We start from the raw sequence: 54,313 nt of genomic DNA on the forward strand, positions 1-54,313 counted from the left end.
CGGTGGGTCAATATGTTCTGCTAGGAGCCGCTGTTAGCACGTGGACCGAAAAGGAGTTTTTGGGTTACAACTGAGTATTTATGCACCTATGGGTCACACACTTAATGGGATGAAATATGATAGTTGGATATTAATCCAATACATGCTTAGTTTGGATAGGTATCTGAATAGGACTCATACGAGCCTTGGAGGCCTGGTTTTTGGGTATTATATAAACAAAGGCGAGGACGGTGGTTTAGGGTGTGAAAACCCTAGCCGTCCTCTAATCCTCCTCCCGTGTCAAAACCCTAGCCGTGCAAGGACGCTAGCACATCCGCACATGGTATTCTTCCATGTACCTTGTGGATACCAGTAGAAGCATCGCTAGATCGCAGTGTTGATCGACAATCCTGCGTCCTAAGGTACATGCGTGTGGAAGAGAAGATCAAACTACAACGATTGACTACTTTCTCTACATCAGGGTGCATCAGATCGTTGACACTACTTCGACTTTTTTGTACCTTCTTCTGCTGCACGAGACGCGGTAATGATTTATGATCCACTACTTGCATGGTTCCTAGTTTAAAAATAGTTTACGTGATAGAAAATTTTATTTTATGCTATTGTAGCCTACCCGTATGCCTACATCTACTCCTGCCAAATGAATGACAGGTGTTGTTCCATCTCCTTTAATGCAGCTGCGTGGGGCAAATAGTGTCAGATGTTGTGTGTGCCCGGTATTAAATACGGTATGTGAGTGGTCCCTTCACCTTAAAGCATACACTTGGTAGGCTCCTCCATCAGCATTCAACATTATCCTACGCTGGTAGTTGTCAGGTGTTGAGCTGCCCCGACTCCCTCTGGCTCCTCGATTAGAGGGATCAGGGCAGTCCAACCCCTTCTAGCTAGGACGTAGATAGACCTTACAGCATCGCAAGCTAGCCAGTGGTGAAACCCTAGTTCCCATATGGTTGACACACCTACTACCAGCGCTCGCACCCAGTGGCGGGACCACCCAAAAATTTCCCAACTTAAGTAAATATATATAATAATAAATATAAAAGAAAAATATTATTTATTAACATATGCAATACACATTTGATCAATTTATATTTCTATTATATTATATATAATGTATGTTATATTTTTGACAATTAAAAAAATCAGGTTTGCTATTTATCAATCGCCTGAAAACTTTTAATCTATCAATTAACTTTTTTTGTCCATTAAATTTGCTTCAAGATTTGTGATTGTGCACATGCTAATTTATTTGATTTTTCTTCTATTTCAATTCAACTCCTAACAAATTCGATTGATGATTAAGTTTTTTTCAAAGGATTGAACAATAGGTATCCTCTTAGAAAGTTATATACGTTGGACCACCCAAATAAAAATCCTGAAAACGCCATCCTCGCACCACCACCTCATCTGCCCCTAGCTAGCGTGTTCTCTCCAAGCCATTACCGAATACCGATGAGTCTAATGACTGGCACAAACGTCATAGGTGAGAATTTTGAGCTGTTACAGATAATGGAATCTGTGCTAGTGTTAATATTACTTTAATGGGTGCAGTTCGATAGTCTCCAATTCTAATGTGTAGGGTTAGTTTTCCGTATTAATATTCATCGAAAGATAAGGTGTTGAAATGAGTTTGTTTTCCCTTTTTCGAATAGGATATATACCGCAGTGATGTAATAAGATATGATTCGATTAAGATAAACAATTCTAGCAAAAATTTTGTGTTGTGTAACTAGATTCCTTGTTATCTCAACGCTGGGGTCCATCTTAATAGACTTAATTAATTCTATAATCCACACTTTTTTAAGCCAGATTTAGCTTTATATCATTATCTAAGAAAGATTTACTTAATTTTATATACTCGACCAAGGAGTCAGGTCCATATTTGAAACTTGAAAGTAGGCTGCTTGGTTATATATTTCGCTTTCTTACAGCTTGCTCCTTTATACTGGATCGGCGTACCGCAAGTCTCGAGGCCAATTAATTAAAGTGCATAATTAGACATTGCTAACGACGTGAGATTCTTGCCATGATTACTAAATCGTCGTTTACATTATTATGCAGCCTAGCATTACTGGTAATTCGCCTAACTATTGTAACTTTCATCTGCATGCAGATGGAAACCTCAGAGACGGAGATGAATGTGCTGCCGCGTATGTACTCTGTTATCAAAATAGAGACATAACTGAGACACATATTTAACGTAAAAAATCCTTACGAAAAAAACCACGGGTATCAAACCAGTAATAACCACTATGAGATGATGATTACAATGCAGGGGAATACACCGGTTCACTTGTTAGGGATAATAGATCAAGAGACAAGATTTAACGTGAAAAAACCCTATAAGATAGAAAGGAAAAAATCACGGGAGACAAATCCACTAATAACGGTACAGTTTGGCCTATATTTATTAGCATTGAATAGTACTAATACTAGAATTAGGACTAGTATTACGACTATAATTAGGAGTTGTAATAGATTAGGATATTTGAGGTATAATCTAACATACTCCATTTGGTTTGAAATACAAACTGGGTTAACTTTCTAAACTCATTTTTATGTGTACAGTGTACCCTCATCTTTTGACTTATGTCTATTCTTATAAACTAATATTTGAATTTTAAATCTTAAATTTAGAGTTTATTTTAGATATTTTAACCAAAGTTAATTTATTTTCTAGCATTGTATTTTAGACTGCTAAAAATACAAATATAAATTTTTTATTCATAAATTATTTTTCATTTGTAAATATGCTGTTGGCTTTTTCCATGAAAAAAACCAAACAATCAAAGATAAGGAAAAAGTTTCTTTAATTTTCATCACCTCGTTGATGAACTTTTGAATTAAAGTTCCTTATGGATTCTTTCCTATGCACCTGATTGGATAAAAATGCTTGGATTCCGTTGTATCGAAATCGTATCCTAGAAATCCTGCTTAGGCCACCTCTAATAATAAAGCTAGCATATTATTTCTAAGCATTCTAAAAGATAATTTTTTCAATGGTCTAACTCTTAGCAAATAGCTCATAATACAAATGATCCTATAATTCATTCTCACTTGACATTAAAATATGTGCAAGAGACTATCTCTTGATTAAGAGATAGATTTTATCTCTCTTCTATTAGGCCTTATATTGTGTGCAGAATATGAATGGTAGAATACTTATATTTTGCGAATAAGGGATCAGAGTATATTTTTTTAAAGGAAAAACGGAGGAAATTTTAAAAGGAAAAAACGGAGGGAGTATAGTATTCACTTCCTCATGATATATACTTATTTTATTGCTTGTATAAGCTCTACTCCTAACCGTAATTGTTTTTTCAAAAGTTCTCTTTTTTGCCATTTAACAAATTTGCATTATCTCTTCCCTCATCAAAATTTTGTGTTTCTCTGTTTTAATTACCATTATGATGTTAGTATTATTGGTTAACATAAGTTGACTATCAAATTTGTATATAGATGACCATTAATTATACCCTTAAAATACTTAAGAAGGCAAAAGAAAATCTAAAAAAACAAGGGCAATGCAATTTATCTTTTTAGTTTTTAAAGTCTCTATCAAAACTTTAAGGTAGAATAATTTTCATTTAGTCCAATATGTTTTCACATATAGCTTATAAATGAAATATTTATTCTATATCCACGTAAATATAGCATAGCTACCAATATTATAAAAATATTAAGTAAAAAAAATACACACATACTTATGTGGTTTAAATTATTTTATAAAACATTTTAAGAACCACAACATAAAAATGAATAATAATAATAATAATAATGATAATAATAATAATAATAATAATATGGCGTTTGTTAAAATTCCAAATGCTACAATATTTTGAAGCATCTAAAGGGCATAATGATCTTTTCGGGTAACAAAAACAAACAAAAAATGCATTGGCAGAAGGGTGGTAAAAAGGATAAATGTACTTTTTATGGCGAAAAAGCGAATACGCTTGTAACCATGGTTCATGAAACCATTTAATCTACTAAGTCCACCAACAGTGGTAGCATAATTATTACGATAACCTTGAAAACCATGAAAGCCGCGATGAACAACAGTTTTGTGAACCCTGCATGTAACGAGTGGCAAAAAAATTCCCTTGTTATTTTTGTGATCAACATTTTTTTTTACTCGGAAGCTAGGAGAGGGGCACCATAGCAACACATTACATCTTTTTTAAAGCATATGTGATTTTGGCTATGTATTTGTATTACCAAAATCTCTTATGCCATGGGACAGACAAGTATACAAAGAAATAGTAATTCCTCTAACTAGGAATTAAGGCTAATTGAACCATTTTTGGAACGATTTATTTAAAGTTTCTGAAATTTCAGCCCCCCAAGACAGGAAACGTACTCTTTTGCCAAAATTTTTCATTTTTTGTGTATCAAGAAAAATCTTCTAATCTTGTGCAGCAATTTTTAAAATTCAAATTATTTTGAACCAAACTTTCTGCAACTATTCAGATCGATCTGTGTCCCCCAAAAATTTCCTGGCTTTCCGAAATATAAAATCTTGATTAATTAGCATTGTCCTCTTTTAATTTTACAGTGACGCTGCCTGATGTCACGGCTGCATCAGCGTTTGTCATATAATTGGGCACATAAGCCAGAGCTAATCTGGCAATTAGCAGAGGAAAAGGTGACAAGAATTGAGTAGAAGTAGAGTGCTAGTTAGGGCAGCCGCAAAAAGATGCAAATAATTAGCGAGACAACTCGAGTCAACTAACAAAGGAAAGCTAGCTAAAGCAGGATTAGCATATCAGCAGGGGATGCTAGTTTTTTTAATTAATTATAGCTCGTAATTAATTAAAGAATGTTAGAGGTGGGGGTACATTGACGCCAAAAAGCTAATTGCAGGCGCGAATCCACGCTAGTCGATCCCTGTCTCTTTGACTTTAGTTTGGCCATTAATTTAATTTGTGCAAGATCTATATATGTTGAAAGGTTAATTAATTTCTCTTGCCAGATTTCATGATTATGAGAACTGTAAAATGAAGATTCATGCATGCATGTATCTCAATTTTCTTGTCACTTTAGCATTCAAAATTATCACATTTCAAAGTATTTTGTGTCTCTGCCTTCCTACCCTTCATCAATTTGGCCATACTGAAATATAATGCTAGCTTTGAGAATGTTTATGATGTAATAAATAAATGTGAAAAATGCAATTTATCATACTTTCTTATTTAGTTGTGAGATTTGCCATAATGGTAAGTGGATTGAACGGAGGATGCTGTGTTGAGGGTTTATTCAGCTAAGCCTTTTAACCCAATATACATGGCTAAAGCAACGAGGAGTGAATTCACATACGGCTGGATTTCATCCTTTCTATTCTTAAGTAGTTCAGGACACAAGTCTAGAAAATGATACTTCTTCCGTTACAGAATGCAAAACATTCTAATATTGATTAGATTTAAAAGGATGCAAATAAATCTAGTCATATATATAAACAATAATATATATTGATTAATAGATGAATCTAGTCGAACTCGTAGCCAAAACATCGTACAATATAAAACACAGGGATTAGTAAACAGCTAAACTGAGCTCTTGAAATCAAGTTAAAAGAAAAATCAAAAATGCCAGAATCTTAGACTTCAGCCAATTTATTCAACTTGCAGCTTGGCCCCCTCATTACGACATCTAGCTATATATATCCAGTGAAAACAATAATTAAAACCCAGCATAATTTCCTGGTCAGTCCCTAGAGAATGCCATTATATATTCCCAGTGGAAGCAGAAAACAATGTAGAAAAAAGAAAAAAAAAACAGAGAGAGATTGCAGCGTATAGCCAGGGGCAGGGCCGGCAACGTGGGCCGGCGAGCGACGGCACGCGTGCTCCGGCGAAAAAGCCACGCTTAATCATGGACACGCGTGGGCCCGGCCTCCCCCTCACGCCGCGGCATCGATCACCCGTCGCGGATGCAGAAATGAAATCACCCCGTTTTCGTCCTGCTCCCCCATTGATCGATCCATCGATCACCACCTTATCACAGAGAGCTTTTTTTTTTTCTCATAGCGTATATATATGAAAATTATTATATGTTACGGCCAGGTGTACTGTGAATCCTAATTCTAGTTGAGATGTCTTGGTTGAACAAATTAATTAATGTGTGTGAGTTTATGCTCTCACCCAGCAAAAAACACATACATCGTTATAATATACATAAAAATCATTTTTTAGGTTAGTGGATTCTTTATATTTTTTGTGGTCGCTGTAAACCCAATACCTATTCTACGGTAAATTCTTAAGAGACAGATATCAAATGTTTAAAGTAGGAGTAGTTACTCTAGGTAGTAGTATATAGGTATATCTTGTCTTCGCTGTATTTGTTGGCTAGAAAAACATGTTACTACGTGGTCAAATTCAGTTATATACTACCTTCGTACCTAAATATCTAATGCCGTTGATTTTTTTATACACGTTTGATCATTCGTCTTATTCAAAAACTTTATATAATTATTAATTATTTTTATATCATTTCATTTATTGTTAAGTATACTTTTATATATATATATATATCTTTACATATTTTGCATTTTTTAAATAAGACAAATGGTCAAACATATATAAAAAAGTTAACGGCGTTAAACATTCGGTGATGGAGGGACTATGTTAGGGCATGTTAAATGGTAGAGCCTATTGTGGGCTCTATCTCAAGTGTGAGCAACAAGAGTCTATTTTATAATGATAAGGTATAGTCATGTAGTTTCTTCATTAATGCAATAAAATATTTTTTATTAAGCTAGTTTCCTTTTTATACATTGTCATGCAAAAAAGTTTTCTTTAATAAATTCTAAGAGTTGACTCTAAACCATTGGCATGTATGGCAACAGCTTTTCTCTCTTCTTCTCTCTTTCCTCCACGTCACCAAATTTACTTATGTGTCGACTAAGAGAGTCAATTAATAGACACTTTTGTACGTGCCCTTATATGGGCTTAGCTCATGCGGGTAGAACCAATCCAGCGCATTTAAATCTTAAATTTAAATGGTATTTCTATTTATGGCTAATATTTTTTTTTCAAGTGGTAGATAATCTGAAATGATCGTACGGATATGGTGTACGTGTGTCTGTTTATGAAGACGATTTTGCAGGTCTTATGAGTGTCTAAGTTTTTTTTTTACTATATTTTGAAAAAAAAAGGTTACATATATTTAAATAATGTAGAAGTAGTAGGACGAATTCTGGAAATATCAAATGTTTAAATAAAAAATACTATCCATACTATGGAGCCGTACAACGCGCGTATGACTCCGTCCGCGCGGGACGGCAGCGGCGCGTGCATGCGTAGGCAAGCGGCGACGGCATGCGGCAGCGCGCGGACGGAGTCGTACGCGCGTCGTATAGCTCCTTCGTATATATAGCGCTTCTCATTTAAATAGTACGTATCGTTGGGATGTCAAATTCGCTTATCCCATACGCCAGAGAATTCGTACGAACACATAAGCTCATTATATCTTCAAAAATGTAAATTAAGCATATATAGACATAAGCTGTAAAATATGGCTGCGCTGAAATATTCCACACCTGTGAAAGCATAATCAAAGTTGTGCACACTTATGTGCTCCTCCACTGGTATTCAGTAATAAAAATCTACCTCCTCTTTTTGCGTATACGTAAGCCGAAATTTAAATATTTAATCATAAATTTAAAGTTGATGTTGGGTTTTTTTATTGTTTTTTCAGCCTTCGCTAAAACATATATATAAAAGTTTTATTTATAAATTATTATTTTTAAATATATCGTTTCGCTTATTTGTGGGATAAGCGAAAAAAGGGCACACTAGTGATAAGAATAACATGCTCACATTTCTAAAATATATCATCTATTTTAAATATGAACTAAAAAGACGCATCTATTTTAGGACGAGGGTACTACTATAGCATATCAACGTTTACTTGTTACATGGAAAATAACACAGAGTATCTGCAATATCATTTGTCCGCAGCTTTAAATCACATAACTCATCACAGTTATAGTTATATGCATTCTCGTGTGTTTGCGTTGTACGTAAAATCGACAATGTCTTTTAACAATATTGTAACAACCTAATTTTTATCTGTACAAAACTATATATCACAGCGTCTTTAGCTAGTTTTGCTATATAAAAAAAGCAAACTCATCTGAAAAAAACTAACTAAAGCGAACTAAAAGAATTTGTGACTGACAAAACACAGACTTCGATGGCCCGAAGAATTATTATTGGGCTTTAATTTTTCTCTCAGAGGCCCATCGCTCAATCAGGCCTATGCAATAATGCCTCTTACTGGGCTCAACAGAGCCCAGACAAATTGTAGTCTGCAGCCCATTTCAGAGTGCTAAGCGTCCTCAAAGTGATTAGACCATTCCGGCTGAAACAAAATGGAAATAAATTGGGTGGATCTGGGTCCAAACCATCACCTATGTACCATGTGGTGGAGTGATGACACGTGAACATTTTACCACGTTCTACGTCCAGTAAAATCTGCAGCACCTGGTTTTTGCGTGCTGATCTCGCCTCCTAAATTTTCTTCTCATATTTAGTCTCTACGTATGTTACATGACGTGCACATATGTGGTATTCTATTATACCACATGTCATTCACGTACCATGTACCATAGAGTGCATTGGTGATGTTTTGGGCCTAGGGTTCACCCAATTTATTTCCAACTAAATACTCTTATTCTTTCATGATAATCGAAAGGATTTCATTAATTAAAATGATATTAGAAAAATATGTTATGGCTAATCAAGCTATAGATTATGCCATACTGGCCTTATTAGCTGGAAATGAACATTGTGAAATGAAAAGTGTCGTCGTTACTCTTACTCGTAAAAACTGCCGACAGGCGTACGTGTCCTACAATAATACGAAAACAAGGCCAATATTCTCCATTAAACAGCAAACCTGTTTACCTATAAGCATAAAGTTTTTTACGTTACTAAATATGACTATTTTTTAGCATCGATGGCGTGATAAAAATATCCTAGCATCAAAATTTGTGGAAGCCATATATACTGTAATCAAAATTTTGTCTTAGTATAATTTACTACTGCAATAAATGTAAATCACAGAGGAGTAAACCATGTTAAGGCCCGTTCAGTTCGGAAAAATTTTTGGGAGAGAAATTTCATCGACGCGTACGGTCACACATTTTACGTATTAAACGTCGTCCAATTACAAACAAAATTTCAGATTCTGCTTAGAAACCGCGAGACAAAACTTTTGAATCTAATTAATCCGTCATTAGCACATGTTGGTTAACGAAGCACTTATGGCTAATCATGTAGTAATTAGGCTCAAAAGATTTGTCTCACGATTTCCCCCATAACTGTGTAATTAGTTTTAATGTTTATATATATTTAATGCTTTATTTAAGTGTCCAAAGATTCGATGTGATGTTTTTAAGAACATTTTTTTAAGAACTAAACAAGGCCTAAGTGGCAACGAGCCACACCACTAGCAACCCACGTGGCAAAATACACCCTTTGCACAACCATATGTGTGGAACAATTTCACTAGTTGACTGCACAACCCAACCGTAAGTGAAAAAGGGTATTCGCGGGTGGCCCCACAATGACGACGTGGCCCACCTACGAAGATAATTTAACAAGAGACCGCTATGGTATTATTGGAAGCATGTGATGATTATGCATCAATTTGTAAATTTTAGATTTTCCATCAATTTTCAATATATTTTGGGTTCATGTATTATGCATATTAGGATCGATGACGATTTGATTAGGCAATCAATAAAATATCTTATTGAATCAAAGTCGTAATTGGTAATACATACAAAATTAATTAATTAAGACAAAGTATTAAATAATGTACAATATTAATATAAACACAGCATTGGATTAGGTATGTTAAATTTATCCAAGATATTAACACGTACCATTTATATACTCAGTTTTTTTACCAGTAAATTGGATATTTGTATGTCTTGTGCGAGTTTAATTTAGAACCCCTTCTTTGTCGAAAAAATGGCATGCCTTATAACAACACTAGTGATGGATGAAGTAGCACTTGTCTGAACATTTATGTTTTCCATGGATTTACCATCGAGCGTCCTTTTAAACTTTGGTAGTCTAGAAAACCCCATGGAGAACATGCAGGGAAATTAAATAAGTGGTTAACAACTGAAAACTAGCAACTACATGTTATCTAAACTGCCAATTTTAATTTCATGTGAAACAGTTGAAGCCCTCCCTGCTACCATAATCATGTATTAATATAATCCAAATTAATTAGTCGGGCATGGCGAGGAGAAATAAAACGTTAATAGCTATATACCCGATGCATGCATGCATATGACTTTACAATTCAGACATGGATGATACATCGATCAGCAGCTAGCTGTCTCGATCATCTGCATAACCTGTATCATATCGAACAACACACAAACTGTAGCTAGCTAAGAGCTTGTGTGCATATTTTATCATCTACTAATTAACTAATCTAGCTCCGTCCTAGGCATGGCCAGGTCAATACATGATCCTCACTCTGGTTTTTTTTAATTGACACCGTTAACTTTTAGATCTATGTTTAACCATTTATCTTATTCAAAATATCTATAATTATTGACTATTTTGTTATGATTTGATTTGTTATTAAAGTAACTTTAAGTATGATTTATAATTTTGCATGATTAAATAAAAAAATTTAAATATCACCAAAGATCAAACATAAATAAAAAGTTAACAATGTTAATTAAAAAACAAAGGGTGTATGTATCTGTGGATGACAGCAACACCAGATGTAGTAGTAGCAGAAGCTGCTGCTTCACACAATAGCTGGTGTAAAAACATCAAGAGCTAAGGAGCTAGCATAAACACAGGAGATGCCGCCATGTGTTCTTCTGAATAAGACTAGAATGATAATCTATGTATACATATATCCATCGACCATGGGCTTCCGCTATACTAGAAAAACATCACGTCACCTAAGATTTAATTAGTATTATTAATCTGTTGACGCAGTGAATGTAGAATAGTTAGTAGTATTATACTTTGAGGTTTATAATGATGTTTCAAGCAAATAACCTGAGGGGCATTCAGTATTATCGATCTTAGAACTTGTCACGCACCTGTCGATCGTAGTCAAAAAATAAAAAGAAAGCACGATTAATTAAATTAAAACCATATATATTAACCAGAAGATACTTCTTGGGAATCGTTTATATAATTTTATGGCTAGCCAAACATCCTCATATCGACAAGTAACTCGAAAATGGCTGATAATGTCCCTGTTTGGAAGAGTTCTTTTAGTACCTCTAGGTTTTCCTAGAATTTCCAGCTTGTCCAGGCTAAGTACATAGATTCTTGATCACCCATATTAGCAGAGAAAAACTAACTCTGCTAAACAACCAAAATGCCCTTTGTGTCTTCTCTTCTTCAGTTTGGCATTGTTCTCACCATCATCCAATCGCTTCCTCTCCACGATCAACGCTATCTTGCTGGTTTTCCACTCCCTCCCATTTTAATCTCCTCTTCCTTCGGACCAGGGCTAGTTACACCCTAGGGGGGTGTTAATGGACCAAGATTCTTAAGTCCTTTCACAACCCTACTTAACTCTTAAGAACTTTTAGCTCAAAAATCTACAAAATTTAAGTCCACTCCACTTTGAATCTAGCCGTTAAATTTTATAGTAAAAAAGAAGTTGGGCCCATCACCGTCCTAAGCTACACCTCGAACTGTCAAGCTGGCCCTTTATAAAGGGTTGTATCATTTGACAGCCAAAATGACAATAAGTGAAAATAAAATAATGCGGACTATGTCTAATGGCAAAGAACTAAGAAGCTAGACTGTGCACCCAAAAGGCCAAAACAAGTTAGTAAACAAAGTTCACACCCAAATAAGGAAATTCAAAACGCACATAGCTAAAACTTGAATCATTTACATAAAATTTAAGCTGAAAATAGGCTCCTAAGTCGGTTACCATTTCCACAAAAAAATGAACCAACAAATATTATCTTAGGGTAGCAAAACAAACCACGCATTAGCAACTTTTTAACATACGAAACCAATTTCACTGTGCAGTAAAATCAATATGCCCAAATGCTCATGAGAGCGAAAGAGTTAGGTTGCGTTCTTTTGTTAGATGAAGATGATCGATAAAGATTATCTGATTTTTTAATAACTATTTAATGATATAAACAATGAAATTAACTATTACAATATTAAAAACCTACTTAAAAATATGAAATGCTTAACTTCTTTATAGAAACTTTTTTGTAAAAATACACTATTTAGTAGTTGAGAAAGATATATGCAAACACTGATTAATAATCTATACCCAGAAGAGTCTAGTGGTGGTGGCAACGTGTGGGCTCCTACCGTCAGTGCCCAACAACCCCAACATACCAGTCAATGACGTGTGGGCTGTCGATGCCGTGCGGGATTACGACCGTCGCCGTCAAAGGAGACTGGGAGTAGCTGAGGAATACCGCTGCCGATGCCGCGGGGAGCTCGCTGACCACCGTCGGCCAGCTTGGCGCGGGATAGGGAGGAGGAGAGGAACACCGCCATCGGTGGGAAAGGAGTGCGGAAGCCCAGGTTGCGGCCTGGGTGCGAGAGGTCGTTCGTGAGCGCAGGAAGAAGGCCGAACGGGCCGAAAGACAAGAGAAAAAGTCTGAATTAGACCTCTTTTTTATTTATGGTCAATTTTTTTAACAAAAAAAATGATCATGAATTACATATGTCAACCACTCACACTTATTCTACTTCTTCAGAAGAAAAAGACTTTGGGATTAATATGCTCATATATGTTATTAATATGTTAATGATATTTTTAAAATATAAAATCCCGTTGCAACGCATGTGCAATTTGCTAATCTTTTTAAAATATAAAAGACTTTGGTACTGCAATATTCAGTGTTATTATCGGAGAGACTTGTTTGTGAAGCACCTGCAATTAATGCTCATTTCACTGCCGGAGAAAGCCCAGGTAGGGCATACAGTAGACAGGTAGTAAGTAGTAACAAACAATATATATATGGGATAGCGAAGCAGCTGCTAGGCACCAAGAGGGAGGCCGGCCGAGCAGATCGATGTCCTCCAAAAATAGCTTGTCAAAACCGTGTGTACCACCCGCCCCTAATTTATTCACCAAAACTGCAGCTGACAATACCAATGCTTCGATCCCCTCTCTAGCCCCGTCCATCCATCTTCACAAGCCGGACTACGCCGGAAGCAACAAGGAGTCGTCCATGGCGTCGGATCGGAACGTCGTCGTCGAGGAGGAGCCCTCCGTGATGACGAGCTCGTCGCCAGCTGGGACGACGGACGTCGACGGCGACGACCGTGCAGGAGCCGCGGCGGGCGCTGGGGAAGAAGGCATGGCGCCGGCGGCTGCTGCTGCTGCGCCTGCTCCCCGGCCATACTACGAGTGCGTGTTCTGCAAGCGCGGCTTCACCACGGCGCAGGCGCTCGGCGGGCACATGAACATCCACCGCCGCGACCGCGCCAACAAGCCCGCGGCGCCGCCGGCCCCCGCCGGCATAACGACGCCGGCGTCGCGGAACGTCGAGTGCTTCCTCGTCAGCCAGAGCCAGTCCCACCACCGCCACCTGGCGTACCCACCGGCGAGCACGAGCGGCGCCGGCGGCAGCGCGGCCGGAGTGGACGGAGTACAGGGACCGGCGGCCGTGGGCCCGAGGGAGCTAAGCCTGTTCGATGCGGCGGCCGCTACCGCTACTCGTGATCCCAGCTTGCACGTCGGCGCCAGGCGCGGCGGCGAGGCGCCGGCACCGGAAGTATCCGAGCAGCGGGCAGGCGAGCTGCCGGAGAGGGAGCTCGACTTGGAGCTCAGGCTCGGCCGTCACACCAAGCACTGAGCCGCCATTGATTGCATGGTAATGCAACGCTATATATATGGCATGCATTTCTTCATTATGCATGGTTTATGGCAAGATATATGAGCGTGCATTCTAAGCTCTCGATGGGACATTCCCTCGTCGGGCTTCTCGTATATTGCATATTATTTAAATAGTCATAAAAATATAAAAAATTATAAATATAGATTAATATATGATATATCATCACACAAACGTGCAAGTTAAAATATGACTTTTAAAATCCATAGCAAAAATAACAAATATATCACATATTAATCTATCTTCACAAAAAATTTTATATTTTTTAATGACTATTTGAATATCATGCAATAGACGAGAGGACGTCCCCTCGAGAGTTTAAAACAGTTTCCAAAGAGATATATATATATATACACACACACACACTCCACATATGGTGTTTAATTAATTATTTTGTGGATTTTGTTCTCCTTATTTTTTTTTTCATATATGTGTGTACTTTCTATGATTATTTGTTTTGAATTGTTTGTACATATGTGATCCTGCTACACATTTTATGACATATTTGCAAACTTCTCTTAATTAATTACTGCCATGCATGGATGTGTGCTCTCTACATGATTCTGCATGACATCTTTATTTCTTTGATGTTTGCTCTCACGTATTATTGTCATATGGTGTTTTGTTTTGCTCATCATCGCCCCCTAATGCATCTACTACTTTCTAATCCTTTCATCCCAAAATGCGACTACTACTAACATAAGAACCAAGAAAGAGTTAGGTCAGTCTTAATGTATGTTTTATGGGAGTGTCATGCACATTAAATAGGGTGGCACGTCAACAAAATTGCTGACTTGGTTGGGTCATTAAATGAAGGAGTTTCATCCCCATGAAACTCATCTGGCTTGGTTAACTAGTTTACAGTCTTAGTAATTGTGGCATAAAACTATACATTGAGACTGACCTTATAACCACCTTCTCGTTTAGATTACCGAGGTGCACATGTGCATGTATGTAATGTGGTTGGATGCTTTGATGATGAAGAATTTAAGATAGATCAAATGTAGAAAAAACATGTGCTAATTAATACATGTTTGCATGCACGACTTATATTATGGGATAGAATAAATAGTTATGTCTTATATTATGGGACGAAGGAAGTAATATTTATGTTTTAATCAAGAAAGTACACGAGACACATGTTTCAAGTATTAATTACGTCTTGTGTAATTTAAAGTTAAGTTTCATGACAAAATTAGGCATGACGGAAAAAAAAGAAATGCATGCCCAGACCCTGGAGCATTGCGCTTAATTAGAGGCAGAGCTACGTTAGGCGTGGGGGTTTCTAGAAACCTGGTTTAGAAAAAAAATTTAAGTTAGAGTCATCTATTTTTCCTATACATATGCACCACTCTTTTTCATGAAGCATTGTGCTGCAAGTGACAAGAGGCCATTAGAAGTCTGTGATGAATTATTCAATTTTGTGGCCCTGACACATTTTTTATGAAGCTTTACTTAGATAATGTGACAGGCTACACAACCAAATCTGATAAATAAGAAGCCATGCTTTCAGGAGGACAAGGGCTTCCAATATTTCATAGTTGTAACTGCTTATAAAGCAAAATTTGAATATTTAAAACTTAACTTTGTACTTGATTTTATAGTTTTTTATCATGGTTTATTTTAGAGTTTGTACGTTTGAGTTGATATGAACACGTGTATAAAAGCTTTACTCGTAATTTATTTTTCGTCAATAAAAACACAGTTCATTTTGTTCCAAGAAAAATGAAATGGTCGAAGCCAAGGTCTCTCACTAGAGTTCATATAAGGGTTTGAAATAAATTTCATCCAACCACAAAAGGATGGGAGCTATATCAAAATCTTGTTGCATCAAGGTTCCTAGTTCATGTTGTTAATGATGTTCCCTAGAGACAATGATGATTATATCACATACTGTGTTTATAAGTTTTTAAATAAAATGTTGTTTTGTTCATTCAAATAGCTAATTATTGATCAATCAATATATGTGTGTGACTTATTCGTGGCACTATTTACATAACACTATTGCTATATTAATTTCTAAATGATCGTACGTAATAAAAACTTATAAAAGTGACCTCCGTATTATTTCAAGATACTCTTTACGTAATATCTCTAACTAATTATTAGTGACCTCAGTAATAAATTGTTCATATTCTATGTGACAAATTCTAGTGTTTTTGGAATATTCTCACATTGAACAAATGCATGTATATTCTAAATTGGAAAACGAAAAACATCCATAATAATTAATATGTGCAAGCAACAATTCTAGCAAAATTACACATATATAAGACATTATAAATAGCCCACTATAAAACATTGTGAATGTGTTGACGTTAAAATGTGATCCGATGGCGTGTCACACACGAGGGCCTAGGAGTCATTTCTTAGAACGCTCAAGTGCAGGACCTAAATCTTAGAATGCACTAGTGTACCAGTCAGTTTGATTCTGTAATTGACAAAATGAAAAATAAAACATGCCGATGGGCTATCGAGCCGATTGGTAACTAATAATCCAGCCAATCGGATTTTGATGTAACAATACCTAGCCGATAGGATGAATGATTGGCTGTTGAAAGATTGGACTAGCTAGAAACTCAATAGAAATATACTTGAATAACAAATAAATAAATAAATAAATAAACAATGAGCGCTTTGTTGCGATCGACTAAAACCAACTTGCGTGTAATCCTCATAAGCCGATGCAACATAAAATAATTACCGATCTAAATGAATCAAGACGATTGGTATAAAAATAACACAGTAAAGCAATCAGCTAATGTATTGATGTAAATATGATAAGCATGTAGATCAGCAGAAATCATTGGCTATAGACGGCAGACAAACAACCAAGATCTACAAAATATCTAGCCTAGATTACTAAGAATAATCATATAAGATCAGACTAAACCGAGATAGGTTAAGATTACGCCTAGCAATGTCAGGCTAGATACTAAACAGACCTAGATTGCTATCAAGCCGATGATGGATAACTTATCAGCTGGTACTCCGATAAAATTATGAGCAAGATACGTGAACAAGATATAAACTATTTGACAAACGCAATCTACTAAATCGGACCAAACCGAGACAGTACTAGATTGAAGATGTCAAATAGCAAATATCAAATCAACGCAGATCACCCAAAGTGGTCGGCTAGATCAACCCAAGATATAGAAGTAACTCAAGCTGAAACTGATACGATAACTAGCAATCGTATAACCGGAATAGAAGATCGGACCGAACCAAGACAGTTCTAATCTAGCCGATACGATTACCTTAGCCGGCGGAACATAGGACTTACCCCTACGCCGGAGATCGAGATGATGCAGCCCCATATCAGGTGCCAAGTTCCATCGGTGTTGAAACCTCGGGGAGGAGGGTGACGATGCGTCGAGAGTAATTGATCTAATTATGATGTAGATAGTTAACAATGACCCCGAGCATACATATTTATACCCTCGGGTGGATAATAGTCTATGTCAGACACAACACATGACTCCTAATAGATAAAAGAAACAACAAACTCTATCTCTAATACGACACACGTTTCCTAATAAATAAAAAGAAAAACAAGTCCTGATCAGACTCTAACTCTCTTAGAGATAAAGCAAAAATCCTAAACTAACTCTAACTACCGGATAGAATTAAGTTGCACGGACTGTGATTTTCCCGAATCTATCTGTAACATCCTAGGCCAATCAGACTCTATTTCTTATCCGATCCAGACTCCATCGGCTGAATCCGAGTCGCATTCCAATTGCTTCCTGTCCAATTCCCCTGTTTTCTATCCGATTCGGTCATTAATCTCGTTTTAGTTTCCAACGACAATTTTCCAAATTTTGGCGTTAACAAAATGTTATCAATTGATTTTTTTATCTCAATTAATTTAATCAAATCTGCTAAATGTAGAATAAAATTGTCACACTTGGCTCTAGTTTTATTTGTAGGCATTATTTAAGTGTACTTGTGTTAATAGATCCATCATTTAAAATTTTGCATGTATTGTCTCGTGGAATTAAAATATGGATTTATTTCAACCCTAAATAGATAAAAAACTTAAAAGTGCTTCAAATAAAACATTAGTGTATATAAACCCGACCTATCTCCATGATTCTTGGCTGACCAAGAAACCTTTTCTAGCATGGTAAACTTGAATTTCAAAGAAACGGTAAGGGAAAACCCATGAAAATTACTCTAAACTTGCATTCACCATTTTTTCTATGCGTCATTCTCATTAAAACCTGGACCATCATGACCTAGCCCCATCTGGAAGTCCCTCTAACTCACCTCCACCTCTATTCATCCTGGAACGTGCAGGAACACAACCTCGCCATGCTGTGGACACGCCCAATGCACATAAACGTCATGTGCGCCTATGTGTCCACCCCCTTTTCTCTCACCCACCTCTCTCTCAGTTGCATGGCTCATCTCATCATACCACTTCAAGGCAAAGCAAGCCAAAGAAGGATGCGACCATCACCAAAGTGTCAACTTCGACCGCGTTTTTCACGCACATGCTTCCCAATCTACTAAACAATGTGTAATTTGCAAAAAAATTCTATAGAAAAGTTGCTTTAGTAATCATATTAATCCATTTTTCAATTTTTATAACTAATAATAAATTAATCATGTACTAATCTATTGCTACGTTTTCTACGTTGGATAACTAAACCGTCGCCGAATGTGGCCTTCATGGACATTTTTCCCACATTCATTGCCTAAATAGATGCCTTAGGGCATTCAGAGTGGGGGGGGGGGGGCACTCCCCCATGTGTCATGTAAGCCCAGGCCACATATAGGCCACACGATCCACAGTGGGGGTTCCTTAATTGAGGCTGAAGATAGGCCAGCAAAATCTGAAGACCCTCAATTGAGGCTGCAACATGCATACTGGGGGTTTCTCAGCCTAGAAGCCCCAGCCGTATTTACGATCCTATCCCCGGTCCAGCGAAGTCGTCGAGACGCAACATCTTCTCCTAGGTGTGGTGAGGCGGAGGTCGTGGGCCAACGACGCCGTCCACAAGAAGTTGTGTAGTGGGAAGAGGATGACGAGCTAGGAGTTGAAGATGAAGGTAAAGAAGGACGAAGAGGAAGGGCTGCCCTCGGGGCGTGGAGGGAGTGAAACGCCACATCGTGCGACGGCGTGCAACGCCACATCGTGCGAGAAGGCTGCAGGCGATTCCATCGTCGTTGGACGGGAGGTTGCCGGTGGGGATGTCGTCGGAGCGATTACCATCGGCTGCTGGTACAGAGGTAACTCCTTCCGATTTCTCCATTCCTGCTCACACATTGGGGGACGTTGTCCCTGGTTCATTTGCGAGCGAATCTTCGAACTCGTCTAGCATTGTGGAATGGATCAAACCGAAGAAGCCAATCCTCGTGGTGTTAGATAGTTCGTCCACTCCGTCCTCACAATCCCCTCATGCCTTAGTGCATTCAATGGAGGATTTTTGGGCGGAGGACTCACAGGTGCCCATCTCATTCGGTGGTACATTGGGCTAGGTATTTATTTTGTCCAGATACTTTGTCATGGATGAATGATTGTTGTTAGTGCTACTAATGAGGTATTTTTTTTTGCGAAGAACAATATATGTGATGCTTGTTATGCTTTAGGGCTATCAGTTTTAGTAAATTGTGGCATCTATCTTTGTTCTGCCCCTAGGTTGTACTCGAGGGAGTTGGTCATAACGCTAACCTAGAACTTATCACTAAGGAGATGTCGTTGATCCATGAGGACATGAAGATGAAGGAAAGAATAGTCGCTTGTGCATTTGAAGTGCTAGTTGTTGTGGAGTTTGTAACTGTATGGTCATTTTAGGTGATGGGTAGCTTGCTTATGGAGTGTTGGTTAATGAAGCCTTGTTAATCAAGCATTTTGATCGTGTATGTAGACAGTCATGTTAGTTTAGGCTAAGTATTGTCGGTGGAATCAGTATTATTTATGTCACCAATGATTAGGTTAAGGAATGCCTGTGTATGTAATGGAATTGGTATTTTTGTAGTTAGTAGTTGCAATATAAGCTTGAAAGAATATTATTTGGTTTGTTAATTGATGCATGAACCACAATTTGAAGCACTCTCATCTGAGTTGTCTAAATCATAATCACATATAGGGCGGTACTATGCGTAGGTTCTTACTATGAAATCCTATAAAGTTTCTATCTTTATCCAGAGAGAAAAAAAATCATGCATTCACTAGCAGTTTGCTTGATGAGCAATAAAGTACACATACCAGCTATTATTATAAGACATCTTTTAATAACACTACACCCTTGATACTCAAGGTCTTATGCAAACAAATACAAACAAAAAGAAAATGAAAGTTACATACAATGATCCATGGTCGGTCACCTGCAATAAAATGGCCAAACACATGTCTGAAGCCAAACTCCACCATGAAAATTCTGGTAGCTGTTCTCCAAGCATAAAAAACTAGTTAGTGCTCATAAAAGTCTGATCATCTTCGTCACCAACTTATCAAGCAAGGATGATCACAAAATGTTAGCATGTTGCTAAACACAAAAAGAAAATCAATTTTAGAACCAATTTTGCACACATTGCGGTAATGAATTGTATGATGGATTTTAAACAACAATAACACATAACTGATCAGTACACTTGAAGCCAGTTTTGACGTATGTCCAATGTAAACAAATTTCCAGTTTAACATATTTTTCCCCTAAGCTACAGCATTACATGTAGTACTTTGCCCCACTAGCAACATTCAACCACACACATGACACCTAGCACATGTTGACATAAATGCAACCAACACTCTAACGTCCATACAGTCATCCAAAAGTCCAACGCTCTATGGCTGGAATTGCATTTTACACATGTTTCCTTCATAGCAGTCTTAGATCTAACCAATCATTCTATGGGCTGACGAGAACCCTGCACAAAGATATGACAGTGTACTATCAATTCATTTTCGTTATCATAATAAAAAGCAAAAACAGTGGAGGTACCAAAGGATGAGACATATGGTATAATCAATCCCATAACTTCTGCCTTGCTTCAAGAAGTACTTCGCAAGCATTGGCATTGCTCTATGAGCACAAAACCTTCAACACATCTAACACCTTTAGTCTTGACTTCCCAAAGCAGTCCAAAACCTTCAACAATGACTGCCCGAAGTAGTCCAAAATATATGTGTTGCTAGCTGACTGTCACACGAAGAAAATATAGTTATATGTCTTCCATTACGTGCACAAACATATAAAATAGAAGAGCACACGTCATTGACGAAGCTCCAGTCAAACCATTACTTAGATAGGTATCTACGTAGTGCCATGACCCGCACCCTTGCCCCAGATCTCAATCATGAGATGGGAGACAGTCCTTACATGAGCTTCCCTTGCTCATTCAACCATGTTAGAAGTGTGGACCTGCAGTAACTCACTTAATTTCTCAAACATATTGTTCTTGTGATCAAGCAACTTTGCTTCCTTCTCTTGTGCAGCCCTAAGTTGGAGATTGGTAGCTTCTACCCATTCATTGATCCAACAATTTCTGTTGTAGCTCCTTCATGCCCTCCATTTCCTCCCGTTGGTTGGCTTGAGCATCAACCAATATCCTCAAGTGTTCTTTCACCTCCACTGCCACCTCAGCCGTGGTGCCCTTCCCCTTCTTTGCCCTTTTGATCTTGATATGATGCACTATTGGTTCAACTGTCCTATTAAGGTCTGGAGTAAGCTTCTAAGGACCCGAGCCTCCACTATCTATATGCACATTTCACTTTGGGGAATCTGCTACGTCCTTCCATCAATGTACGTACTGAAATTGTGTGCCTTAGTGAGTCCTATAGAACTCTAGAGCTAGCTCCATTAGTTGTCCATTGCTATGGCCACTAGCATAGGCATCATGTAGCTGAATGTAACACCCATTGAAGAGAGACACCTTCTTTGTTGTTTTGTGCCAATGACCCTTGAGATGGTTCATGTCCCTCTTCCTTTCGTTGGGGGTGGTTTCATTGTACGCCTCGGCAACTTTGGACCAATATGTATTACCCTTCCTTGCATTGCCCTCAATTGGATCTATCGAGTTATTGAGCCAAGCACTCACCTGAAAGTAAAACAACATGAACCAAATACACACTAAGAAAATAAAAAATAATGTTTTATGCGTAGAGGAATTAAATTTACTATAGGTCGAAGCTTGAATTATGACCGGGCCTAGCTTATTCTGGCAGCCCTGTTTGAGATGGAATGTTTAGAACCGTAACTACAAAAATTTCTAATTTATCTACAACATCTGTAGTGTAGTGGGAATTAATTTATATAGCAGTCATAGCTTCAATTATAAACAAACCTCGCTTATTCCGATAGCACTGTTTGCAATGTTTGGTTCAGATTCATAGGTACCACAAATTCTAATTCATCTGCAACATCGACAGATGCAATGGTACTATCTAATCTACATTGTGTTAACACCTTATTCGTCCAAGCATATTGCACATCACGAGAAATATAAATACATTCATGTTTTTGATAATTTGGATCCATGCAGCCCTAAATGCAGGGGGAGGGGAACAGTGATAAACCAAAAGAACATGAACTCGATCTGCATGTAAATTCGGGATGAGCAAATAACAATCTCACCGATTTTCTAAAATCAGAACTGGCGCCATCCAACTGATCTCAATATGACATGCCCCTATGCGGGGTTCCCCTATCCCCTTATATAGTAGGGGATAGGGATTACAGATATGGTAGAGTCCTAATCTAATAATACTAGAATCTATCCTATAGATATGGTTGGCCCGGTGTATGCGACATGCAATCTAGACATTACCAAACTCCTAACCGATCTGGTACATATATGATTGTTTTCCTATTCGGTAACCCCCTACCATATATGTATGTATAGTCCACAGATACCCATGGTACAAGTATTCCATAACAGGTATGGCCTATAACCAACCTTGAATCCCTTAATGCAAGGGGCCAGTGCACAAAAAAGATCTATGAAAATAAATTTTTCCATCTACAACCTCAGTGTCAATCCCAAGAACACTACCTGGATATACCTTGTCGATCTATGCCTTCAAATTGTGGTGTGTATGAAAACTCTCTTCCCAAGACCCATATATCTGTTTCAAAGCCAGCTCTCTTCCCTTACAAACGATATCATATTCAATAGTGACATTGTAGTCATTTTGTAACTTTTTCTACAACTTTGTAGCACTCACCTTTGTTGTCCTTCATGAGGATAGGGACAACTATTGCAACCACCCTAGACTTAGAAGTTGTAGTGGTCTTTATTCTGTTGGTTGGTACATAATCATGTTTATCTATTAAAGGTTGATCTGCAATCAAATACCAGCAATGATTATGTATCAACCAACTATTGGCTGCTCCTCACTGGCATCGCAAACCTAGGGTTCTAGATTGCCGAGAAGAGGGGAAATCTCAGTTTCAGCCAAGAAAGATGGATGGGAAAGAGAGGTACCAAATCCACTTACCTCGGTTGGAGTAGCAGACCTGCCTACCGAGCTAGCCACTGTCATCTTCCTTGGAGCAGCAGCAGGGGGACCAGAGGCTAAGTAGCTCACGAACACAAACAGCGCAAGGAACCATGATCTTTCTATGTACAAGGGATAAGCGGTAAAAGTGTCATTTCATATGGCCGGATGAGAAAAAGGAAAGAAAAAATGATTACAAATGCTAAAATAGTAGGAAAAATAAAGTGTAAATGCTTTGAATGGTAATCTGGCCAAGACATCCATATGGATAATAACTTGACGAATCCACTCATTTGAAATGCTATTCGGGCAAAAAAAAAAAAATCTCATGCAACGCCAGAAAACGCGGCCTTCACCCCTACTGTAGACCACAAAAGCACGCACGTGATGTGCAACTGAGCTCGAACGCGGCCTTACACCGGCCCACTCCGTCACCCCCAAAACTGTAGACGGCGACCCAAACCCCCCCACCGCCGAGTCCTCATCACCACCCCAAAAGCTACTCTAGTCCACGCTTCCGCCCAGATCGGAGGAGCGCCCCCCCGCCTCGCCGATGGCGCCGCCGCCGCGCCATCTCCTCCTCCTTCTCCTCGCGTTCCTCGCCTCCCTCGCCACGCTCGCCGACGCTGTGTACGAGGACCAGGTCGGCCTCGCGGACTGGTACGGGCACCCCCCTCCCTTCTCGCCCCGCTCTGATCCCTGTAGGCTGCGCTGTGGTATGGATCCGATCCGCCGCTCCTCCCGTGCCTGGATCTGGTTCGGCCGGCGGCGGCGACGAGATGTGGCGGTTCCTCGCGTTTCTAGTTCTGATCGCAGATCGAATTCTGATTAGTCGTCGGGGGTTAGTGTCGTCGGAGTTTGGACGAGATGTCGCGGTTTCTCGAGTTTCTAGGGCTGATCGCAGTTTGAATTCTGTTATAGTCTTCGGAGTTTGAGTGTGTAGGGGCTGGATTCATCCGGGATAGTAGTGCAGTTCACTGGTAACCATATGCGATTTTTTAGATTGAGAAAGAGTTCTTACGGCTGCATCTAGTACAAACGTTTTACCTTTCTTCCCCTTGGGGGTGTGTGCTGGGGCAAGATGAGCGTGTTGCAACGGCAAAAGACAGGCTGATTTAGCTTTGGAGTTGATTTATGACTTCTATAGATCAGATCAGTTTATTTTCTATGCTGAATTTTCACTGAGGATTAGTTTAGTGCAAATTGCTCTGAATCTTTGTTGTTTCTGACGTTTCTCTTGAGTGAGAATTATAAGTTTGGTTGGAAGCATGTGAATGTTGCTGAGGTCCATGATTCACCTTCATGTTAGGATTTTTTTTTTTTGGGGGTCTGTGTGGATTGACTTCACTTAAAAAAACTATACACTGTTTCCAGTTATAGCTCCTCACTAATCTGTGTTATTGTGGGATCATAGTTTTCCTTGTATGCATGTATTTGTTACTGAAGATCAATGGGTATGCAATTTAAGACTTGATCATCATGATGACTTAGTTGCTCAGTACCTTGTACAATTGCTCCAGTGTGTATATTCTCCTGAGCAAGGTCATATAAACCTTGTTCAATTAGGGCCCCGTTCGGTAGGGGGCATAAGTTAACTTATGTCCCTGGCACGGAAAATGTAGTAATAGATTAGTACATAATTAATTAATTATTAATTGTTAAAAAAATATAAAATAGATTAATATGATTTTTTAAAACAACTTTCCTCTAGAAAATTTTTGCAAAAAATACACCGTTTAGCAGTTCGGGAAGCGTGCGTGCGGAAAACGAGGGAGGCTTAGTTAACTAGTGGGTATGGCCGAACGCGGCCTAGGTCGAGGGGCATGGCTGATGTATGTTACCTGTCAAAATCTATGGTACACCGTACACCAGGGTATATACCTCTTCGGGATGAAAGTTTGCGATGTGGAATGTGAGCCTGACAAATCTGGGTTGATGACCCAACTTATTGGATTTATGGTCACTTTAATTCATGGTTCTCTAGATTGCTGGTATGTCACACTAATGAATTGAAGAATCATTCTTAGGTGGTGATTTGCCTTGTATTAAAAGGGTGAGGTCAATCTAATCTAATGTGGTGGCACACTGTTTGTGTTTCTAAAATTTGCTCAATAGTAAACCACTGTAGGTTTAGCTATTTTTGATTCCCAAGTGCAGGTTTCACATTTTGGCACATGGAGATTTCACACTAACAGTATGTAATTTTGGAGATTTAAAATCTATTGACTGTTTTACGATGCTGATATTCTCTGCAGGCATCAGAGGTACATTGGTAAAGTAAAGCAGGCAGTCTACCACAGTCAGAAAAGTGGAAGGAGACGTGTTGTGGTTTTGACAGAGGAAAATGTGATTGCTTCTCTCGATCTTCGTTCAGGAGATATATGTGAGTTTTTTTTCCTCGATGATGCAGTTCTGATAAATATTTTATGTAGACATATTTCTGTCCTTTATCTTACATGCATTTATTTTGTGCAATGCAGTTTGGAGGCATGTCATTGAGAAGAATGACCCTGTGGACCAGCTTAGTTTATCACTTGGAAAATGTGAGTCTACATTTCAGTTTCCATTTGGAGGGATGTTCTTCATCAGCACGATGATGTTGGTGGTGTTTGTGTTTGCCTTGTAATATATTCTTGATAAGATTCCATATTTGTTTTACATCACAGTTGTTAGGCCTATGTATCAAAAGCTTGGTTTTGTTTCCCAGAAATTTATTTATACCGATATCTACCTATATGTCCACTGATAATAGTGACTAATTTTTAGTTTAGTAATAAATTTACTAGTTTATATGGCTTTATTGAATGCTGTCTTGGACCAATATTCAATAGTTGCACTACCGGACCCATGTTTATTCGGAAGCCTGTGCGGGTAGGATTGCACAAAATAACTCATGAATTCATTGTATATCAATCATGTAATAGTATCAACTAAAGGAGGAGCAATGTTATATGTATATTTCAGAGGTTTGAGGTCCATATATATTTATTTCATCTGTGAGAACATGCTAGTGGACAATACTTGTTTATCTTATCGTGCTTTTCCAAATAGGGAGTTGGGGGCGATGGTAGGTTCCACCACCAACTCTATATATTTTGTTACTGCAAATATGTACTGTACACATGTTGTATTATTGCAAGATTTGTATAGAAAAGTATTGCATCTTTGCATATGAGTGTATGTAGGCAATCAATCTAAAGTCTTAAGGAGTTGAACTTATATCAGACTATATTTGCATGTTTTATATTTGAGAATAATTATTTAACCATTGCATTTAATATTTTAGACTCATAATATGTTTTCCTGGGATCCATTGCAACATACAGATATTTCTTTTACAAATATTTTAAACATTTGTTCCCCTGAGCAGAATATCTTGGATAATTTATTAATTACATCTGAGCAATGTTCACAAGAAAATAGGATGCTATCAAGCTGCAGGATAGTGGATCAGAACTTTTCAATTGTATAGACAAGAGATGGCATCTGTAAACATGTTAATCTAAGTAATTTTATAAATTTATAGAAGGTCATCAACAATGTGGTATGGATTGTGAGCAGTGCTTATGCCATCAAGATGCCACCAATGCATACTTGCCTGTTATTTTGTGATTAATAACTGACTGAGAATTTTGAAATCATTCTCTGATAGAAATATCCATGATAGAAACTTAGAAAGTGCCACCTTCCCATCTGTTTGTCCCCAAACTCACGCGTGCATTTGTGGCATCTTTTTATCTTCTTTATTATTCTATAAGCAAACAAAATCTGATTTTAAACTTGTTTTTTTTCAGATGTTGTAACACTATCTTCAGGAGGTAGTATTTTAAGGGCATGGAATCTTCCTGATGGCCAAATGATCTGGGAAACTAATCTTCAAGTTGCCAAATCATCAAAATCACTGCTGCATGTTTTGGTCTGTATGGACATTTCCACCATTATCGCATGTGGATAATACAAATCCTTTATACTATATATAAAACCTGATCAGTTTTTGTTGTTTGCAGTCAAACAATAAAGTGGCAAAGGATAACCTGGTATTTGTGTCAGCTGGACAATGGATTTACGCTGTATCAAGCATTGATGGGGTAATTTCTTGGGGAAAGGAGTTCTCCCTTGATGGGTATGCTCCATGCACAATTTCTCCCCACATTTTACATGTTTATAACATCACAATACAGTTCTAACTTGTTCTCCAATGTCTATGCAGCCTAGAAATCAAGCAGGTTGTTCAATCGCCAGAGAATGATATTATATATGCTGTAGGTCTTTCTGGTTCCTCAAAGCTAAACTTGTATCAGTTGAATGCTAAAACCGGAGAAATAGTAAAGCATATACAAGAGTCATTCCCTAGTGCAATATGTGGTGAAACAATACTTGGTTCTCATAATATGTTGGTAGCTTTGGATGAGACCAGATCAGGTCTATTTCTTATTGAGTTCAATGGCGAGAGAATCAGCTACAAGAAGGTTCATATTTCAGATCTTGTTCAAGACCTATCTGGAACAGTCAAGCTTCTACAGTTAATGCCCAATGGTGTCATAGCTTTGCAAGTATCTTCTACTGTTTTCGTTTTGAAACTTAAAGGAATCGATGGGTTGGAACTAATTCAGAGCTTTGAACAACCAGCCGCTGTGAGTGATGCTTTGGCAATCACAGAAAAAGATGAAGCTTTTGCCATTGTGCAGCATGTGGGTTCTGAAATCGAATTTGTTGTCAAACTTACAAGCGATGTAACCAATGAAGTTATTAGAGAAAAAATCAATATAGATCAACATAGGGGCAATATCCAAAAGGTCTTCTTGAATAATTATATCCGAACAGATAAATCACATGGTTTTCGAGCTTTGCTTGTAATGGAAGATCATTCACTCTTGTTAGTCCAACAAGGTGCGGTTGTTTGGAACAGAGAGGATGGACTTGCATCAATTGTTGATGTAACAACTTCTGAATTGCCTGTTGAGAAGGATGGTGTCTCAGTTGCAAATGTGGAGCATAATCTCTTTGAATGGCTGAAGGTAGTCCTGAATAAACAATCTTTTTCTTTAAAAAAAAGCTAAGAAATACTTTCTTTTAGAAAGTCTGTTAGTGAAGCTTAATGTCATAATAAGGGCTTATGCTAAATTTTGTACTAGTTATTTTTTAGTCATAAAATGCTTATCATTTTCTGTACTAGCTTTTTGAGTTCATATTAAAACTATGTTTAGTAATAGTGTCCACTCATCCTGTGATTCTTTTTCCAATATGGCATATCTTTTTATACAGGGACACATGCTGAAACTCAAGGGTACCCTAATGCTTGCAAGTGCTGATGAACTTGCTGCTATTCAAGCAATGAGACTGAAGAGCTCTGAGAAAAATAAGATGACAAGGGACCATAATGGATTTAGGAAACTTCTTATCGTATTAACAAAGGCTGGAAAAGTGATAGCCCTTCATACTGGAGATGGACGTATTATCTGGTCAAACTTGTTGCAGTCCCTTCGTGCTTCCAAGTCTGGTGAAATGCCTTCTGCCTTAAGCCTATATCAATGGCAGGTTCCCCATCATCGTGTAATGCATGAGAATCCATCCATACTTATCGTTGGCAGATCTGGAGCAGACAGTGCTGCTCCTGGTCTCCTTTCTGTTCTTGATTCATATTCTGGAGATGAACTTACCTCTCTGAGGTTGGACCACTCTGTGGTCCAAATTATCCCACTGACACTGAAGGATTCATCTGAGCATCGGCTTCAACTTATTTTTGATTCTCACTCCAATGCCTATCTCTATCCAAGATCTCCTGATGCCATGAATGTGTTTCTTCCTGAAATGTCTAATACATATTTGTACACCGTAGATACTGAGAAAAATGTTATCAGGGGGTATTCTTTACAAAAGTCCTGTGACAACTCAGATGAGTACTGCTTTAGCACAAAGGAGCTGTGGTCTATTGTTTTTCCTTCTGATACAGAAAGAATTGCTATATCTGAAACTCGAAAGATGAATGAGGTTTGTTAGTTTCTTCCTTTTGCTTTATTGATAAAAAATGTGCTCCGTATTTTTTATTTAAAATAAATATAATATAATATAACATGACATGATATTGCTTGTTTATTTTATTCTGAAGGTTGTTCATGCACAAGCAAAGATCATAGCTGATCAAGACGTGATGTACAAGTACTTATCGAAGAATTTAATTTTTGTTGCTACTCTGTCTCCTAAAGCTGCTGGTGAAATAGGATCTGCGGCACCTGAAGAAGCTTGGCTTGTGGCTTATCTTATTGATGCTGTCACCGGACGCATACTGCACCGTGTGACTCATCATGGTGCTCAAGGCCCTGTACATGCAGTAAGTATAGCTAGACTTGTATTCTTCTGCCATTGCCCCTTCCGGTCACTGTTTCTGTTATGCTGTATGAGTATGAGACAATTTCACATTGGTAATCTCTATGTGATATATTTTTCTTGCTTGAATTTGAGACAGCTACATTCTATTTTTATCTCTTTCATGCTGAAGATTTATAACATCAAAGTATATCATGAAACGTCCCGTGTACTTGGCACTTTTGAAAGTTATATTTAATGAAATAACATGGTTTTTGCTTCCATGTTTCAAGGTTGTCAGTGAGAATTGGGTTGTCTATCATTATTTCAATCTCCGAGCTCACAGATTTGAAATGGCAGTGATTGAGATATATGATCAATCTAGAGCGGTATGACTTCTGCAAAATTTTGATTACGTGAACTTATTTATCCTTCTTTATTGCGGGGATCGTATTAATTGCAATTAAGTTATCGTACAGGACAATAAAGATGTTATGAAGCTCATACTTGGGAAGCATAATCTATCAGCACCAATTACTTCTTATACTCGTCCCGAGGTGATGGTGAAATCTCAGTCGTACTTCTTTACCTTCTCAGTGAAAACAATTGCAGTTACACAAACAGCTAAGGGGATAACTAACAAGCAGCTTCTTATTGGCACGATCGGTGACCAGGTCTGTTTCTTGTTTTATTTATCTTTCTCCTATATTATGCACGGAAATGTGGTACCAACAGTATGTGTTGATCTATATAAGAAATAATTAACAACTAACCTATACAAGATTTAATGAAATTTCACCAAAACTATAGGTACTTTGACCAAATTATCGCTTTACAGATTTTGTACCAAATTTCTTAGGAAATTACATATTTAAGGTCTTGTATCACAAAACTATAGATTTAGTGGTGAAGCTATCAAAGAACTGCAGGTTTTAGATTTCCACTATTGTATCACAAAACTATAGATTTGGTGAAGTTACAAAAGTTTTGTGATGCAATGTGTTAGATTTGTAGTTTTGTGAAAAAATTGGTGTAAATCTATAGGTTTGTGATACACATTTAAATCTGTAGTTTTGTGATAGTTTGACCAAACTATCTGGTAGTTTTGTGAAATTACTCGTGATTTAACAATTACGAATTTCTTAGTTTTTTTGTTGGCTTATACTTCAACATGGGCTGTTTTAATTTTCGCTCAGAAAATATGTGGACAAAGGCTGTTTTCTTTTGTTAAATGAAGATGAAAAATGAAAGATTCTTTGATTTTTTTCATAACGATTTCACGGTATAAACGATGAAATTAGCTACTACAAAACTGAAATTCTACTTAAGAAATGTGAGATGATCAACTTATATATAGAAACATTTTGTAAAAAATACATTGTTTAGTAATTTGGGAAGCGTGCACGTAAAAGCTAAGGAATAATATGCACTGTAGATTGCCGAACGAACACAGTCAAATTACACCACTATTTATGTTACCATTGCATCTGGATTCATCTGATTTGGAAACAAATGGACTGGTCTCACATTTATAAGTAAATTGAAACTATTCCACACTTTAAAATCTGATTTGGAGTGAGTTGTAGAGTTAGAAAAGTAACATATGTTTTGCTGCCCATTGTTTTGGTATGTACTACCCTCCATTTCACAATGTATTTTAGTATTGCTTAGATTTATATGGATGTTAATGAATCTAGACATATATACAAACAATATACATTGATTAATAGATGAATCTTGGGGTAGGCAAAAAGTCTTACAATATGAAACGGAGGGAGTAATTTATTTTAAGGACATTAAAACCATTTGAACTTTGTTGCCATTGTTGCATTGCAGACATGGTTTTTATGCTGCTGTAATATTGGCATCAAAAGCACTACAATGTTTTGGGTCATGTAAATTCTGAATCTAGTGATGGTTAAAATGTTAGTTTCTGTGTCATGTATTTTTATATGAATCTTTTGATGAGAAACGTTCTGTTGAATATGTTTCGAATTAGACAATGTTGAATACAAAAGCATGCATTTCTCAGTTGTAATTTGAATTAAAATTGTGTACCTCCATTGGGCTTGCCAGGTTCTTGGAATCTCATCTGCTTAGCTTTTCATGTCCTCTTGTTAGAAATTTGCTGCATATTAGAATCTTCTCAATTCTTGAATATGATATTTTCTGAAACATATGGCAGGTTTTGGCACTTGACAAGCGCTTTGTTGATCCACGTCGTTCAGTAAATCCCACACAACAAGAGAAAGAAGAGGGCATTATACCATTAACAGATGCTTTGTCTATTATTCCAACAGTAAGTTCCCTTTTATGTTGATGAAATTTTAGTTTTCATAATTCTCTGTAAATTCTGTTGGACTGCAATCCTTTTATACACAACTAATTGAATACATATTGATGATTGTCGTTCCATATTGATTGAATCATCCACATATGGTATTTCTCTTAGGTACAAGAGTACATTAATGATATATATTCAGCAGTTTGCAAATTTATTTACTGGGAGAAATTCTGTTATTAGGTTTGTATAAAGCAGAACTTATATAGCAGTTCTTTGGTCTATCCGTTAAGAAGTTTGGCCTTTTTATGTTTTTCTATTTTGCTGAAAGAGGACAAGAAACAATTTTACTTTTAAAGATTTATAAATATATCTATCTGAATTAGTTCCATTGAAACTTGAAAGCTGATTTTATTCTTTTTATAAATATATATTCTGTTAACAGAGCAATATTCTTTCCGCTCACTAAACTGTTTTTCTCTCAGTCCTATGTGACACACTCTCTTCAAGTGGAAGCCCTGCGAGGAATTGTTTCTATTCCTTCCAAGTTGGAGTCAACTACTCTTATTTTCACATATGGTGTAGATCTTTTCTACACTCAGCTTGCTCCGTCCAGAACCTATGACTCACTGACTGATGAGTTCAGCTATGCACTGCTACTCATCACAATTGTTGCATTGATTGCTGCGATTGTTGTTACTTGGATTTGGTCTGAGAAAAAGGAGTTAAGAGACAAGTGGAGGTAAGTGAGGCCTCGACACGATGCAGATGGAATTTTGGGCCCTAGTCAGCATCCCTTTTCTTTTGCCATTTTTGTTTCTAGTGGTAGCCTGCTAGGGTTCGTTTCACTTTTGACTAGGCCTTTATTTGTGTAACCATTTGACAATAGCACCTATCTTGTGGGATGACATACTGCTTCAAGTTTTACAGAAAGCCACATGTGCTATTAGAAATGCTGGGATGGCGTTGAAAAACTGGTACAGCGCCAACGGTGGGCATGGATTGCTTATGAGTCGTAAAATTTTACCGCAGCAACTAAAATGTTTAGCAGAATGTTAGTTATTGTTGTCCATAGAAGAGCTCTTGTAACTTAATGAATCCTGCCATGTTCCATCATTATACCTTTTCTGAATGGCGTGATCTCCTGTGGTCCTGTCGTTACCTCTTTGTTGCACTTTGATACTCTTGTCATAGAAGATCCTCCCAGCTGTGGTTTGTGCTCGTACAAATGCTGATATCTCTGAAGGTAAATGCTGTAGCTACCCTACCAGTGAACCAATCATCTGTTGCTACATCATGATCCACTGCTTTGGTATCAGTGTACCTGATGGCAGCTAGTGAATGTGAGATTGAAGTCAGCTGCTTTTCTGAAGATTTGCAGTGTTGCAAGCCCTTACCAGGTGTTGTTTTTTTTATGATACCAAGAAGCTGCTGCACCACTTGATACCATTGGCTGCCTAGCTCTGGATATCTGTGTGCTTGCTTCAAAGCAGGGCTTCAGACCGTCCAAAATATCCACCAATTGGTGGGTTTTCTGTTTGTTGCCAAGGAGTATTGCTCTTTCACCAGCCGGCTTCTTCCAATGATTGGGGGACACGTGAGTGGCATGCGTGAAGAGTGCTCTTCACAGGAGAGGTTTGGCACATGGCTGCAGAAGGCAGATGTGAGATGTCTGCCACGATCGGGAAAGGAGAGCAAAAAAGGGGAGCCTTCTTTTCTTTCTCTTCTCCAATCCAAAGCAGTTTAGCTAGCAGCATGAGATGGAAAGAAAAGAAACGCTGGAGTTCTCAGCTCTTGCATTTGCAGGAGTCATGTCCGTCTTTTGGACGTTGCGCTTTACTTTCATTTTCCTTCAGGTGCTTGATTCTAACTTTGTTTCATGCAATGCAGACTTGTGCTCGATGACACGCCCTTGGCTCGTCGAGAGCATGATGGATCCTACCATAAAGCCTAAGGGCTTGTTTTGGAGTCAATAATCAGGGCGACGATCAATGGTGTTTTCATCGCCTTATATGTGTCATTCGAAAAACGGAACTTTTTACGAGCATTAGATCAGTAAATCTATCAGACCAGGGTCAAATCTTTTGCAACTTTTGCTTTTGGGCTCAGCTGCCTGCCTGTGCCATGCCCCTGAGTTTTAGCTATCTGCATCAGCCATCAGGTAGATGCCCTCCCTTTATTACTGGCTCTCTGTCAAGTGCCTCCCAGGTGCTGGGTGCACTAGCAAAGTGCTGTACGATGTGAAGCTCCCTTTTTACCTTGATGATCTACTTTGGACCACCACCACTGTAGAAATGCCAACCAAAGGTAGACAAGCAAGAAGCTGTGGTTGCATGAGCTCACTTACCTGAATTGTGTCAACAATTGGCAGCAGTAGATGGTACACCCAACCCAAACATTGCAGTGTTTAACTAGCTATTCCGTCCGTTCTAAAATATAACAAATCATATCATTCAGGGGTATTTATCTTCTTGTCACTCTTAGAAATGACACCTAACATATTTACCCCCTGCTGTCTATGACATGTGCGTTCTCATGTGTCTATGACATGTGGGCCCAGTGACAAATATGTTAGCACCATTTTTAAGAGTGGCAAAAAGTTAATTATTTCCCCTTAAAGTTTCTCACATATTTTATCTTTTCAACCAATCAACTATAGTATTCCTCCATTTAATTGTACCAAATTTCTTAATATCTATGTTTGGCTCAAAAAATTCTTATGCTGTGGAATGGAGGGAATATCTTTGATAGCGATAAAGCCCTAAGCTTGAATGGAAGCTCAAAAAATGCTTGTTCATGGCGCCCCAGCAAGCGATGGGAGGTTCGTGGTCGACAAGCAAAAGCAGGTGCTTGCTTTGGATGAACATGAGCTAGGCTCCATTAAAGCTGCTTCTGCTTGGGCTCATCTGATGGAGGTGTGGCGTCGATGGAGAAGAAGATGATCATTATGCCATTGGTGACATGTTATGTTGGGTTTATCAGAACAGTACAGTCTCCCTCAACCTGCAGCACTCGAAATTATGCAGGCAGATTTTCTTCGTAGGGTCCTTTGAGTTGGTAACCTCGCTGTCAGCTCCCTGTCTCGTCGATTGTCCGGCAGGATTCACTTCGATGAGTCCCATTCTGCAATCAGCCTTGACTATAGCTTAAGATGATCAGGTTTCATTAATTAGTTCATGGATGGGTTAATTATCTGAGCAGGAAAAAAGTTCATGGTCTTCCCGAATCAAAAGGGAACCTGCTCTATAAATATATATGCATGACATGACAATCGTGATCGGTTTTTACCCTAACCACTACCATTGCCAGAAAAATCTTTCCTCTTGACTCCTGAGACTATATCTCAAAGGAAACTTTTCTGTGTCAACTGCAAATGAAATCTAAAAGAAATTCTCACACATTCTCCTCCTCACTAACCATGAAAGGAATTCCAAGGCTAGATGCTTGTCTATGCATCATATAGCAGATCGATGTGCATGCCTCATCACCTGTCATATATGTGCTGTCCATGTCTTAACGGGGGACCTATGTATGTATGTTTGTTGGAACCCTAGGGTGGGCACAACACTACTATACGGTGCAAAATTAGTTGCTTGTCAATCACATATTCACACCACGCGTACAATAAGGTGATTGGATCTTATCTCTCTCTCTGTTTGTGATCACTTTGTCATTATTATTATTTTTTTTGCTTTGGGCAACCTGTAAGAAAATTCAGTGCTTTCCTACCATGCATGGAGAACTGCCTCATTGTGAAACACTAGTTAGTTAGCTAGCCTTTTGTCCTAGGGAGAAGATGGTCCACACATATCTGTCCCATCGCTTAGTTGATCTCCTTTTATTAGTGGTTAGAATATCGTTCAGTGTAGGCTAGATTCTCTCAAATGTGTACGTCCAAGGCGAGTGTTTGTGAAGCTGGAGATTCTTCGAAAGAGGTAACGAACATTTCTCTAGTCAGTCACAGTTCATGAGAAAATCTAACAAATACCATTGGCAAATACTTATTTCTAAAAAATATCATCGACGAGTAACGAGTTCTATGAAATGCTATCATACAAACGAATTTGTCTAAGAAATTCCATCGTTGTTAGGGTTTTGTTACCATTTTTCCGTTATAAATGCTATAATATGAATAATTTATTTAACTGCTGAAATTGACATAACACTAACAGTGATATATTTTTTAAACAAATTCGTTTGTACGATCATTTTGTAGAATTCAAACTCATCAATGATATTTGTTAGACTTAAACGTTTGTCAATGTCATTTTTTTATTTTCTTATAGTTTACTTTTAGATTCTATAACTAATATGTCTCTTAAGGTTACAGTTTCCTTGTAGGTCGAAATTTCAACCCCACCTACACAAGAAAATTAGATTTCCTTGAGGGTGGAATCTAGTCTGTTCAGGAAAGCTAGAGATTCTTGCGGTCACTGTAGTTTGTAGAAGCTCCTCAAACGTGTGTAATTAATTTTTCAAGGCACTTAAGCTTTTTACGAGTTTTAAGCTCAAGCAGGCTCATATCTATTGAGCTTGTGTGTATCCAGTTCGAGGTCATCTGCACAGTGCAAGGCTCTCGAATGAATTGTTAGCCACCTACTGTCATAAAAATATTTGTTTAGGATGATTTTTGATAAACTTTAAAACTTAATCATTAATAATTTCTCAAATGTTTTGTTTTAAAAATGGTATACATAGATTTTCATTAAAAATAACAATTATAGTATCATAAATTTATTAGATTTTACAAATGTATTTTTCAACAAAATACATGGGCAAAGTTATAAATTTGACAAATTTTATCTTTAATGTCAAATGTTATGACCAAAGGGACTAACATTTAATTTGTTACCATTGAATCATGCATTAGTATAAGGAAAATAAACCAAATAAGTACTACATAGTGCACTCCTTAAAGTAAAACTTACCATCTCAAAACCAAATCCATGTAGTTTTGCTAAAGTTTTGCCCAAAAATCCATTCACTTTCTGTACTTTTGCGTTTCGAAGCTTTAATATGGTCATTTCTCTCTTGTGTTTTGAGCAAAGATATACTGTTTCGTAGTATAAGATATTTTGACTTTTTTAAAAATCAGTATTTTTAATGTTTGACCAACTTTATAACAAAATATAGCATTATTATTAACACAAAACAAACATAATATCAAAATATATTCAACATTGGATTTAATAAAACTAATTTGGTACAGTGAATATTGCTATATTTTCTTATAAATTTGATCATATATTTAAATGAGTTTGATCCTGATAAATGTTAAAACATCTTGAAATATGAAACGGAGAAAGTGTGTAACTTTTTTCTAAGTTCATGACTGAGCATGTATGTGGTACTTGGTAACGACAGTTTCAGCTTCAATTAAACTGAGCTCATAGATAAATTGAAATCGCTTAAGTCCTAGATAGTAGGCTTTTTACGATAAGATGGACGTAACTTTTAGCAGGAGGTAATTGTTTGACTTTTTGATGGAAAAATCAAACAACATATTTATAAATAAAAAATAATTTGTAAATAAAAGTTTTATATATATATTCTTTGTGATATAAAAGCTAATTAAGGTTGGATAATAAACTTCGGTAAAAAAACCCAAAAATCTGCTTCAAATTTAATTTTAAAAATTTAAATTTGGACTTATAAGTATAATCAGAAGCGAAAAGATAGGGGTTAGCTTGATATTTAAATGCATGCATGCATATAGTTATAAACATATCGAAACCTCATATTATAATTTAAAGCACTGTATTAGTGGTGCTCTCCAATCAAAAGGCTCAGATATTGTGGTGGACATGGACCTAGATATCATTTAGCTCGATCAACTTATAAAACCCATATTTAGATCTCTAATGTTGGCTTAATGTATCACCTGAGTACATAGCTTCGATAATGATGACATCATCCACAAAGATAAGAAATTTGTTTTAGATTTTCTCTCCACAGTATGCTCCTCCTCTCCTCTCCGCACCCCACCCCCCACCCAAAAAAATAATACCTATTTCCCCTAAGACATCAACAAGCATGTATTTTTTTGGCATAAAAAATAAACAGTTTAAGTCTTCCGCCAAAAGATTTTGGTGCAACGCTAGTTGTTTGAAGGCTTAAATTAAATGAAAAGTTCTACCCTCTGTGAACGGCTATTCCAGCACTGGAGTTGCATCATCTGTAATTTAATCTTGGGCGATATATTAAGCAAAGATTAGGGACTAAGATATCAATTTGATAAGTTTGTGGACGTATATGACCCATCGATCCAAGTTTACGGACTAGTGGTGTATTAATATATTGTTTTATAGATAGTGAGAAATGATCGTAGGTATGTATTTTGCATGAAAAGGATTGTGTTACAATTATTGTTGAATCTTTTTTGTCGTTAATCTTTTATAGTTGAAGGCCTACAAATTCAATTAGCACGGGCCTCTTCCAATTAAAGTCGGTTACGGTTCTGAGTACTAAAGCTCGAACATGACTATGAGTGAGCATTCTGTGTCCACACTGAATCTATAGGATACTTCCTATTGTTAGATGCTGTCACCGAGATTTGCTGCTAAGGAGGAATGGACACAGCATGGACGCCGCAAAAGCTAGTTATATTTACTTGCAAATTGAGCGTGCATGAAGTATGAGCTACTATTAAGTCATAGCTATATATGCAGGTGAGTATAATTTTATAACCCACTTTTCCATGGAATAACATGTTGAGGGGAATACATGATTGAAGACCTCAAAGTTACATGATTCCTAACAGAGGACACCCTCGTATATGCCGGTTCATTTCAATCTGATATATATAGGGCTTTTTCGGTTCTCACAAGAGAAAAATTTGAAACAAACACATATGATCAATTATATGTGCCGGTTCCATAAAACATCTATCACATATAGTTCCACCAGACTATGTAGGTGTCAGACGCGTAACCTAACCTGTACATATTTTTTGGGCCTACCAACGATTACCAAACATATTAGTGTACGCAATCATATGTTTTGGTTGGTAATAACAACAAGTACCTATAGTTCTCCTATACTATATATTACTGCCAAATACTAGAGAACAAGCGCCTATGTGTGTGGGCCTCATTAATATACTCTCTCCATGTTTTTTATATGACGCCGTTGATTTTTATATTTATGTTTGACCATTTGTCCTATTAAAAAATTATATAATTATTAATATTTTCTTATAATTTGATTTATTATTATATGGACTTTAAGTATGACACTTATAATTTTAAATAAGACAAACGATCAAACGTAAATATAAAAGTCAATTGGATCATATAAAAAAACATTGAGGGAGTATATGCAACAGGGCAGAGCTAGAGGGTTGCCTAAGACTCTGGTCTAGATTTTTTTTGGTCATGGTTAATCTATTTTTACAATATGTTCACCCTCCCCTTCCAAACTTGGAAATCCATGGTAGCTTAAACTTAGGCACACCTTGTTCTAGCTCCCTGTGACAGTTTCTATCTAGAACCGACATACACGCGTGACATATATATTGTTCATCATCTTTCTCGAGCTGGTCGAGTAGAACAGAGTGGTGCCTCGGTTCTTGCTTGACCAGCTAGAGGAAGGGGAAGTTTTGCTCTATATATTTTAAAATTTAATTGAGATATAGTATCTTTTTTGGTGCGTGAAGATTAGGTTATCTAGATTCTCCCTTTATTTCTCTCACTTGTAGTTAATTTATTTGCAAAGATGATGCACTGGGAGAAGAAAGAGTGTAAGAACGACGTGATGGGAAGGCACCCCAACGACGAATCTCAATGAAATGACATAGATAGAAAATTCGAAAAACGCTTCGGTATGATATGAGAAATGTAAGTTTTGCGCTTAGTACAAACATGGTGAATTTACTTTGGCGACATGAGTAGTCGTCAAAGCACATGGCTAGTGGCACTCATTATCAACTCCTCCGTCCTAAAAAGACTTTATTTTTTTAGTTTCCGTGTCCCATCCGTCTTATTTGAAAATTTTATTAAAAATTTCAAAAAATTAGTCATATGTAAAGTACTATTTATGTTTTATCATCTAATAAAAATAAAAAGATTAATCATAAATTTTTTAAATAAAACGAAGAGTCCAACATTGTATATAAAAACTAGAAAATGAACTTCTTTTCGGACAGGTGGAGTATAACATTTCTTAGTTGCTACATATGAAACGCAAGCATTTCGTGATGCAACTTCTTATCCAAGGGTCGAAGCACATAGGAAATGATAATGATGTTTACTTTAAGTTATTTAGTTCCCATTTCCCTACTCCTCTCTCCTCCCTCCTGCTCCTCGCTTCTCGTCGGCGGTAAAGAATGTTAGTCCAAGCGATGATGGAGAGATAACCCGCGCTAGAGGAGTGGAGTACAGAGAGGTGGCCCACAACGGTGGAGGTGTGTAGTGCATGGTGATGTATCTCCTTTGACGACATCTTCCTGCATATGGTAGTGGAGACCTCGAACCCAAGCCTTATCCCAACCTAGTGGCGCCGCCGGTGAGCCCCACCACAACCCCAATCAAATGGTAGCAACCCCATCTCTAACTGTAAGCCTAACTCGACGGCAATGCCGGTGGCAACCCCTACCTCAACCCAAGAAGCAACAACGCCACCAGTGACCCCCCTTCACAGAGATTAGGTTTGCTACCTCTCGCTTCCCCTGGTCCATCGCACCCTTCCTTTCTTGGCCAACCGTTTGAAAGACGATGAAGTCTCCTTGCCTAGCTTGTGTTATAGAATGTTTTGGTGATTAATATCAACATATGTTGGGACTAACTATTTCCATGGGTTGGAGTGGCTAGGTTGAGTTCTAGCATAATGTTAAGGAGATGGATATGTTGATGAACAACAAAAGCTAGAAATGAAATTTATTTGTGATAACCAAGCGAATATATTGGAGATGTGTGGTATGAAGTGCCTTTGTATGGCAAGATGGTGAAAGGCAGCTAATGCATGCCCATGATGGACCATGCGTTGGTTCAAGGCAATGAAAGGGTTTAGCACCAATGAACCAATGTGATAGTGAAGGACAAGTGGAGGCTTTTTGTCGATGGGTTGTCCAAGGAAATCTAAATTTATAGATGGTCTACATCAATGATTTGAAGAGCAAAAGATGAAGCGCCAAAGATCAAGAGGATACAAGGCATTGATCAAGGCAAATGTACGATTGATTTGTGATTAATGTGTCTAATGAGTTGTAAGTGAATAGTCTCAATTGTGAAATGGTGTTGATATTGGTAACCCTCAGGTTGAAGCAAAGAGATAACCTGGTGTCAGAGGGTGAACTCTAGCGGGAAAGCAATGGGGCCCCCATTTGGTGGTTCGGACCAAGGGTGCGGGTGAGAGCATGAGGGTCAAGAGTGGAGTGAGTAGAAGATGGAGGGGGTTGGGGCCCTTAGGAGTGATTATGGCATAGTTGAAATATATACAAGTTTGGGCCGCTGAGATGCATAATATCCTACTCCTATGTGTGTGGTTGCTTGGGGCGCAAGGAATTACGCCTTAGCTTGGCTCAGTAGCAAAGCACGCTAAGTGTCTGTTTTTTTGTCTCTCGGATTGGCCCTCATTTCCCTAGGTAAGGGCCTCCATTTATACTGCAAGGGGCTCCTACAGGTGCTTGGACCCATCTTCTAAGGAAAAGAAAACATTCTTTGATGTACAATTAATACCTATCAAATCTAAGGACGTGTGGTGACGGGGAACGCCTTACCTGGCGTGGGCCGCATCCTGTTGCGATGTGGCCGGGAAGGCCCACATCATTCTTCATTTAATACCGAAGACTTTCGGCTTCTTCGCCTCCATGGGGCGGCGGCGACGATGATGAGCCTAGCTAAGACGTAACGCCAGCTCACTCTTGAGGGAGAGGCAAAAAGGTCTTCCATTAATGGCCGACGAGACGGGGTTGACACAGGTCATGCCTCTTGCTAGGGGCATGCGCTTGCAGGGCTCTGACATGCCTCCAATCTACCGTCACATCCATCAATCCCATCAGACAACTTAGCACGCCATAGGCACGCCGCATCCAATGTAGCGTCCTATGAGTGGCAAAGCACCATTAAATGCGGTGGCAAGGCATCGTGTGTGCTTGCGTAGGACACCTCCCGTGCTATATGTCCTCTCGCTTGCAGGCCGAGAGGCTAGGGGGTCGGGAGGCCCGAGCCCTAGGGTGGGAAGGCGGTTGCCTATTTGGTCCGGGCCTAACCCCTCTTGTGGAGCGCCACATGGCCCAAGGGTGGCTTCCTTTCCTCTACACGACATACCCCCAGGCACATATCACCGACACCCGGGGCTATTCCTATTCATATAGATTTTCTATTGAATTTGAGTATAATAGTGTCACAATATTAAGAGGGATGCAACATTGATATGTTTGTTTATGTCTGGGTTGTCAAAGGGACTTACCCAAGTGCTTACTTGAGAAAAACCCAAGCATTAATCTATCCTTTGAGTAATGTTAGACTTTGTTTTTGCTTGGGTTGGGTACCCCATTTAATAAGCTTCCCATAGATCCTAAGTTTGTCAAAACTGAACTCAAAAGCAAGAATTTATGACCTTTTTTATGGAGTGCTATCAGGGATAATCGGAAGTTCCTGCCCCATGTACCATGAGTTTTGATCCTGACTGTCTATTTGGCTAATGGGCCCAAGAGTTCCAGTTATAGGTCTTTGGTTGGCTGAGGGGGTTGGCCGAAAGTTTGGATCCCAAGATTAAAGGTTCTTGCCGCGTAGATCTATGTCTAATGGCTAGTTTTTGGGAACTTGGGTATTTAAACCCCTTCACCCATTCATCCTTGCAATTGATTTTGGACAAGAGTAGACATATCTAAAGCCAATTACTCCTCCCAAATCCCTCATCTTTGTTGTCGGTGACCTGAGAACTAGGTCCCTCGACCAGGCATTTGATGACATGGCTTGGGAAAGGCTCCCACAAGGTTTTCGACCGGCCCTCGTGGCAAGGCCCACCCTAACAGATTGAGGAAAAAGGGTTAGGCTGGCCTGACTCACCTAATGAATAAGTAGACGTTCGGCTAGCCTGGCGCCCGATGCCCTCGGTCTAAATTCCATACCAAGCCAGATGCGGTTACCCTTTGTTTCCTAGGGGGAACAACTATGGAATAGTGGCTGACTCACAAAGGCTGCAATTAATGGCACAAATGCCTAACATCAGCCTACCATAGTAGGGTGTTGCACCCTATTCCCCGTCATGGCATTAATGAGGACAATAAAGCCTCTCGTGGAGGACATGTGCACACCACTTTAGTCACATCCATCTTGTCCATCATGCCCTCATTACTCTATAAAGATTGAGATGAGACCTGCACCATTGTGTTAACGTCAGATTTTAGCAAATGACTGTTATGGATTGAAGTGTGATTAAAGACCGAATCGGACAGGAAAAGGGGAATCGGCTGGAAAACAGAGATTGAAGGCAATACGAATCTAGCTAATAGAGTTTGAATCGGATAGGGAAGAGAGTTCGATTGGGCCTGGAGGTTCAGAGATAGATTCGGTATTAATCAAGAGTCCGTGTAAAATAATTAGCTTTTATCTTACTATTTGTTTCAGATTTTATATCTAATTAGAGTTCAGATGTAAATAGTTAGTTGTTAGTACGGATCCTTATCCGGTTAGGTTAGTTAAATCCCGAGGGTATAAATATGTGTCCCGGGGGTCATTGTAAATAATCAATCACATCGAACACACAACTTTGACGCATCGCCAAATTTCCCGACTGCTTGAGCTCTCGGTGTGAGGTTTGTCAGCTTCACAATGTAAGTTTAAGTTTGTCAAACTCGTTGATCGGCTAGAACAGGATTGTCTCGATTTAGTTCGATCTCCTGCCTAGTTGATCGACGATTTGAGTTCTATTATTGCTTTAACCTATTTTATAGTTTGGAGTAGTGGTAGATCTCAATCAAGTCTTCACGAGTTCCTTTATTCGATCTGTTAATATGAGCTTGTTCAACTGGATTCTGTCTCGGTTTAGTCCGATCAATTTAGTTGGTCAAGTTTGTATCATCAGATTGGATCGAGTACTTGTGAGGGCTTCTCGCTGGAGTTCTAGCCAGCATTATCCTAAGTAATTCGTCAGTTTACTTATTAGATTTATCGATCTTCATGTTTCCTATAATTGTATCTGCTTAGCTATACTGTCTTGGTTAAGTCCGATCTATGTGTGCTTGGTTCGATCTGGTTATAGGGAGACTTGTCTGATCGGCTAAGATTAATGAGTAAGTTGGCGGATTACATTGGCCTGATATATGATCGCTTGTATGTTGCAGTACTTTACTGATGCATGATCATGTTTAGACTTAAACTATCTTGGTTAGGTCCGATCTTCTAGGTCTAGCGTGAGTATGTATATGCTTGGTTATTATTGTTCTGTACTAGTAATTGCCATATCAGTCCAGTTTACCTTAAATTCCATATTAAGCTTCCTATCGGCTGCTGATTGTACATACGATAAGCATCAGATCGGTCCGATCGGCTGGTTAATCTTGAGACTGTCTCGGTTAGGTCCGATCTTTTGAAATTAACTAGTTGGTTGAGCTATTTGGTGATTATGCTACTTTTGATTCTGCCGATCGGGCATATTATTATCCACTATCATGAAATTCATGTTAAGCCGATCGTCTAGTTCATCGGCTAGGGTTCTAAAATGGTATCCGCTATCTGGCCGATAGCGATTTTGGGTTTAATTGCTCTCCATGTTATATCTTGTTAGTTACAAGATCAAACTAACCGACACGCCCAGCAAATCTAAAAATTAGGTCTTGCACTGGAGTAGTCTTAGAGTAACTCTCAGGCCTTCGTGTATGACACATTGTTGTTATTTTCAGCGTCCACACACTAGTCGTGGAGGATAGTTTCATGATGTTTGCCTCGAATGTTGCACTGACCGCTAGAGCCGAGAGCAGGTGGAGGGTACATTTGTTTGTGCCCACATCACTCATGTCATCACCAACAATCTATAGGGACAACATATCTATCATTTAATGTCTCCCCGAGAGCCAAAAACAATATTAATTATACCCCTGTAGCCACTCCTTCCACAACATTGTGGTATCTCCTTAAAACAACAAAAGGAGAGCCTAGCTTGGGGAGAAGAGGAGAATTAAAATAATAAAAGGAGGGCCATGCTTAGAGAGAAGGGGAGAAAAAAGAGCGAGGAATAAATTAATTCAAACAGACACCACAGGAGTTGGCTATCTGTGCGACCTTAAACTAAATACCTCATTGCCTTCATCATTGCTCACTGTGACCTGGTCCATCACATGCTTGCTTCAGCTATCTTGATCATGTTTTGTTGGTCAAACCCAAAAAGTGGCTCTCTATCGATCTCCTACTAGAGGAATTTACCTTCGACATTTGTGGTTGTTCTTTGTGAGAGAGATTTGAAGAGAGCAAAGGGTTGGATTGAGATGTTGCAAGGTTGAGAGCTAGTGAGATTTACTCCATTATTTGAGCATCTGAGTTCATGGCAAGAAAATATTTGATTTGTATTTGTTACTTTTGGAGATTAGACTCTTCTAGAAAGCTAGGAGTCATGGGTAAGCTCCAAAGGTTGTGGTGAGCATCCATAAAGTTTGTGAAGATTTATCCTCACCTCCGCATGGAAAGAGGTAACTTAAGTGAGAATCGAGCTTGTTCTTAGAGATTTCTTTGTAGTTCAAGATTCACTAGAGGTAGTACCTGTTGCCCTTGCCTGTACCTTGATGGTCACTAGGGAATGGGTTTTCCTTGGTGGTTGATTACATATTGAAGTTTCATTCTTGGTGCTTGTTTGCTGAGGCTTGGGATTGAAAGGCATCAGGCTTCTTAAAGTATTTCAAAGGAGAGTAGGATCGTTGAGATTTGAACTTCAGTGAAAAGTTGTATTCCGCTTTCTATTGTATTATCTTTTTTTTTCCCTTGCATAACTTAGACTAGTTGTGTTCCCATGCATGTACTTTTTTCATACCTTGGTTCATCATGGTAGTGTGGGTATTATCCCTAGCTAGTCGTGTCTCCATCGAGACATTGAACACATGGATCACAAGTTCCTACCCATAGGATCGAAATTTCATACGGTCAAAAGTTCCTACCCATAGGGTTAGAAATACCAATATTGTGGATTGGAAGTTTTGGTGTTGAGTACTAATCTATTGTGAAGTATTTACTTTTTTAGAAACCACCTATTCCCTCCTCCCTCTAGGTAACATCAAGATTATCTCACCATCATAAGTTATAGGGTTCTCCCTCTAGGTAACATCAAGATTATCTCACCATCATAAGTTATAGGGTTCTCTTGATCCCTTTTCTGCAAGTGTACATATCATGTATTTGTCTTAGTGTGCTTGCATCGTAGGATGAGTGGCTTCATATGTGCTTCTATAAACAAACCTGTATCCAATTATGTTCAATGTGGACAATAGAACATGTCAGCTACGATTAGGGGACCAAAATTTACGACATTTTTGATTAGTATGAATAGGGATGAAAACAAGGACGGAAATTTCTGATCAACCGAATATCATTTGTATAAATGTGCTACTCCTACCATTATGGACTGCTTCCAATCCTAGCCACATAAAATTTCAGTTTTCTAATTTCTTTTAGCATTGTGTTGCAATTGTCACTAAAAAGTTAGATTGGTATAGATGGAAATTCTCGACCTATCTAGAATCGTTTTTGAAGAAATGGTACTACAAAAATGAGTTATAAATATATATAGTACTTCCTCCTTGTGCAAATGTTTGATGATGAACTAGCCAACGTCAAACAAAAAGTTGGGAGGGAGTATACCATTAATTTAGGAATTCATTTAAAACAATATAAATGAATCCTTAATTACCCTATTGGCATGAATACCGAGCATAAGAGATCGGAGATATCAAATAGTATACACCCTATTTTCTAGGAGCCCAAATTGTTCATCTCACTCAACACTAGCTCCTAAATCTAAGTCCCTATTCAATTGTAACACAAGGGACCCACTCACTAGTGACTTAGTTTTTTTTTTCTTCTTTCTCCTTTGTTATCGGTAACAATGCCATATCTACAAGGCATAAGGAGCTAGAAGGCCGGTCAGGGAGGAATGTAGGGAGGTGATTGAGCGGGATTACTACTTTAAAAAATATATCACATGTGATGAAAATAAATTTCTCGTAGGAGATCGACAACCCCACTTGTGTCTAAAGGGGTTTAAAAGTATAGCTTTTTTATAGGGGCCTGCTAGCCGTCTAAAGAAAACTATACTCGGAGGCAGTTTGATTAAGCTAGCCAACAATGAAAAGTATTCTTATGAAAAAAAATAAAAATGCATTAGAAATGGAGAAGGACAACACAGATGGTGGTACAGGTTCACGCCCGTTGGTGAGGATGCAAAACGTAGATAAAGTTTATATAGACATGTCCTTAGAGATTTAAAAACAAATACCGTAAAATAAAACATGAAGAAAAACTGTAAAACCAATACCATATGTTTTAAATTTAAATTTGAAGTAATAAGTAGAAACTGAAGCGAAACAAAGTAAGTATGTAATTTCATTAGTGAGAAGATACCATGAGACAGGAGGATATTTTCTCTGTTTTTCTCTCGCATGCTGGGTGTCGGACGGATATACGGTGTATATAGATCGAGCACTCGATAGTAGCAGTAGAAAAAAGGCCAGCAGCAGAAGGACACATCGTTGCCAGCCGTACAAGAATATAGCTGGTAGAGAGGGACGGGGAAAATGGGGGATGGCTTGATTTTTTTTATGAAATAAACCAAAAAATATATTTTTATAAACAAAAAATAATTTATAAATAATATTTTAGCTAAATCTAAAAGAATAAACTTTAATAAAATACCTCAAAGTAAATTCTAAATTTAAAATTTAAAATTTTAATTTTAATTTTAAATCTAAACAGAAGTGAGGAGATGGGGACGTGTGCACGGCTACGGAGGCAAGAGGCAGGCAGAGTGCACGGATAGCAGTAAAACGAAGTGTACTGGAATAGGTTGGTTGCGTGGGCGTGGGCGCGTGTCGCCGTCGGATGGATCACGCGGTCGGGGCCGTGTCGCCGGCGCGCCCTACACGACACGTACGCTTCCTTCCCCGCATGCACTCGCACGCACGCCGGCTGGCCGGCTCGTACCATCGAACTACGATATATTTTCTCCGCTTTTTTATTTAACGTTGTTGATTTTTTTATAATTATTTATTTTTTTAAAAAAATCATATAATTATTAATTATGCTGCTATGATTATTTGTTACTAAATAAGTATGACTTATGATTTTATATATTTATGTAAAAATTATCAACCCAAAAATTAAGAACATCAAATATAAAAAGTTGATTGTATCGGTACTCTCGTGACATGGATCCTAAAGTTACTACTGTACAGTAACAGCTAACATGTGGACCCACAAAATATAGGGTCCACATGTCGCGGTGCTACAGACAATTCCCGCCGTACTCCCGCTTGCTGGTGTACGCGTCCTTTTCCCACGTATCCAACGGTGTCTTGTTCCTTTTCCGATTCTTCGGTCTTCCGGCCGGAACTTGGAATCAATTAATTAAATTTCTCATTAATTAACGGGTACAAGTATTAGGGGCACTTTTAATTAATAAATGCATGCATTTTTTAATATCTTTTAGTGTACAATTTAATATTTTTAGTTATTTTATATCTCTATATACTAATTTTAATTGTAAATTTTAAACCCAGAGTTACTCTCTCAATAATAGTAAAATTGTCTTAATATGTATACATTTGTATACATAGATCACTACTTTTCGAGATGGTAAAATTGTCGCTAACTAATATATCTGGAGGTCGGGAAGCTTTGCGCAGGTCTGGGAGATGATGATGCCAGGCGGTAGGACTGTCAACGAGCCGAACTCGAGCGAGCTGGTCTGTCCAGGCTCGAGCACGACATAGGCTCGAGCCAAGCTCGAATTAAGCCTAGCAAATCTTCGAGCTCTTATACAGGTTCGGCTCGAGCTCGGTTTGAGTATATGATATATATATTTTGATGACATTTGTAAATAAAATAAGTCAACTATTTTAAATAAATTATAAATAAGATTTAAAATTAATATATAATACTAAAACAAATTAATTTATCATGTAAATATATAATAATTTATTATTAATCTACTATTTTATCAAATAAAAAATAAAAATGACATGTATATGTAAGCTCGTGAGAAACTCGAACTCGGCTCGAGAAAGCTCGCGAGCTTCTGATCAAACTTAGGCTTGGCTCGTTAGGAGCTCGAGCCAAGCTAGAACCGAGCCTGAAACGAGTCGAGCTCGAGCAGCTCTCGAGTTTCAAGCTTTTTTGATAGCCCTACCGACAGGTAAGCTTATTGCCCAATGTTGCGATGAAATAGATTTAGGTTACTTAGGCCATCCTCAATGTAAAGTTTCATGTACACAATTATCTACAGTGGCATGTCATCTAAAAAGTTTAAAACTAGGATAAAATACCTCTCTCTCAATACATAGTTTCATCTATTGTTATTTCTTAGGTTACATGCAAAACATAAATTGTTTAGGTAACAGTGTACAGAAGGTTTCATTCCCATTAAACTCATTTTATCTTTCTCTTCGTTAGAGCATCTCCAACAGAGTGACTATCCAACTCTCCAAGCTAAAATTTGGAGAGTTTGATGAAAAAAAGCCTTCCAACAGACTTGCCATCCAGATGGCCAAGCCATTGGATGGCCAAACCAGTTCTCTCACTTATAAAATTTGGCCACCCAAACCAAGCTTACCATTCGTGGGTCTCACGCGTGGGGCCCACGCTGCATTACTACTCTACCAAGTCATCGCCCATCCAAATCGCTGGAGCAAGCCGTGTCTTCGCCGCTCGTCGCCGGAGCAAGCCATCATCGAGTCGTCGCCGGAGCAAGGCCCACGCCGCGCCGCCAGCGTCGGCGCCCCGCCGCCTCCCCGCGCCACCCACTGCCTCCCCGTGACCGGCCATGCCGCCGTCTCCCCGCGCCGGCGCGGCCTCCACGCGGCCAGCCACGCCGCCGCCCGCTCCGGTGCCCTCCCCTCCGGCACCGCGCCGGCGCTGCCTCCCGCGACTCCATGTGCCACCGCTGCCTCGGGTGAGAAAGAGAGAGAAAAAGAAAAGAAAGAGAAAAGGAAAAGAGGGAGAAAAGAGATTGAGAGAGAGGGAGAGGGAGAGGGAGAGAAGAGGATGACATGTGGGACCCGACTGTCAAAGGCTCAGAGTAGAGAGGGTGGATGGAGAGACTGTTGGATTAAAAGACGAATTTAATTGCCCAAATAAAATGGGGAGTGGCTAAATAAGTATTTGGAGAAACCAATTTGGGCTGTCTGTTGGAGAGGCTCTTAATACTTTGTCATATCATTAAAAATGTCTACATGACACCCTATTTTATTGTTCGTGAAACTCCCATTAAGACTGACCTTAGAGAGCTCGTCAGGATGATCCATGATGTCACCGACCCCATTTGCCTAACTCTAGGGTATTTTTAATAATTTGTTCTTTTTTAAAAGAAAAACTTATCTTATAAATAGATCTCAAACCAAACTTTTCTTAGATATAGATCTAAATCTCAGTGTCAAATACTCTTCCGTTTCCAGCTCGTTGCACACGTGAAATCAAGACCAAATCAGCGTCGATCACTTTAATGCCAATTAAGCTCATATGGATCTTAAGAAATCAATATTTGAACACAGACATGCATAGTGTAGCAGTGAGACGCCCAGTGTGCTGGGGTTTTGAATATATCCTAGGCAAGACAATTTTTCTTTCATTTTCTGTGGCTTGATGCATACCATATATTTAGAGATTTTTAATTGGCACTCAGATGATCCACATATGTGTGGTTGGTGTCAATACTGGTGCCGAGGTAGGACTTATTGATCTTGAAATTAGTTTTTATAAGGGGCTATTTCGTTTCTACCCTCTTTCAGGTTCTAATACTGATTTTGCCCCTCCTTTTTAGGGTTTTCGTTTTTGCCTTTTTTTTAATCGAACGAACCAGTTGTCCAGGACTAACGATGTTAAATGACACGTTAAGGGACTATTTTAGCCCTGCACGTGAATATCATTTTGATATTTTTTAGTCATCTGTGTTGTTACCCTCTGTTCTAAAACATAGAAATATAAAAAAACAATATATTATTAAGTCAAATGACATGTTTAAAAACTTGTAATTTTTTTAAAATATTTGATAGAGTTTCAAAACTATGTCAATTTTTTTTAAAAAAAATTATAAGTTTCATAGAAATATACAAAAGCAATATATTATTAATTCAAATGACATGTTTAAAAACTTATAATTTTTTAAACAGGGGTAATTTCGTCATTAATTATTTCAGGAATTAAATCTTTTATTTTTTAAACCAAATATATTGGTCAACTAACAGTCAACATAACTTCCATCCAAAATAGAGGCAAACGGTTCACTCGGTTAAAAAAAAGAGGGGTAAAACCAAAAACCGTAAAAAGAAGGGGTAAAATCAATATTAGACTTAAAAATCAGGGCAGGAACGAAATCGTTCCTTTTTATAATTCTATTTGTAAAAACAAGTTGTAAAACATGCCAAGATGTAAAAAGAAAAATTAGTTGCTTAATTAACTCTATGGTGCTACTGAGCACATCACTAATTATTTGTGTGTGCGCGCGCGTGTATATATATAAATAAACAAGTTAGTTTACAACTCTACCTAGTAGGATACTACTAACGAAACTAACGAAAAGAGAGATCAAGAGACGGGTGAAAATGTGTAGCAAATGAATTTAATGTTAAGAGTTTGTATGCATATGCAGAAGCCTGAACCAAAGCTTAATTATTAACTGTTGAACATGCATGCACCTGATCAGTTTTCTGATATATAGATCGATCACCTACAGCTTGAATTGATGAACTGGACAGCAGCAACTCAGAGTGAACAACGGCAGAACAGATTAATTGACTATTATATAAATAAGCTCTGGAACAAAGATCTAAATAGCAAAAAACTATTGCGACGACTTACAACTTGTGCTGTAATAATGCTTGCAAATTGCGACTGCACAACACAGAAACGTAATAGATACGTGCATGTCCGATGTGACCGTGAAGAGCAAAATTAAACCAAATGATGAACTTGAATGGCCTGCATGCACTGCACCCATATATGCAAGAGGATGCATGCATGATTGCACAGATCCAATTTAGACCGTTGCAGGGGAAACACCAGTTGTACAGTGATAGGGTTATGGTAAATACGATTACGGCCGCATACAGTAGAGGTAAGTTATTAGACGTGAAAAAATAGTAACAGATTAGAATATGATGAATTAATTATTTATAAAAAAATAAAAATAAATTAATATAATTTTTGAAGCAATTTTACTGTAGAAAATTTTCAAAAGAAAAATATATCGTTGAGCAGTTTGAAAAGCATACGTATGAAAAACGAGAGAATCTGAGTTAGCAAAAGTGGAAAAAAAACTCGGCCTCCAGGCACCTATTATATCCTAGAATATGTGATAGTGCTTTCAAATGCATCAGTAGAAGTAGGCCTTGTTTAGTTCCCAAATTTTTTTTTAAAAACATCAAATCAAATTTTTAGATACCTAAATAAAGTATTAAACATAAATGAACTAAAAAAATAATTGCACAGTTATGGAAGAAATCTTGAGACGAATCTTTTGAGCCTAATTAGTTCATGATTAGTCATAAGTGCTACAGTAACCAATATATGCTAATGACGGATTAATTAGGCTCAAAAGATTCGTCTCGCGGTTTCTAGGCTAGCCGTGAAATTCGTTTTTTCATCCGTGTCCGAAAACCCCTTCCGACATCCGGTCAAACATTTGACATGATACTTCTCCTAAAAATTTTCTCAACCTAAACACCTAGTGAGTTTAAGAGCAAGGAAAGAGGTAGTAGAAGTAGAAGACCACGCAAAACGAGATATCTTATTAATAAATAATAAATTAAATATTATCAACTACATACTTTAAAAAATTAATATGATTTATAAATTTTAGATATATAGTTTTTGCAATAATACATGTTATTTGAAGTTTAAGTTTAAGAAGTGCGCTCACCGAAAATGAGACGAGTATTCTTTCTTTACTCTCTTCCCATCACCAACAAACAGTGTCTTAGTGAAGTTCAACAAACGGTGTCTTGGCCAGGACGGATCGGTCCGGGCATTTTGAATTGACCAATTCGCCTAGCATCTATAGGTATTTTTTTATTCAACAAACGGTGTCTTAGGCCCTTGTTTAGTTCCTAATTTTTTTCCAAAAACATCACATCAAATTTTTGAACACCTAAATAAAACATTAAATATAGATGAACCAAAAAACTAATTCCACGGTTACAGAAGAAATCTTGAGATGAATCTTTTGAGCCTAATTAGTCCATGATTAGCCATAAGTGCTACAGTAACCAACATGTGCAATGACGGATTAATTATACTCAAAACATTTGTCTCGCGGTTTACCGGCTAGCCGTGAAATTCATTTTTTCATTCATGTCCGAAAACTCCTTCCGACATCCGGTCAAACATTTAGCGTGACACTTCTCCTAAAAATTTTCCCCATCTAAACACCCCCTTAGTCCAAGACAGATCGGTCCGGGTAGTTTGAATTGACCAACTCACCTAGCATCTATAGGGTATACTGTCTACTGGGTTCAATCTAACGCACCTAACCCACGAACCAAAGAACATCAAAAATAGGTTAGCTGTGATCTAACTCATCTCATCCTTACAATCAAATACATCCTTAGTGAAGTTAAATACATCCGTAGTAAAGTTAAGAATTTACCGTTAGGTCCTAATTTTTTCAATTCAACAAAATTAGGTGTATTTTTATATTTATATACATCATATATTTTCCATAGCAATAAGCATAAACAATATGACACATTTTAAGTATAAGTTAGAATTATTACTTATTTCATACCCATGGCAAATAAAATATAAATTATAAGTCTCATAAATTGATCTAATGTTAAAAAAAAGTGATTGATGTATAAGACAAAAGGTTAAATCGATATCGATAGACACCCCTCTTTACGTTGTGGTTGTCCTGGGACAAATCCATCTCACTGTTTTGGTGGGATGAGTTGGACCTGGTTCTGAGAGGAATATTCCTCTCCTGGGTCCAACCAATCCCACCCAACCACCAACCAAACATGATCAAGGATAGGTTGGCTCTGTCCTAACACATCCTATCCCTGGAACCAAATACATCCTAAAGTAACAAGTAACATGGTTGTGCATTACGATTTACGTTACGACGGATCTATCTACGGCCTTGTTTAGTTTACAAAATCTTTTTGCAAAAACATCACATCAAGCTTTTGAAAACATATTTGAAGTATTAAACGAAGTCTAATTACAAAACAAATTTCAGATTCCGCCTGAAAACCGCGAGACGAATCTTTTGAGTC

At 38.1% G+C, this 54,313-nt stretch overlaps 2 protein-coding genes across 2 annotated transcripts; both read left to right on the forward strand.

Moving 5' to 3' along the window:
• Nucleotides 1–13,201: 13,201 nt before the first annotated feature.
• Nucleotides 13,202–13,828, forward strand: LOC121054420 (transcriptional regulator SUPERMAN-like). Its single transcript, XM_040523923.1, has one exon. The coding sequence runs from the start codon at nt 13,202–13,204 to the stop codon at nt 13,826–13,828; it is 627 nt and encodes a 208-aa protein (XP_040379857.1).
• A 9,948-nt stretch (nt 13,829–23,776) lies between these two features.
• On the forward strand, nt 23,777–33,034 carry LOC102705343 (ER membrane protein complex subunit 1). The gene is made up of 12 exons (XM_006654103.3): nt 23,777–23,975; nt 25,571–25,698; nt 25,796–25,858; nt 27,110–27,231; nt 27,323–27,438; nt 27,526–28,333; nt 28,581–29,306; nt 29,425–29,646; nt 29,915–30,010; nt 30,101–30,295; nt 31,807–31,920; nt 32,388–33,034. Exons 1-12 carry the CDS (start codon nt 23,869–23,871, stop codon nt 32,646–32,648), a joined length of 2,958 nt encoding a protein of 985 aa, XP_006654166.1. The 5' UTR covers nt 23,777–23,868; the 3' UTR covers nt 32,649–33,034.
• Nucleotides 33,035–54,313: the final 21,279 nt, after the last annotated feature.

This window comes from Oryza brachyantha, chromosome 5 (assembly GCF_000231095.2).
Source record: "Oryza brachyantha chromosome 5, ObraRS2, whole genome shotgun sequence".
Lineage (NCBI taxonomy): Eukaryota > Viridiplantae > Streptophyta > Magnoliopsida > Poales > Poaceae > Oryza > Oryza brachyantha.

Excerpts from the sequence above, each read along its gene's own strand:
- LOC121054420 (XM_040523923.1), top strand. The coding sequence starts at position 13,202 with ATGGCGTCGGATCGGAACGTCGTCGTCGAGGAGGAGCCCTCCGTGATG.
- LOC102705343 (XM_006654103.3), top strand. The coding sequence starts at position 23,869 with ATGGCGCCGCCGCCGCGCCATCTCCTCCTCCTTCTCCTCGCGTTCCTC. Across the intron at positions 25,859-27,109 it reads TAGTTTATCACTTGGAAAAT|ATGTTGTAACACTATCTTCA; the intron begins GTGAGTCTACAT and ends GTTTTTTTTCAG. Across the intron at positions 31,921-32,387 it reads CTTTGTCTATTATTCCAACA|TCCTATGTGACACACTCTCT; the intron begins GTAAGTTCCCTT and ends TTTTTCTCTCAG.